The sequence below is a fragment of the Rhinopithecus roxellana genome, chromosome 4 (genome assembly GCF_007565055.1).
Source record: "Rhinopithecus roxellana isolate Shanxi Qingling chromosome 4, ASM756505v1, whole genome shotgun sequence".
NCBI lineage: Eukaryota > Metazoa > Chordata > Mammalia > Primates > Cercopithecidae > Rhinopithecus > Rhinopithecus roxellana.
The window spans coordinates 43,748,491-43,820,579 of NC_044552.1; the positions used below are offsets into that span (position 1 = coordinate 43,748,491).

Genomic DNA, 72,089 nt, shown 5'->3' on the forward strand with positions numbered 1-72,089 from the left:
TGTTAGTACACTATGAAGGCTGAATGGCTTGCTGGAAACAACCTTAGCTGTAAAGAGACCCAGAGTTAAATCCCGGTTGGGCTGTTCGTAAACTGTGTGACCTTGGACAACCTATTTAACATCTCTGAGCATTACATTTCTTTTTCTGTAAAATACTGACTGATACCTACATTGTCCCCACCCTCTTTTTCAGTTTCAACCTCAAAAAGAATTCTGGTTAGGTGGACTATGGTTGTTATCCTTTACCTCTGTTGGATTCCATTGTTAGTCCTTTCTTTGCCCTAGGGATGTCCAAAATGCTAATTTTTTAGTTAACTAATTATAAAACTTATTCTTGCCTTTCCTGTCAGGACCTCAAGATATCTGAGCTGTTAGTTTAGGTACAAGTAACAAGAAAAGTAAATACAAACAAGAGAATTGATATTATGCTTATCAGGGAAAGTAAAATAGCAATCTAAGATGTGCTCTGGCAGCAATAAAGTTATGGAAAAGATGACAAAATATTTTCCAGAGTGAAGAGATACTCTAGAAACCGCCTGATTTTTTGAGATGGAGTCTCGCTCTGTTGCTCAGGCTGGAGTGCAATATGGTACAATCTTGGCTCACTGCAACCTTTGCCTCCCGGGTTCAAGCAATTCTCCTGCCTCAGTTTCCCAAGTAGCTGGGATTACAGGTACCTGCCACCACACCCGGATAATTTTTGTATTTTTAGTAGAGATGGGGTTTTACTATGCTGGCCAGGCTGGTCTCGAACTCCTGACCTCAGGCTATCCGTCTGCCTCGGCCTCTCAAAGTGTGGGGATTACAAACGTGAGTCACTGTGCTTGGCCCTACTGAGATTTTATAAGTGTCAATGGATTCTTTTAAAAACTGTTGGGTTGCACTAGTAGATAACTTTTTTTGATGTGATTTTGGACATAATCTGTGTTTGGAGGTAGAAGAAGGCTGCTCCTTAATTTTTAATTCTCCATCAAGGTCTGTGATGTATATTGTGGAATTATAGATCATTCTTGACAATTTCTGATATAAAAGTCATATATATGTGTGTGTATGTGATTGTGTGTGTGCATGTGTGTGTGTGTTGGTAGATAGTGATGGTCCTTGTTTTGAGTTTTTAGAGTGTATTTCCCTTTACAAAATTGTTTCTTTTGATCATAGTGCTATTGTTGTTAATTGAGGTTATCATCAGGAGATCTTTTGCCATTTAAATGGTTTCACTTTACAGGACATCATGTGTGCATACCTTTATTTTCCATTTTAAATTTCTTTTTAAAATTCAGAGTCCTTCAGACTAAGAACATTAGGCAATACTTGGTGTAAGAAAATATGTGATTACCATGGGGATTAGGAGCTATTCCAGGTCTGTTTGACCTCTTTTCTTTATTGCAGGTGATTTATTCTAATACATCAAAAATTACTTCTCAGGAGAGACTCTATTCTTTGATAGGTAACTTTATAGTTCTTTAATGCCACTGGTCTGAAAGGTAAGACTTTCCAGATATACTTTATTTTTCTGAATATTTAGACCATAATATTATCCTTGTTTAATAATAATGTAATAGTAATAATAAGCATAATGTATTGCACACTTACTATGTAGCTAGCACATGGTCTCATTTAATTCTTAAAACCTTTCTTTGTAGTAGTATTATTAAATAGAATTAGGTTTGACAGAGAGAGAAATAAATATCCCAAAACAATGGCTTCGGTCAATGGTTTATTTCTCTTTCCTGTTCAAGAAATCCAGAAGAGTCAGTTTCGGGTTGATATGATATGGTGGCAGAGTCTCAATCTCTTTCTGTCTAATACCTCTGGCACATATAGCTTCCAATTCCAAGGTTACCTCATGCACAGAAGAGACTGTTGGAGCTTCTGCCACCATGTCCATATTCTAGCTGTAGGAAGAAGGAAGGGGAAGTCCTACCCATTTCTTTAAGGACACTTCCCAGAAGTAGCACATGCCATTGCCACATATATACCAAAACTCAGATGACCACGCCTAGTTGTAAAAGAGACTTTTTTCCACTCACCTGTGTGTCCTACTAAGAATTAAGATTCTGTTGCTTTGGAAGAAGAGAATAATGAGTATTAAGAGACAGCCAGCAGTATGCCATGTTTGAGTGCTCTCATGCCCAACTTACAAATGGAAAAATTGAACCATACGAAGTAAATGGACTTACTAAGAGCTCACAGCTGGTAGAGTCAAGATTCAAAGCTAGGTCAGTCAAACCTCAGAGTTCTCAAGCACTACTTTGAAGTGCTTCTACCATAAAACAGTTGTTTGACTTTATTCATCTCTTCTGCTAAATTAGTCTAAAGAAAACATTTCTGGACTAAGCTGCTAGGTCAATCTATTGAAACAATGAAATCCTTCATTTTACCAAGCATTCTTGGCAAAGGGCACAGTACTGGTATCAACTTGTGCAATGAAGCCTTTACTTTTGCTGACCTTTTGGATAGGTGGATTCACAGAATTTAGTGACAGGTTTAGAAAATTGCCTGGTGTACAGATTAAAGTCTTATTTTCAATCTTCTACTTGTTTAGGGTTGCAACAGGTTTTAAGTTCATTAAAATATGCTTTGCTGTGTTACTGATGGTGTAGATTTTCAACAAGGTAATAAAGGGACAAAGTTTTCAATAGAGCCAATAAGAATAAATAAAAAGGAATGATTTATTGTAGGAAAAATCACAGTATATTATGATTATTTTTCTACTAAAAATTTTCAAGGTAAATGATAGCACATCTTAGAACAAATCAGACTATGTTACTTCTAAGTTATTTGGGAAGTATTACATTTAGATGGTTAACCTGTGATTCTTCAATATCTTACTTGTGTAAAAATCTAAATCATATAACACGAACTAGGCCTCCCTTCCTTTCCCTTTCCTTCCTTCCTTCTATTTCACAAAGCTTAATTTGTTATTCTTTCCCTTAGGTTCATTTTTGTTTAGATTGTTCTCTCTTCCTAGCTCACAAGGGTTTTTAATCATCCTCATGCCTGACCAGCTCTTTGCTTTCTAGCACCAAGGGAGAAAATGAGAATATGAATGAATAAATCAATACAAAAGTAAATACCATGCTTTATACATGTCAACTCAAGATTGCTATGTTGCTTACAATTTTCAACATTTTAAATAACTTCTGTAAATTTATGAATGCTTTTTGGAGGCCAGGCGGGGTGGCTCACACCTATAATCTCCGCACTTTGGGAGGCTGAGGCGGGCGGACCACCTGAGGTCAGATTGAGACCAACGTGGTGAAACTCTATCTCTACTAAAAATACAAAATTAGTCGGACATGGTGGCAGGTGCCTGTAATCCCAGTTACTTGGGAAGCTGAGGCAGGAGAATTGCTTGAGCCTGGGAGGCAGAGGTTGCAGTGAGCTGAGATCTCGCCATTGCACACTAGCCTGGGGGACAGAGCGAAACTCTGTCTCAAAAAAAAAAAAAAAAAAAAAAAAACTTTTTAGAAAGGTCATTAAGATAAATGATATATATATCAGTTGCTCAAGCCAGGCATGGTGATGCTTGCCTGTAGTCCCAGCTACTCGGGAGACTGAGGCAGGAGGATGGTTTGAGGCCAGGAGTTCAAGGTTGCAGTAAGCTATGATCATGCTACTGTACTCCAGCCTTGGTGACAGAGTAATACCCTGTCTCAAAAAACAAACAAGCAAGGCTGGGCACAGTGGCTCATGCTGGTAATCCTAGCACTCTGGGAGGTCAAGGCAGGAGGAATCCTTTCGTCCAGGAGTTTGAGACCAGCCTGGGCAATATGTTGAGACCCTGTCACTACTTAAAATTGAAAAAAAAAATTAGCTTGGTGTGGTGGCTGGTGCCTGGGGTCCCAACTACTAGGAAGGCTGAAGTGGGAGGATCACTGGAGCCCAGGAGATTGAGGCTGCAGTGAGCTGTGATTGCACCACTGTACACTAGGCGACTGAGCAAGACCCTGCCTCCAAACAAACAAACAGAAGGCAGTTGTTCAACAGAAGTTCTTCACTTAAAAAACCACAACAACACTGGGGACATAGAGTGGTTAATGACAAGGTTTAATGATTTGAGGGTTTGCTTAGAAGTCAATAGACATTTTCATTGCTGTGACAACTTACAGAAAAGTCACTTTCAAGTGAAAAAATATATGATAAAACATCAAAGAGGGGCAGGTGCGGTGGCTCATGACTGTAATTCCAGCACTTTGGGAGGCCGATCACTTGAGGCTGGGAGGTCGAGACCAGCCTGACCAACATAGTAAAACCCCATCTCTACTAAAAATACAAAAACTAGCTGGGCATGGTGGTGCATGCCTATAATCCCAGCTACTCAGGGATCTGAGGCAGGAGGATCTCTTGAACCCGGGAGGCAGAGGTTGCAGTGAGCTGAGATTGTGCCACTGCACTCCAGCCTGGGTGACAAAGTGAGACTGTGTCTCAAAAAAAAAAAAAAAAGTCAAAGGGAACAGTGATCACAGAACAGATCAAAGGTCAGAGTACAGCAGAGATTTCTACTTATTTGTAGTGTGCCTTTGGTTCTTTTGGTTCTTTGCAAACATTGAGCAAGAACAGGACCAGGGACCAAATGATGTGGGGAGAAGAACACAGATGATTAGTCTTTAACAGATTTTTCACTAATTATTTTATTCACTAATTATTTTGTATTATTCATTTGTATTTATACAAGTAATATCTTAATACATATTCCTTATGAAAAATTCTAAAGCCCCATTGGAATAAAGGCAAAATGTCCATTTTTCAGTGGTCTTTTTTTTGAGACAAAGTCTCGCTCTGTCACCCAGGCTGGAGTGCAATGGTGGGATCTCGGCTCACTGAAACCTCCGCCTCCTGGGTTTGAGCAATTCTCCTGCATCACCCCGCTGGGGCAGCTGGGATTACAGGCACCTGCCACTACACCCAACTAATTTTTGTATTTTTAGTAGAGATGGGGTTTCATTATCTTGGTCAGGCTGGTCTCTAATTCCTGGCCTCAGGTGATCCACCTGCCTCGGCCTCCCAAAGTGCTGGGATTACAGGTGTGAGCCACTACACCCAGCAAATTGCTTTTCTAGTTGAATGTGCAAAAGCAACATTAAGAACCACTACAACTTCCTCATACATAATTTTAAAACTAGAGTAGGAAAAGTACTCCTAATTTATTATTACCTTCCCATGAAGTGGCCAGAGAATTAATTCCAGGAAGAGGAGACAACGGAAAACATTGTAATTGGGTAACCATTATCCATATCTCCCCTTATTGAAAAAAAAAATCCCCATTTTATCTGGGGCAGCAGTGTGTGCAGCTCCATAACACTTTGTTGGATAATTACTTTCCCAGATTCCTTTGCTTTTGAGGAGACCAGTGTGGCACACAATCCTGCCAATGAGACTTCATGGCAATCTGCATAGGAGGCTTCTGGGGTTTTTAAATCTTTGCAAAAGGGACGAGAATAAGAAAAAAGTGTCCTTTTCCATTTCTTTCTGGTTTGAAAGTAGATGAGGTATTTAGAGCTATGGCAGCTATGGAACAATGAGGTGAAAAGAATAAAGACAAAAGTCAGCATGCTAAGGACACAGAGAAGAAAGAACTTGAACCCTTGGTTATATTTCAGAGGAGCTGGACTAGGGATTGCCTCCCTCTAAGTTTCTCTAGGTAAACACCAAATGTCCCTATGGTTTGGCTACTTTTAATTTCCTATTCTGTCAGTTGCTGCTGAAAGCGTTCCCAATACAAATACATATCTGTCTTGTTCTCTGTTTTAGTATTGAGAACTGTGCCCAACGTGTAGTAAGTGGTCAAAGAATGTTTGCTGAAAGAATAGAGTGAGTGGATTTTAGATCAGATTCTAAGCATCATACCAGAACTTGTGGGTAGTAAAGTTGTTCTATTTATTTTACATTGAATTTTTAGTTTGAATATAATTTCCTTGAAACTATTTACCTTACACTGCTTTTTTCACACTAACAAAATCTCAGATTTGTTTATCCTTCCACATGTTATCTGAGGGAAGATAGACCCCTCTGCAGTCTCAGAAAAGCCTATCTTAATTGGTTTAGGCTAATCATGGTAGTCTCATACCCTTTGCACAACGAATGACTTATGCCTGGGGATGAGAGGCAACTGTGGCCAATGGGGCTAATTCTGTGGGGACTTAGGAAAAATATTCCCCATCAAATAGAAAGTGGTACGTGGAAGATAATGATTCTAGGTCTTCACGTGATGTCAAGATATGCAGCAGCCACTTTGCAGCAATGAAGGATAAGGCTTGAGGACTACGCCACCATGCAAAGAATGAGAGCATGAGGCTGGCGCCATGGCTTATGCCTGTAATCCCAGCACTTTGGGAGGCCGAGGCAGATGGATCACTTAAGGTCAGGAGTTCCAGACCAGCCTGGTCAATATGGCGAAACCCTGTCTCTAATAAAAATACAAAAATTATTTTTTTTTTGTGGCACATGCCTGTAATCCCAGCTACTCAGGAGGCTGAGGCAGGAGATCGCTTGAACTCGGGAGGCGGAGGTTGCAGTGAGCCAAGATCACACTACAGCACTCCAGCCTGGGCAACAGAGCAAGACTTTGTCTCAAAAATAAAAGGAAAAAAATAAAAAAGAAGAAAAAAGAGAGCATGGAGCAAGGGAAAGAACTTGAGTCCTTAATGATGACTGAGCCAATCCAGGAGCAGAACTACCTCCAGACTGCTTGCCATATAATAAAATAGGTGTCCTTACAGTTTCATCACTTTTAATTTTTTCAATCTGCATCTGCTTGCTAGGGAATTATTTTTTTTTAATTACTTGCAGCCAAGAACATCATAGATAGTATGTGGACTTAAACTGTCTTTCAAGTGTGTACACATAAGTAGTAACAAATCCCAATGTGTATTTTTCATCATCTTCAGATTTGGAGAGTAATTTTCTCAGTAAGAAGCATAAGAAAAATTACATAGCAAAAATATTTTCCAATTTTGATTCTGAAGTATAATTCAAAACCATAGAATAATAAGCTCTGTTTCAGAAAAAAATTTAATACTTTAGATTTGGGGGTCTATAATCTGAAACATCTAGGTAAACTACAAACTGGCAAAATTTAAAACATGCCCAGATAATGATTTCAAATTCTCAAAGCTACTTTTTAAAAATTCACTTGAGGCTAGGTGCGGTGGCTCACGCCTGTAATCCCAGCATGTTGGGGGCCAAGGAGGTCATAATCACCTGAGGTCAGGAGTTCAAGACCACCCTGACCAACATGGTGAAACTCCGTCTCTACTAAAAGTACGGAAATTAACTGGGTGTAATCCCAGCTACTCAGGAGGCTGAGGCAGAAGAATCACTTGAACCTGGGAGATGGAGGTTTCAGTGAGCTGGGATTGCACGACTGCACTTTAGCCTGGGCTACAAGAGTAAAACTCCATCTCAAAAAAAAAAAAAAAAAGCTATTTTCTTGCATAAGCTTGACCTGGAGTAGGGATCAGGATTTCTAGGGCTTCCTCTGGGCTCATCCTATAGATATAGCATGTTGTAGGAAGGGGTGGGAATGTAGAACCAGGCACTTGTGTTAAGTGCTCCTGATTGTTTCTCTTAGATTAATAGGTGCCATGAGCACAGCACCACTAATTTCCTTATTCTACTGAGCACACTTTATTGCCATCATTAGCTTATCTGTCTAGCTGTTCCTCTAAATAATTTGCATCTTTACCTGGTGTGGTGGCTCATGCCTGTAATCCCAGCACTTTGGGAGGCCGAGGCGGGATGATCATCTGAGGTCAAGAGTTCAGGACCAGCCCTGGTCAACATAGTGAAACCTTGTCTCTACTAAAAATACAAAAATTAGCCAGGCATGGTGACATGCACCTATAGTCCCAGCTACTCAGGAGGCTGAGGCAGTGAGCCAAGATTGTATCACTGCACTCCAGCCTGGGTGACAGAGTGAGACTCTGTCTAAAAAAAAAAAAAAAAAAAAAAAAAAAAAAAAAAAAAAAAAAAAAAAAAAATTCGCTTCTTGAAGGAAGAGAACATGTTTTGCTTATTTCTGAATTCCTGACAATGAAGATGGTACCTGGTACATAGTAGGTACTGAATGAAAGTGGGGAGAGGAGATTTTTCTCTGGGGAAGTAGAATAAGGGGAAAATCTAAATATTGAATATTGAGGAGTTATGACTTGAAGTGTTTAAAAAACTAAAAAAAAAAAAAAGTGGTCAAATCATAGAAAGATTAAGTGGTAACTAGAACTTACAAGGGTTAACTTAACTTTTATGGTTTTTTTTCCTTCTCCCTGGGAAAGTACCTTTGGGATCATGTAGTGTTTGTGCAAATCGCTTGGGTCTACATGGCACAGAGTGGGGCTAAAGTGCAGATGAGGTGGAACTAAGAAAGAGCCTGTCCAAACAAGCATGATTTAGAGCAGTTGCCTCATATACTGGCCCACTTTTTTAGTAGTGAAGGTGGCAGTGACATACTTTATGGCAGTCACAAGCTGCCTTTAGTATGTTAAATGAATGAATACAGGCAACTCTTCTGGAACCTCAAGGATTTGTTGTTTCTTTCTCTCTTTAAAAAATTCAAAAAAAAAAAACTTACACCAACATTAATTTTAACCGAAGCTTTATTAGATGGTTACATTTACAAATTTACACTTCATTTGTGATAGTCCTTAATTATAATTATCACGTACTCCTGTTTTGAAAAGTTAGTGAAACTTTCTCTAAAGAGCAGGGCTTTCTGTTCTACCTCCATACAAGGCACTATCAGTGTGGGAGGAAGGGCAAAACACTGTGCTAAACCTGGCCCCATCCCAGGTCTGCGAGTAACCTGGGGCCTTGGCCAAGTCAGCTAGCCTATCTACTGTTTAGTTTCTGCATTTGTAAAGCAGAGGCATGTGTGAAGACGATCTCTTATGATTTCCCCAGCTCTAAAATTTTACTGTTATAGCATATTAAATGCCTATGTTTATAGGAACTGAAACTGGTTAAGGGTTAATAGTTACTCTGTAAGCTAGGTTTATCACTTCATCCTTTATAATGAAATTTTCATCTTACACATTATTATATCATACATTTAAGAAACTATGGCAGCTATATAAAATAATACAAAAACTAAAAGGTATAATTCATATTTGATATATTTATTTTAATGCCGATTTCTACAAATATACAACATGCATACACCTAATTGGGATTATACTGCATAGAGAGCTTTGTATCCTTGATTTCACTGAATTTGGTATTGTGAGCATTTCCGCATCTTATTAAAAAAATCCTTGAAAAATAGTATTTTTGGCCAGGCTTGGTGGCTCAGGCCTGTAATCCCAGCACTTTGAGAGGCCAAGACATGCGGATCACCTGAGGTCAGGTGTTTGAGACCAGCCCGGACAACATGGTGAAACCCTGTCTCTACTAAAACTACAAAAATTAGCTAGACGTGGTGGTGTGTGCCTGTAATCCCAACTACTCAGGAGGCCGAACCTCAAGAATTGCTTGAACCTAGGAGGTGGAGGTTGCAGTGAGCTGAGATCTTGCCACTGTACTCCAGCCTGGGTGACAGAGAGAGACTGTCTCAAAAAAAAAAAAAGAAACTTTTTTTTCCTTTATTACAAAATTTTATATTGTTAGATATAGTACGAATACAAATAAACTATACAAATAATTATTATAAGGTGAACATCTATAACTATGATCTCACTCAGTCACCCCAGAAATACTCTTTTTGCTTTTTTTTTTTTTGAGACAGAGTTTCGCTCTTGTTACCCAGGCTGGAGTGCAATGGCCTGATCTCAGCTCACTGCAACCTCCACCTCCCGGGTTCAAGCAATTCTCCTGCCTCAGCCTCCTGAGTAGCTGGGATTACAGGCATGTGCCACCACGTCCAACTAATTTTTTTGTATTTTTAGTAGAGACAGGGTTTCGCCATGTTGGTCAGGCTGGTCTCGAACTCCTAACCTCAAGTGATCCACCTGCCTTGGCCTCCCAAAGTGCTGGGATTATAGGTGTGAGTCACTGTGCCCAGCCAGAATCCACCTGCCTTGGCCTCCCAAAGTGCTGGGATTACAGGTGTGAGCCACTGTGCCTGGCCAGAAATACTCTTATAACATAACCATCTCCCTCCCTACTGAAATGAATTGCCCTAATGACTTTTAATCATCTATTTTTCTTTATAGTTTTGCTATGCTGTGAGCATCCCTATATATTATCATTTAGTGTTTCCTAAGAGTACAATTTTTAATGTATGTTTATGATTCTACTATATGAAGATATATACATTCATACAAGTACAACTTTTAAGATTACTTTATTTTTTGGTGGTTTTAAAAAAATTTGCTTTTTGACTAGGTATCTATTTACATAATGCAAAATTTTAAATGTTTAAAAGGAAAAGCAATCAAAAGTCTTACTACTACTTTGTCCTCCAGCCATCTGGCTATCTCCATAACCAGTTTTTAGGAAGTTGTTTTGAGGAAAATGAGCCTAAGAACGGTATTGATATTTTCTCAGCTTTAATGTCCTAAACTAACCTGCTAAGTAGGTACAAAAATGTAATTTTTAGAAAAGCATCCAAAGAGTTGATTTTTCTTTTATATGAAGTTGGCATAATTTCTGGAGTAAGATATGTGATTTCACTCTTGAACTAGTTAAATGTGTAACATTGATTAGTTACCATGGATTGGTTGTGAAACAACCAAAGAAGGAAAATTAGGATCCAACTAGGTATAAATAGTGCGATGGTATTTTACTTTGCTTAACTATGGAGCTGAGAGACCCAAGTTACTTTTTTTGTCTCTTGGGCATGATGGAAAACTCAACAGTTAATTGTGTTTTTGCTCTAGTAGATCAATAATGTCATGAAGATAACATGTTATACAAAAATGCATAATTCAGTTTGCATTAATGACAGAACTACCATTAACTTGTCTGAACAGTATACCATTTTTATGAATCAGGGTTCTTTGGCTGTAAGAAACAAAAACAGGCTCTGTTTAACCTAAATAAAGGGAATTTACTGGGAGAATTCGGGTACTCATTGTTTGGCAGAAAGGATGAAGAATCAGGCTTTGAAATGAACAGAGCCAATATAACTTACGAGGTCCAGGAACTGCTGATGACAAGAATGAGCTCATCTGAAAACTGGGTTTGGATATTTTAATAGATTCTAATAGAAACTGTGTTCCTGATCATGGAATACCAGGTGACTATGCAACTAGATCTACTCACTAGGATATTATCAGATACAGTAAGAGATAAGTTTGGATGAATGGATGTATTTATGATAGAAATGAAACATTTACATCCAGCTTGACCATATTCAAAAGGCATGAATGAATTATATGCACATGTATCTCAAACTTTCAGGTCGTCTGTCTCTGTTGCACCAATAACCCTTCCTTAACTCACATGTGGGCCTCATGAAGGGAGGGGAGTAAGTGGCCCCCTCTGACTAAGTGATGGACTAAGAAATAACTTGGCGCAGTTTACACATGAATTCTCACAGTATATTAGTGATAGTGGAAAGTAAATTGCCACCACATTATAGCTCCACTCAAGGACAGAGGGACAGTTGTGAAAAGAAATCCTCTCTCCAGGCAGGCAGTGTTATTAGTCCAGACTTATGCCGCCCGCGATGATGTCTTAGAAGTCCCCTTAGCTAATCCTGACCTTAACCTATATACCGATGGAAGTTCATTTGTGGAGAATGGGATACGAAGGGCAGGTTATGCCATAGTTAGTGATGTAATCGTACTTGAAAGTAAGCCTCTTCCCCCAGGAACCAGTGCCCAGTTAGCAGAACTAGCGGCACTTACCCGAGCTTTAGAACTGGGAAAGGGAAAAAGAATAAATGTGTATACAGATAGCAAGTATGCTTATCTAATCCTACATGCCTATGCTGCAATATGGAAAGAAAGGGAGCTCCTAGCCTCTGGGGGACTCCCATTAAATACCACAAGGAAATTATGGAATTATTGCATGCGGTGCAAAAATCCAAGAAGGTGGCAGTCTTACACTGCCAAAGTCATCAGAAAGGTGAAGGAGAAAAGGCAGAAGGAAACTGTCGGGCAGATGCTGAGGCCAAAATTGCTGCAAGGCAGAACCCTCCATTAGTAATACTTACGGAAGGACCCTTGGTATGGAACAACTCCCTCCAAGAGATTAAGTCCCAGTATTCCCTGACTGAAACAGAATAGGGACTTCCACGGGGGTATAGTTTTCTCCCCTTGGGGTGGTTTAATGACAGAAGAAGGAAAGAGAGAAAGAGAGAGAGAGAGAGGAAGCAACAGAGAGACAAAGCAAAGAAGAAGTCAAAGAGAAAAAGAGATGGAAGTAGTAAAGAAAAAACAGTGTACCCTATTCCTTTAAAAGTCAGGGTAAAGTTCTGTCTACCCAGCCAAGGTGTATTCTTCGTATGTGGAACGTCAACCTGTATCTGCCCCCCAACTAACTGGACCGGCACCTGCACCTTAGTCTTTAACATTGCCCCAGGAAATCAGACCCTATCAGTACCCCTCAAAGCTCAAGTCTGTCAGCGCAGACCAATACAACTAATACCCCTACTTATAGTATTAGGAATGGCTACTGCTACAGGAACCGGAATAGCCAGTTTAGCTACTTCATTATCCTACTACCACACACTCTCAAAGGAATTCTCAGACAGTTTGCAAGAAATAACGAAATCTATCCTTACTTTACAATCCCAAATAGACTCTTTAGCAGCAGTGACTCTCCAAAACCGCTGAGGCCTAGACGTCCTCACTGCTGAGAAAGGAGGACTCTGCGCCTTCTTAGGGGAAGAGTGGTGTTTTTATGCTAACCAGTCAGGGACAGTACGAAATGCCACCTGGCATTTACAGGAAAAGGCTTTTGAAATCAGACAATGCCTTTCAAACTCTTGTACAAACCTCTGGAGTTGGGCAACATGGCTTCTCCCCTTTCTAGTTCCCGTGGCAGCCATCTTGCTGTTACTCACCTTTGGGCCCTGTATCTTTAACCTTCTTGTCAAATTTGTTTCCTCTAGAATCAAGGCCATCAAGCTACAGATGGTCTTACAAGTGGAACCCCAAATGAGCTCAACTAGCAACTTCTACCGAGGAACCCTGGACCGACCTGCTGGCACTTTCCTTGGCCTAGAGAGCTCCCCTCTGGAGGACACTACAACTGCAGGGCACTTCATCGCCCCTATCCAGCAGCAAGTAGCTAGAGTGGTCATTGACCAAATTCCCAACAGCAGTTGGGGTGTCCTGTTTAGAGTGGGGATTGAGAGGTGACAAGGTGCGAGCAGCCCTCCCTCTCAGCACCTCCTCGGCCTCAGCATCCACTCTGGCAGCACTTGAGGAGCCCTTCAGCCCGCTACTGCACTGTGAGAGCCCCTCTCTGGGCCAGCAGCTGTGGAGGGGGCGCCGGGTCCCTCAGCACTGCCAGCCTGCCTGCCCTGCCCTCGAATTCTCACCCCACCTCAGCCGCCTCCCCTGCAGGGCAGGGTTTGGGACCTGCAGCCCCCGCCCCACCATGGGCTCCCACATGACCTGAGCTATGCCCTGCCCCCTGCTCCGTGGCGCCCGGTCCCATGGACCGCCCAAGGGCTGAGGAGTGCAGGCGTGCAGCTCAGGACTGGCGGGCAGTTCCACCTGCGGCCCTGGCGTGGGATCCGCTAGGTGACACCAGCTGGGCTCCTGAGTCAGATGGGGACTTGGAGAACTTTTATATCTAGCGGGAGGATTGCATATGCAACAATCAGCACTCTGTATCTAGCTAATCTGGGGGGGACTTGGGGAACTTTTATGTCTAGCTAAAGGATTGTAGATGTACCAATCAGCACTCTGTGTCTAAAGGATTGTAGATGTACCAATCAGCACTCTGTGTCTAGCTCAAAGTTTGTAAACTCACCAATCAGTACTCTGTGTCTAGTTAATCTAGTGGGGACTTGGAGAACTTTTATGTCTAGCTAAAGGATTGTAAATACACCAATCAGCACCCTGTGTCTAGCTCAAGGTTTATAAAGGCACCAATCAGTGCTCTGTGTTTAGCTAATCTAGTGGAGACTTGGAGAACTTTTATGTCGAGCTAGAGGATTGTAAATACACCAATCAGCACTCTGTGTCTAGCTCAGGGATTGTAAATGCACCAACTGGCACGCTGTCAAAATGGACCAGTCAGCTCTCTGTAAAATGGACCAATCAACTCTCTGCAAAATGGACCAACCAGCAATCTGTAAAATGGATCAATCAGCAGGATGTGGGTGGGGTCAGATAAGGGAATAAAAGCAGGCTGCCTGGTGGCAACCCACTGGAGTCCCCTTCCACATTGTAGAAGGTTTGTTCCTTCAGTCTTTGTGATAAATCTTGCTGCCTATTCAGTCTTTGGGTCTGCACTGCCTTTATGAGCTGTAATACTCACCATGAAGATCTGTAGCTTCACTCCTGAGGCCAGAGAGACCATACACCCACTGGGAGGAATGAACTACTCAGGATGGGAGGAACGAACAACTCCAGATGCACCACCTTAGGAGCTGTAACACTCGCTGTGAAGGTCTGCAGCTTCACTCCTGAAGCCAGTGAGACCACGAACCCACCAGAAGGCGGAAACTCCAAACACGTCCGAACGTCAGGAGGAACAAATCCGGACACACCATCTCTAAGAACTGTAGTTTGCACCGCGAGGGTCTGTGGCTTCATTCTTGAAGTCAATGAGACCAAGAACCCACCAATTCTGGACACATTATGAGTAGTGTGAATGATCATTCACTTGGTATGGAGAGAGAAATGTACTTTGTATAGATATATGGGAACCGTGGGGAAGGTGGGAATGTCTTGGCTGGTTTGTCAGGGGTAAGACATCTTGGTATTGGCTCTCCCTTCTTCCTTTCCTCATTCTTCTACTCTCTAACTCCTGCTTCCCTGGGATTGCAGGGATACTAGTAAGATAGTGTCATGTGAACTTTTGTCTCAGGATGCTTTGAGGGAAATCAGGTGCTCTGAGATGTTCTGTGAGATATTTGTGGGCAATTCAGACTCCCTGACCAAATTACACATGCTCCACCAGAGCAAAGATACATACATGTTCAGTGGTAGCTCAAGCTGTTTTTGTGACCATTTTTCTTATTTTGGAAACAAAATGAAGGAAGCTTGTTCAATTTATTTTTCATAACTTTCAAGTATGCCCTGTCTCTTAAAATCTACTAGGTTAACCATTTATAAAATAACTGGGTTAGCAATCAGAGATAGAAACCTATTTGTGAACAGACTGAATAAGAAAATTGTGTCATCAACAAAACAGGAAGAGCTGGGCACGGTGGCTCATGCCTGCAATCCCAGCTCTTTGGGAGACCGTGGAGGGCGGATCACGAGGTCAGGAGTTCAAGACCAGCCTGGCCAACATAGTGAAACCCCGTGTCTACTAAAAACACAAAAAATTAGGTGGGCGTGGTGGTGGCTACCTGTAATCCCAGCTACTTGGGAGGCTGAGGCAGGACAATCACTTGAACCTGGGAGGTGGAGGTTGCAGAGACCGAGATCCCACCATTACACTCCAGCCTGGGTGACAGTGCAAGATTTTGTCTCAAAAACAACAACAACAAAATAAAACAAGAAGAACCTACCTCATCTCCTTTCCTTGAGAAAAATCAGTATGTAATCAAAATTTTTATTTTCTTTAAAACTACCCAAAAGGTTGAATTTGACTTTTTCTCGATACTATCCACTATGTCAGTCAAAAACCTAAGCAAAGAATGTAAATAACTTTCAAAATATTTCCTCCATTCTACTCCTTGATGAGTCTAAAGTTAACTGGAAACTGCCTCCCTCAGTTTAGCATTTGGCACATCTCTTTTTAAGGACTTCCAAGATACCCTGTGTCCATTACAAATAAAAAATGGCATCCGGGCGTGGTGGCTTACACCTGTAATCCCAACACTTTGGGAAGCCAAGGTGGACGGATCACTAGGTCAGGAGTTTGACACCAGCTTGACCAATATGGTGAAACCCCGTCTCTACTAAAAGTACAAAAATTAGGTGGGCATGATGGTGTACACCTGTAGTCCCAGCTACTCGGGAGGCTGAGGCAGAAGAATTGCTTGAACCCGGGAGGCGGAGGTTGCAGAGAGCTAACACTGTGCCATTGCACTCTGGCATGGGCGACAGAGCGAAACAAAAAACAAAACGAACAAAACGAAAAAAGAATGGCAGAATTAATTTCTTTCTTTTTCTTTGTTTCTTTTCTTTTCTTTTTTTTTTTCTTTTTCTCTTTTTTGAGACAGAGTCTTGCTCTGTCGTGCTCTCGGCTCACTGCAACCTCCACCTCCTGGGTTCAAGTGATTTTCCTACCTCAGCCTCCCGAGTAGCTGGGACTACAGGTATGTGCCGCCACACCTGGCTAATTTTTGTATTGTTAGTAGAGACGGGGTTTCACCATGTTGACTAGGCTGGTCTTGAACTCCTGCCCTTAAGGTGATTGATCGACCCACCTCGGCCTCCCAAAGTGCTGGGATTACAGGCATAAGACACTATGCCTGCCTTACTTTAGAATTTCTTAACTAAAGAAATGAGGAAAAGCATATCATTCCTCAGCCTCACTTTATAAAGCTTGATAGAAAATGAGGGTGGATAAGGAGATACCAATAATGTTAAAAAAAAAAAAAAAAAAAAAGGAAGTTACTAACAGGAATGAGGAAGCAGAGGTAAGGTCAAAATGTAGGATGAGGTGGGCTTTCTGGCTAGCATAGGACAATAAAGAAGAAAAGGAATGCCATGGTCATGGTGATAACCTCACCAGTTCCCAGTGTAGATGAGAAATGAAGCATAGCTGATCTAATAATTTTAGGTGACACCATCCATGCCTTTCACTATGACTCAAAAGCATATGTGACCAACCACTTCCTCATCAGGCCAGCTGATGGTGTTGCCACTCAGAAATGGGGAGAAAATTCTTAAAGAACCATTCAGAGCTTTTCACTACTCTGAACTCTTAGCTTGAATAAAATCCACTTAGTCCCTTCTGTATTTCAGTGACTGCAATTATCAAGCGTTAATAATGAGCTTCTTGGGTTTTCAGAATGGTCACAAAAAATTATTTTTGGCTGAGTGTGGTGGCTCACACCTATAATTCCAGCACTTTGGGACAACGAGGTGGGTGGATCACTTGAGACCAGGAATTTGAGACCAGCCTCAGCAACATGGCAAAATCCTGTCTCTACTAAAAATTCAAAAAATTAGACAGGCATGGTGTTGCATGCCTGTAATCCCAGCTACTTGGGAGGCTGAGGCACAAAAATCACTTGAACTGGGGAGGAAGAGGCTGCAGTGAGCCGAGATCGCCACTGTACTCCAGCCTGAGCGAAACCCCATTTCGAAAAAAAAAAAATTATTTTTATTAAACCATGGGTTGAAAATAGGTGAGGTACTTCATAAAAAAATGGTTAAGGATGGTGTATTGAGCAACTTTAATGTGTGACTGTTCAGCATTCATTTCTCTTTCCTAATAACACCACATTTCTTTTAAGGGGAATTACAATTTTATTATTACTGTTGTTACTATTTGCATATACATTTATATATATTTGTTATTGTTTTTTGTTGTTTTGTTTTTTTTTTGAGACAGGGTCTCACTCTGGTTGCCCAGGCTGGAGTACAGTGGGGCAATCTCGGCTCACTGCAGCCTTGATCCCTCAGGCTCTGGTGATTCTCCCACCTTAGCCTCCTGAGTAGCTGAGACTAGAGGCAGGTGCCACTGTCCCCAGCTAATTTTTTGTATTTTTAGTAGAGGCGGGGTTTCACCATGTTGCCCAGGCTGGTCTCAAACTCCTGGGCTCAAGCAATCCACCAGCCTCGGCCTCCCAGAGTGCTGAGATTACAGGCATGAGCCACTGTGCCTGGCCTTGTTACCATTTTGGATTCAGCCTGGTGGACTTTTACTCAGCAGCCTTATACTTTCTTAGCCATTTGAGTATATGGTTGAAACCAGGCCAATCAGACACCTACTCTCTGGAATTAAAATCTTGGGTAGAAGATTAAAGAGAGGATTAATCTATTCCAGGAGTGAGTCCTGGATTTTGCCAACGTGAGGCCATTCTTGTCATCCCCAGATCCTTGACCACTGCGAATACCTTGGATCAGCACATCTCAAAATCTGGTTCTCTAGTCTTACTTCCAGGCGATGAAGTCTGATATATTTCATTAAGTTTCCTTTCCATAAATGAACTAGGGCCTCTTTCTGTTGTCTGTATCTATAGAACTCTGACTCATTCATAAATTATGCCTTACAAATTAGGCAGTTTAAAGAAAAATGCACTTTATAGCTACAAGGTAAACAGTATGAGACCATAGCTATTAGTAATGTTATAGTTGATTATTTAAACATTTTTTTTAAAGCCTGCAGAAAAAAAATGTACTCATGATGAATACAACAATTTTATAGAGAAGAAAAATGGAGACTGGAAAGAAGAAGATAACACTGAACCAAAAAATTAGAAAATATATTTTTGAGAATTTTCTTATGGCAAAAATATAAATAAGGTGGCAGGTATTTTTAAAAAATCTAACATTGATTGATTAATTAATTCATGGATTCTTACCAATGAGAGTAGAGCATAGATCTTCTTCTAGCTGGAATTATTTTCTAATTACTACTTGCTCCTCATTATTCGGATCTCACAGAACTTTTCTGGCTAAGTCTGTATTATTACATGCAGAGGAATGAAATTTCAAAGTTACGAAACTTGATTTGACTCGAATCAAGTGAGAATTGTACAGAGCGCTTAGTCAGATGACATTTAATAGGATCCAAATTTCAGGATTTACTAGTTTTTCTCTTTTAGAAGGTTCAGCAACATTGATGACTTTTGTATGGGAAGACTATCTTGATAAATCATATTAAAGAAAAAGTGAAGGCCTAATTTCTTGTCACTTTCCATCTGTATCATTATCCTGAATGATCATCAGGTATAATCCTCTATCAACAGACTTAATATATCATATTACCTTTCTTTTTAATGTATTTTTTTGGTGGTGAAAGTGAAGGCTCATTTTTTTCCCTGCCGTTTTTTCCCTGTTCATTCTCACAGAAATTATGTAAAATAGAATGAGTCATAGTATATCAGGTATCATAACCTTTATTACAGAAGCACTTTGAGAATTATTGCCCTAGCAGGTAAGCAGTTGGCATAAGGAAAAGACTGAATGGAGTATGATGTGGCGATTATCCTAGACTTCACCCTCTGCTTTTTCTCAGAAGAGCCAACATTTCTCTAATAGATAGTTAACACAATCTAAGGAGAAAAGGTTCTGAAGTATTTCCAAAGTATTTCCTCTTATCTTGAGGTGGTTAAGTGTCCCTCTGAATCTGATGTCTGTGTGATCATGAGTTTGCAACCCAAACTGTACTCATCATAGAAAACTTACAGTAGGCCATGCACAGGGACTCATGCCTGTAATCCCAACATTTTGGGAGGCCAAAGTGGGAAAATCACTTGAGCCCAGGAGTTCAAGACTAGCCGGGCAACACAGCAAGGCCCTGTCTTCTATACAAAATAAAAAAAAAAAATAGCTGGATGTGGTGGTGTGTGCCTATAGTCTCAGCCACTTGGGAGGCTGAGGTGGGAGGATTGTTTGAACTGGGAGGTTGAGGATGCAGTGACCTGTGATCGTGCCACTGTACTGTAGCCTGGGCAACAGAATGGGACCCCATCTCTATAAAAGAAAGAGCATTTACAGTAATGTTCTTTTAGTGATCTAATTCTACATATAGTCCTAGGATCTTCTTAAAAGATCCAAGAACAGCAGGCTCTCCCTTAAGAAGCATTTTCTTGAAAAATATGGTCATGTCACTACTTTGTTATATTTGTTAGGAGTGTTTTTAGCTGCAAATAATGGAAAAATCCAACAGTTACTTAAACAACAAGCACTTTTTTTTTCACATTAGACAGCAGGCGGTTTCAAGGCTGTTGTCTAATGACTCTGTAAGTTCATCAAGGATGCAGTTTGTTTTTATTTGTATATTCAGCCATACATAGCATATTTATTTGTTGGTTTATAGTCTCAAAATAAATGCCGTAGCTCTATGCATCACTTCTATAGTGAAGGCAAGAAAAGGCAAGGGGTAGTGACAATGACTTCTCCTCTAATTTTTTTTTTTGAGACGAGGTTTTGTTCTTGTCGCCCAGCCTGGAATGCAGTGGTACAATCTCAGCTCACTGCAACCTCTGCCTCCTGGGTTCAAGCAGTTCTCCTGCCTCAGCCTCCCCAGTAGCTGGGACTACAGGTGTGCACCACTACATCTGGCTAATTTTTTGTATTTTTAATAGAGATGGGTTTTCACCATTTTGGCCAGGGTAGTCTTGAACTCCTGATCTCAGGTGACCCACCCGCTTCGGCCTCCCAAAGTGCTGGAATTATAGGCATGAGCCACTAGGCCCTGCCTCCCTCTCATTTTTTCCTTTTTTAAAAAAGCAAAGCTCTCACAGACTTGAAATAACCTGTTAGCCATGTGCAGTAGCTCACGCCTGTAATCCTAACACTTTGGGAGGCTGAGGCAGGCCAGATCACTTGGGGTCAGGAGTTCGAGACAAGCCTGGCCAACATGGCAAAATTCCATCTCTACTAAAAATACAAAAATTAACCAGCCATGGTGGCACACACCTCTAATCCCAGTTACTCAGTAGGTTGAGGCAGGAGAATCGAGCCCAGGAAGTAGAGGATGCAGTGAGTCGAGATTGCATCACTGCACTCCAGCCTAGGTGACAGAGTGAGACTCTGTCTCAAAAAAGAAAAAAAAAAACAAAAAACTAATTGCCAGGTGTGATGGCTCATGCCTACAATCCCAGCATTTTGGGAGGCCGAGGTGGGCAGATCACCTGAGGTAGGGAGTTTGAGACCAGCCTGACCAACATGGAGCAACCCCGTCTCTACTAAAAATACAAAATAGCCGGGCGTGATGGTGCATGCCTATAATCCCAGCTACTTGGGAGGCTGAGGCAGGAGAATCACTTGAACCCAGGAGGCGGAGGTTGCGGTCAGGCGAGATCGCGCCATTGCACTCCAGCCTGGGCAACAAGAGTGAAACTCAGTCTCAAAAAAAATAATAATAATAATTAAAAATAAAAATAAAATAACCTGTCAGAGGTTACTCAGGCATGAAGCAGGGAAGCAAGGGTTCTCACCCCAGCTGTCCACTTCTTAAGCCAGTGCTTAAGACCATTGTCTTCTTTGGATCAGTGATGGCTACTCTATGAGATGACAATCTTTTTGTTTTTCATTGTAATTCTCCTTCATAACCTCAAGTTTTCAGTAAGTTCTGTTAAATGTTGTAGCTTGGCTTTAGCTCTGCTTTGTGAGTTAAGGGAGGGGCCTCTGTTACCACTTATGAGAAAAATTTGGGCAGACAATACTGGCCAGGAGAAGCTTATTAAAGTGAGCTGCGGGGATTGGAGCAGGATGCCTGCCTGAGGGGATGATAACAGCAGTGTGTGCTTGTTTCAGAGAGAGATGTCTAAGAACTTGAAGTACCCACAGAAAAGTATGGAATTATGGAAACTTGAGTTATCATTACCTGGATTGCTAAATAAGGAGCTCAGAAGGCTGGGGAATTTGGGCATATGGTTGCATGAGTCTCTGATATTTGGTTTCTACTCCCAGACTTAATGTAAATTGGACATATAGACTGAACCAAATCCCACCTTGCTGCTAATTCCAAAACAGCCTTGCACTCTACTCTGTTCACCTCTTGGGCTCAAGAGGGGTTGGATTGGTCAGGTTGCATAGAGCCTAAAGGTGTCCTACAGCAGAAGGCTTTTAACAACATAGAAGACATTATCAGGTGTTCCATAGGTGATGTACAGAGAAAAACCCATACTTAGAGATTGTGCTGAACTGGAAATTGCTGCTGCAGTTATGAAGATTTTTATGCACCTGAAGCAGGAAAGAACTATCTCTTATTCAAATGCTACAAAAAGAGAGGTTTTCTTCTTTATTATCCAAAGAACCTACTGTAAATAAATAAAAGGGATTGAAAAACCCTTAAAGCCCCACCCATAGCAACTGGACAACTTTTCAGGAATCTAATATATAACAATCTATGAATTAGGGACTACTCTTCCCATTTTACAGAGTTGAGCACAGTATTGCTTATTTGAGGTAACACAGCTGCTCAGTAGTAGAACTAGGAGAGCTGGCACAGAACCCACTGACTGTACTATACTTTTTCTTGCACTCTGTTCAGCTTTTGTGAAAATTTCTAAGATTCTCTTCCAATAGGAGGCCATGTATGTCCACAGGTTAATGTAAAAATTATTAGGTTTGAGTGTTTAATGAAAAATTCTATATATTGTAGATGCTATACAAGACTTAAACAGGTCACTAACTAAGCAAGCAAACCAGAACTGATTTACTTTGGAAGTGGTAAAATATAATCACATAAACAATGTACACACAAAGCAGATTCACTTGACTTTTACACATTTTTCTAAATTCCTAAAGAATGTAGGATTTGGGAAGCCATCAAGATGATAATGTAGAGTTTTAAAAAGCACGTGCTTTAGGTGGGTGCTAATAATACATTAATAAATTCCATGTAAGCTCAGGTAAGTACCAAATGGCCTTTTGGTATACTACCACCATCGGGTTTGCTTTCTACATCTCTTTGGTTACCCTATAGTGTTCCCTGTGTTAATCAACCCAATACCACTTTTCATTGTTGGGAAGAGTTTCCCATAAAGTTCCTCAATTAATTCCTGTTCTCTTTCATTCCCTAACAACATGAACTCCTGTAAGAACTCAGTTGTCTCACAGACAGAACAGTGTAACAGGCAGAAACCACATGAAAACATTGTTTCACTGTCCTGTCCTTGTTCAAGCATTGTGTCCACCATCTTTGATAAAATGACAAGCTTTGGGTTTTGAGTTTCTGTTATGACTACAGTGAACCTTGACTGACTGCCATGACTACAGCGAACCTTGACTGACTGCCTACTACTTGCCAGACATTGTGTAGGTGAAGATCAGAGAACAAGACTGATCCCAGATGCTGCTTTCATAAAACTTATGTTCCAATGGGAGCCAATAGAAAATGGAATGTAGAGATAAGCTCCTGGCATTAGTGCTCTGTTACAAATGACAAATGACAATAGAGATGAGATAGGGAATAATGGGTTGGGACAGGCAAGGCTGCTCTGACCAGGTTTTTTTAAACTGAAATCTGCCTCACAGGAAGGAGCCAGAAATACAGGCTTTGACCTGTTTGAACATCTGATCAGGTAAGAAACTTTTGGCAAGTCATTAAAACTTTCAGTCTGTGTTTTCCTCTTCAAATAAGAAGCATGACAAGATGGGGCATGGTGACTCACCTCTGTAATCCCAGCACTTTGGGAGGCCGGGACAGGTGGATCACCTGAGGTCAGGAGTTCAAGACCAGCCTGGCCAGCATGGAGAAACCCTCTCTCTACTAAAAATACAAAATCAGCTGGGTACAGTGACGCATGCCTGTAATCCCAGCTACTCAGGAGGCTGAGGCAGGAGAATCGCTTGAACCCGGGAGGCGGAGGTTGCAGTGAGCTGAGGTTATGCCATTGCACTCCAGGCTTGGCAACAATAGCGAAACTCTGTCTTAAAAAAAAAAAAAAAAGTAAAAGAAAAACAAAAAGAAACATGACAAATCTATAGAACTGTGAAGAACAAGGAAATAATTTCTCAGATAACTTCATATGTGGGAAGAGAGTTACCTATTCTAGGTCAGCCATTGAACATAGAATTTATGTCAACTATCTCACTAATCATAATTCCCATAAAATATAAAGGGCTGTAAAAGGATTGTTATTGTCATTCAACTCTGTTTTCTTTAGTCCTCCTTTCCTAAAATGACTCCTGTGGCCACTTAAGCTGAATGTGGAAAAAAATAGCACAACTACTTATTTTTCCTCTGTGCCTTTCTTATTCCAACTTTCTCTTAGTGTTGGGCAATGTTATAAAGATGTTAGAAAGATGTTATTTTCTTTTATTTTGTGTGAGATGGAGTCTCGCGCTGTCACCTAGGCTGGAGTGCAGTGGCGTGATCTCGGCTCACTGCAACCTCCACCTCGTGGGTTCAAGTGATTATCCTGCCTCAGTCTCCTGAGTAGCTGGGATTACAGGCACCTGCCACCAAGCCTGGCTAATTTTTGTATTTTTAGTAGAGATGGGGTTTCACCATGTTGGCCAGGCTGATCTCGAACTCCTGGCCTCAGGTGATCTGCCCGCCTTGACCTCCCAAAGTGCTGGGATTACAGGAGTGCGCTACTACACCCAGCCCTTTCTAATATTTTAATCATGCCTGTAATCCCACCACTTCGGGAGGCTGACGCCTCGCTTGAGTCCAGGAGTTTGAGACCAGCCTGTGCAACATAACAATACCCCATCTATACAAAAAAGTTTTTTAAAAAATTAGCCAGATGTGGTGATGTGCGCCTATAGTCCCAGCTACTTGGGAGGCTGAGGCAGGAGGATTACTTGAGCCCAGGAGTTTGAGGTTAAATAGTGAGGACAATGGAGTGAGACCCTATCACTAAAAAATAAAAATAAAAACTAAGATTTCAATCAAGGATTTTTGTTGTAACCTTCGAATCTTTGTTCTCTTTCACTCTTAACATCCATGTGGATGCTCAGACTATCTTTGGATCCTATACAGGCAAAAGCGTGAGCTCTTGACACAACCACTTCCTGGCTGAGTGATGTTAAATTATCTGTTTGAGTTTCATATATAAAGTAGGGATGATAGTAGTACCTACCTCATAGGATTGTTGTTGTAAAGAGTAGGCTGGGCATGGTGACTCATGCTTGTAATCCTAGCACTTTGGGAGGCTGAGATGGGAGGAAGACTGAGCTCAGAAGTTCAAGGTTATAGTAAGCTATAATTGCACCACTGCACTGTCTCAAAAAAAAAAAAAAAAAGAAGCAAATGGTTTAATACCTCTAAAGTTACTTCAAATAATAAACACTTTATAACTGTTGCCTATTTTATAACCCACTTCCTGAATCTATTTCTTTTTTATCTTATCCAGGTCTTTTTTATCTCACTTAAGCTATTGCCACTCCCTTGTGTATGGTGATGCCACACAGCTATCTGCAACCTTGTCTTAATTGCCTATAATTCCATCATTCACGCACTCCACAAATATTTATAAGGCGCTTATTATGTATGTGTCATTGTACTAGCGGCTATGGCAAATTCTCAAAATAGAAAATATAGTCTCTGCCATCAGTAAGGTCAAAATCTAGCTGAGGAAGGGACTAATATACATGGAAAATGCTACACAACAAAATGTGTTAAATAGTCTTACAAATTAATACAAGATGGCCAGGCACTGTGACTCACGCCTGTAATCCCAGCACTTCGGGAGGCTGACGTGGACAGATTGCTTGAGGTAAGGAGTTCGAGATCAGCCTGGTAAACATGTGAAATCCCGTGTCTACTAAAAATACAAAATTAGCCAGGCATGGTGGCAGGTGCCTGTCATCTCAGCTACTTGGGAGGCTGGGGCAGGAGAAGCACTTGAACCTGGGAGGCGGAGATTCCAGTAGGCCAAGATCACACCACTGCACTCCAGCTTGAGTGACAGAGTGAGGCTCCATCTTAAAATAAAATAAATAAATTAATTAATATAAGAGGAGTCTAAGACATTACATGTGAGTGTTCCATCTACAAACATGCATGTCATCCTTTATTGCTATAAGAATTAGTATGCATTTTTTTTCCAGGCTTAGCGGTATTTATTAAATTTTCTCTTGATCCTTATACTAATCCCCTCATTAGATTTAAGTATCTTTGAGACCGGCTGTGGTGGCTCACGCCTATAATCCCCGCACTTTGGTAGGCCAAGGCAAGCAGATTGCTGGAGGCCAGGAGTTCAGGACCAGCCTGGTCAATATGGTAAAACCTATCTCCACTAAAAATACAAAAATTAGCCGGGCATGGTGGTGCATGCCTGTAATCCCAGCTACTAGGGAGGCTGAGGCAGGAGAATTGCTTGAACCAGGGAGGCAGAGCACCGAGATCGCACCACTGCACTCTAGCCTGGGCTACAGAGTGAGACTCCATCTGAAAAAAAAAAAAAAAAAAAAAAAAGAAAAGAAAAAAGAAGATTTAAGTATCTTTGAGAAGAGGGACTAGATCTACAGTACAGTGTTAGTGCATAGGCTCTGGGGGCGGAAGGATCTCTTCTCTGCTACTTGTTAACTGTGAGAGGGAAGCTTGCTCAGCTTCTCTCAGCCTCATTTCCTCATCTAGAAAATGAGGATAAAATAATACTTTTTTGGGGTTAATGTAGGATCGAATGATATACTTCATGTGAACCCTTATGCAAAATCTGGCATTTGTAAATGCTCAATAAACATAAATTATAAAAATAATTGTGTTTTATAGAACTTCTGGTATATAAAAAACCTATAATTTATGGAGTATCTAGTACAGTGCTGTGTCAATAGTGGACAGTGAAGTAAATGTGTTATTATATAGGTTAATAGACAGTGGAAACTTTCTATCCTCATCCTCAAAGGCATAAAATGCATGGTATTTTGATATTTACTAAACCAAGAGTTAAAACTTATAGGAATTAACACTGAAAACAGTAGCCAATGTCTTTCCAGCAAGTATCTTGTTTCAGAACATTGTTCTACTGATATTATATAATTTAGTGGAATGTCAAGTGTTTGTCATCACACTCTAAATGAAATAATAAAACTTAGAATGTATAGAATGTAAAAAGACAATAGAGATATAGCAAGTTAAAGTTTTGCCTATGGCACACTGTTTCTTTAGAAACAGAACAGCTGAGTTCAGTGGTTCATGGGGGAGGATTGGTTCCTGGGGGAGGATTGTGTGAGAGCCCAGGAGTTTGAATCCAGCCTGGGCAACAGAGCAAGTCCTTGTGTCTAAAAGAATGAAAAGAAGTAGAACAGAGTGCTTTAAAAATGTTCAAATGCTATTCTTCTTTAGAAATTAGATAATGTGCCGCTCAGTAATTGGTACAATGCCAATTCTCAAAGATCTTGAAATACGAATCTGTAATTAAAATCAGAAATTTGAGCCACAAAGTTACAGAGACACATATTCTTCACGTTTCATTATTTCTCTTTATTTCTTTGACACTCTTACTCCTCTATTACATATGTGTGTATATACATATTGCATGTTATGTGTAATATGTGTATATTCTGCTTATATATCTTATATTAAGAGTGAACACATAAGACTTATAATGATAAGCTGCTATAGGCTGCTGCTTTATGGTAAATATGGGGATCCAAGGAGCCATAGAAATTACTTCTTCTGGCCAGGAGTGGTGGTTCATGTCTGTAATCCCAGCACTGTAGGAGGCTGAGGCGGGCGGATCACCTCAGGTCAGGAATTCGAGATCAGCTTGGCCAACATGGTGAAACCTCGTCTCTACTAAAAATACAAAACTTAGCTGGACACGGTGGCACATGCCTGTAATTCCAGCTACTTGGGAGGCTGAGGCAGGAGAATCACTTGAACCCGGGAAGCAGAGGTTACAGTGAGCCAAGACTGAGCCACTGCACTCCAGCCTGGGTGACAAAGACTCTGTCTCAAAAAAAAAAAAAAAAAAGGAAAAATAAATGATTTCTTCTTTCTTTCTGTTCCAAGGGCACCTGAGATACAATGATTCACCTTCTTGATTGTTGAAAATTGAATCGACTTTTGAAAAGCAATTTTGGTTTTATAAAGTCACAATTTATAAAGCTTCAGAAGTGATTCCCAGGGGATGCTTGAGGATGAATCATCAAAGAACTGATACCTGAATCAGAGAGTGATCATTCGTGGGGCTTGGAAGTGTCAGACAAATAGGCTCATGATTTGGCTTTACATAAACAGGCCAGGAAGAGATGGCTGAGGAGCCGATAGTCATGGTACTGGAAAGGTCAAGGGAGGAATATCTCCTCTCCACACAGATTTTGCTCTTGTCAACAAGAGAGACCTAAGATTCTATGGACACAATAACTCAGTGTTTCCTAGGATAGCCTAAAAGTTTCCACACCTGAATGAAATTCTAGAAACCAAATTTTTAAACTGAACATCTGGACAGTCCTACTGAGATGTCAACCTCAAACTGTTGGAGTTGAAATCTAAGGAATATTTCTTCCATCTGACCTGAAGAGTTTGGGAAAAGGGAAAGAAAATGGATTTTTGTCACCTATAAGCTGAGTCAGACGGCTGATTACATTTCATTAAATTTTGTTAAGAAATCTGTGCTCTGCAAATTCATTGCTTTTTACATGTTTGCATTTCCTTTACTTCCTTGTAGTTTTACAATGAAAGCACTTTTCATTTTGTTTTAAACCCATATGGGGTATTTGTGACCTCATTCTCCTAACAGATAAGAGTCCTTCCTATTGAAGCAGTTAACCAAAGCAGAGATTCAGGAAAAAATATTGTGATGACAAAATATATTTTGTCTTCTCAGACCTGGAAGGGTTGAGGAAGAGGTTTGGGGAGAGAAAAGAGGGGGCAATAAGACACTGGAGAAATGTTAATAAAGAGTACCAATAGTGTTCATGTCTATAAACATAACCCAAAGTAGAATAGTCTGTAAAATGTGAAGTTCAGAGCTAAATCAGCACTTCAGGCAAAAACGACATTTCTTTCTCAGCTTTATAAGACAGAATCCTGTAAAGCCATATAACTTCGAATATCTTTAAAAATGCAATCATTTCTCAAAAGTACTCAGCCTGAAGTGTGATTTTAAAGTTGGATTTAGACATAAAAGTTAAGCCATTACACCTACACCTGTGTGTTTACTGAACTTTATATAGATGTGTATTTACTGGGCAACGATTGATATTGTCTTCCTTGAGTACATGCTGTTCTGTGCCTGGAAAAGGTTTGCTGTCTTTGTGTGGTTGCCTTAAATGTCAAGGCTGCTGCTGCTGCAATCCCTTCTACCTCAGCAGGGCTGTGTGCACACCCACTAGCCTTAATAAAGAGGTAAGGTCTTAGGAAACAGAGTTAAGATAGAAAAGTGTCCTTTTATGCATGAACCCAGTCAGAACTCTGCCTTGATGTTTAACTCACTCATAGCTTTAAACATGTAACAACAGTTAGGTGCACAAGTGTTGCAAAGTCACTGTATAATTACGGATGTTTTCAAAGGAATTAGCATATAGTTACTATGAAAAACATGTCCTATTTTGTGGAAACTATGCAATTAACTTGTCCTAGACTAATAAATTAAAGGTAGCATAAGCTCATATAACAGCTGCAAGAAGGACAGGATGGCTGGCAACACATTTATTGAGATCATTTTGAACTTATTAGCCTCTTTCTTCTCAGTGCATAGATAGGTGTGTCCTGATTTAAGGAAGTTATGCACATGCCTGCATTTACAAAATAGATGTTTTAGGAAGGTTGAACATACTTGGTTAGGAGAAAGAACATTAAGTAGAATGAAGAAGAAGGAAAAAGTTGTGAAAATGATGCTCATGTCATTGGATACAAATTTGAAGTAGAACTAGAATGACAGTAAAACATACATGAATTTTTTTTTTTTTTTTTTTTTTTTTTTTTTTTTTTTGAGATGGTTGCTCTTGTTGCCCAGGCTGGAGCTCAATGGTGTGATCTTGGCTCACTACAAGCTCCGCCTCCCGAGTTCAAGTGATTCTCCTGTCTCAGCCTCCTGAGTAGCTGGGATTACAGGCCCGCATCACCACGCCTGGCTAATTTTTTGTATTTTTAGTAGAGACGGGGTTTCACCATGGCCAGGCTGGTCTTGAACTTCTGATCTCAGGCGATCCGCCTGCCTTGGCCTCCCAGAGTGCTGGGAATTACAGGCGTGAGCCACCACGCCCGGCCACTTATATGAATGTGTACTGTGAGTCCACACTAGCACATGGCACTTGCAGAAATTCAGTTTATAAGCAATTTACCAGAAACCCATCTATTGCAATTAGAAAGACATCCCTGTACCATACCCAGGAAGTTATTGATTATTTATTATATTTTAAAAGACTCTTTAATCTTCTGTGTCTTCTACCTATTCATATTTCATTATAACTGGCCTAAATTTGGTTGAAAAAGAGAAACAGTTCTCTAGTTTGTTTTTCCATGGAGGGTTTGGGAGGATTTTGAAGGATTTTACTGATCACCTTTGGATCTCCTTTAGAATTTGGCTTTGGTGTGTTTTGAGGAAAAGACCTAGGGTCTCCCAGGTTAGGTAGGAATTGCTAGAACTGGATGGCTGACCTCATAAGTGCCCAGCCCTGAAGTGGTGATAAATGCCAATTTTGGCATTTTTGATGTCTTCCAAGCAAAAAAACATTGCTGTAGGGCAGGGAGCAGTCTGACTTACACTCCAGGTTAAAGTTCTGGAAGATCTGGGGTCTTGGTGACCTCTCAGCTTTCAGTCAGGGCCACTCCTCAGCATGTTCACCATAGAGAAAAGAAAGGTGCTGGTTAACCCTGCCCTGGGAAAGGGCCAGATAGTTGGTAAAACATTAATTCTGAATGTGTCCATGAGGGTAGTTTCAGAAGAGATTAACATTGGAATTAGTAGACTGAGTAAAAAGAGATCCACCCTCACCACTGTGGGCAGGCATCATCCAACCCGTTGAGAGCCCTAATCAAAAAAAAAAGGGGTTGAGGAAGGATGAATTCATTGTCTCTTCTTGAGTGGGGTGTCTGTCTTTTCCTGCCCTTGGATATCTGCACTTTTTCATACTTGAACTGGGACTTACACCATTGGCTCCCGTTGGTCCTAGGCCTTTGGGCTTAGAATGGGACTTAAGCACCAGCTTTCCTGTGCATCCAGCTTGCAGACAGATCATGAGACTTCTCAGCCTCTGTAAGCGTGTCAGCCAATCCCTCCTGGTGAATCTCTTTCTGTGCATCTATAGATACCCTTTTGGTAGCCAGGTGTGATGGCACATGCCTGTAATCCCAGCTACTTGGGAGGCTGAGGCAGCAGGAGAATCGCTACAGCCTGGGAGACAGAGGTTGCAGTGAGCTGAAATTGCACCACTGCACTCCAGCCTGGGAAACAGAATGAGACTCTGTCTCAATAATAATAATAGTAATAATAAATAATAATAAATAAAAATAAAATAAAATAGATACCTTTTGGATCTGTTTCTTTGGACAACTCTGGCTAATACACTCCATGTCATGTAGCAAAATTCCTAATTCTGGTTAGGGTAAGGTTAAGTTTAGGCTCAATGACTGGAGGGAAGAAAGTTCTTTCCTTGCGTTTTTTGCTTGATTGGTCATCATAAGGTTGGCGTCATCTGTTGGCAGTCTGTCCAAGAGAGGATCCACTCACTTATGGAGGTAGGTATCATACATTCTTATTTAGAAACTAATCCTCTTAATGTTTCTGCTGTTACCCATCTATTCTCAACCTTACATAGACGACCTGAAAAGAGTCAGGAAGAGATACAAAATTGTCATGTAACTGGAAGAAGGACAAAGGCAGTGTACTCTTCTGGCACCAGTGTAAAGACTTCAAACCAAATAGTTTAGTTTGTAATTGAATCTTTTGCACATGTGTTTGAGTATTTTCTTTTTGTATGTAATAGAGTAAATTCAATGAAATGCCATTTTATTTAAAATAGATAGGATTTTCTCAATTATTTCTATATTTTAAAAATAAAATACAGGTGCCAGGTGCAGTAGCTCACGCCTGGAAGGCTGAGGCAGGTGAATCACCTGAGGTTGGGAGTTTAAGACCAGCCTGGCTAACATGGTAAAACCCTGTGTCTACTAAAAATACATAAATTAGTTGGGCATGGTGGCATGCGTCTTCAATCCCAGTTACTCCTTGGGAGGCACAGTCAGGAGAATCACTTGAACCCAGGAGGCAGAGGCTGCAGTGGGCCAAGATCGTGCCATTGCACTCCAGCCTGGGTGACAGAGCGAGACTCCATCTCAAAATAATAAATAAATAAATAAAATCCAGGCCGGGTGTGGCAGCTCACGGCTGCCATCCTAGCACTTCAGGAGGCTGAGGCGGGTAGATCATTTGAGGTCAGGAGTTTGAGACCAGCCTGGCCAACAAGATAAAAACCCATCTCTACTAAAAATACAAAAATTAGCTGGGTAGTGGTGGTGCACACCTGTAATTTCAGCTACTTGGGAGGTTGAGGCATGAGAATTGCTTGAGCCTGGGAGGTGAAGGTTGTGGTGAGCTGAGATCACACCACTGCACTCCAGTATGGGTAACAGAGTGAGACCCTGTCTCCAAAGAATAAATAAATAAATAAATAAATAAATAAATACATAAATAAATAAATTAAATTAAATACAGACTTAAGTAGCTTTCGAATTAAAACGAAATCTTATTCCAGGCTATTTAGATTACTTCCAGCAGAAATTTAAATTGTATGATAAATACTCCTCTTACCTCTTTAGCATTATGTATTTATTGGATAAATTACATGAATTTTGTACAGCAAAAATACTCATTTAGCTTAGTTAAAGTGTTCTATGATTTTTATGGCCCATTTCCCATATCTAAAATGGTTATATTTTAAAAAGAATATGAAATTAAGCATTTTTGCTCAGTAGTATATCAATTTTTTTCATGATCCTTAGCAAAAATTCAGTATTATTTTACCTACTTTGGTATCTGCTATATTTATTTGTTATGGATTGCCAGTTTAAAATTGGAGAACAGAATTCATTTTCAAGTGACTTTCCGAAAAGATTCTGTGATCAATTTAAGATAAACATTATTTGATATGTTCAAAATTTTCTTAAGATTTAATACTAATACTCTTGGAATTTATTCTACCAATTCACTTGCTTTTTTTTTTTTTTTTTTTTTGGTAAACTTTATTTTATATTTCTCCGAGATGGAGTCTTGCTTTGTTGCCCAGGCTGGAGTGCAGTGGCGTGATCTCGGCTCACTGCAATCTCTGACTCCTGAGTTTAAGTGATTCTTGTGCCTCAGCCTCCCAAGTAGCTGGGATTACAGGCACCTGCCACCACACCCGGCTATCAGTTGCTTTTTTTAATTGCAGAAGACACTGTTTTTGAGTAATAACAATGAAAACTCACACCTCTAATTCCAGATATTCTCATATTTTTCCAGACAATTATTGGGAAAAGAAAGCTGTAGGGGGCTTATTGGTCAAAGAAAATGAAGAGATGAATTTCCCTTCATGAAAAAAGCTGAAAGGAAGGCAGGAAAAGGTGATGACAATGGCTTTCTGCTCATCAAGGTATGGAGCAGAGTTGTGAGGAGTCCAGGAATGGGGATCAATCAACCTGAACTCTGCCTCTTACTACCTGTGGCATGCTGGGCAAATTACCTAGCAGCCTGACCTTCTCTTTTCTCACTTGCAAAAGAATAGTACTTAGCTAATAAAGTAGTTATGAGGATTAAGCTAAGTGACATAATATATCTAGAGCACTTAACACAGTAGTAGGTATTATCATTTGTGATAAAAGGTGTATCTTCTCAATATCAAGCTTCCAGACTAAGGAGAAATTAGTCTCTGCTTGGGATATTTGTGACTGTGAGTTTATCTTGTCAGAAAAGCAGTTGGATATTATTAATATGGAAAAGCTTCCCTGATGTGCATTATTGGTTAGCTGATCACACAATTTTAGGATTATGAAAGTATTTAGGGTTTATAAAATATAATGCCTTCAAAGCTAGTAGATTTTTCTTTTTTTTTTTTTGAGACGGAGTCTTACTCTGTTTCCCAGGTTGGAGTGCAGTGGAGTGATCTCAGCTGACATGCAACCTCCACTTCTTGGGTTCAAGCAACTCTCCTGCCTCAGCCAGTAGCTGGGATTACAGGTGCCCACTACCATGCCAGGCTAAATTTTGTATTTTTAGTAGAGATGGGGTTTCACCATGTTTGCCAGGCTGGTCTCAAACTCCTGGCCTCAGGTGATCCGCCCACCTCGGCCTCCCAAAGTGTTGGGATTACAGGCATGAGCCACCATGCTCAGCCCTGTTTTATTTCTTGTGAGGCTCCATGCAGGATTTTGAGGATTTACACCACTGAAAAACTCTGAAGTCTGTGTTCATTTTTTTGTCTCCTGAAGCCCATGCAAGAAGACAAGTTTGAGTTCTCTTAACATTCAGGTTAGCTTTTGAGTTATCAAGCAAAAAATATTAAAGAGTAATGTTGAAAGATAATTTTGGCATTTTTGGATGTCTTCCAAGCAAAAAGCATTGACAACTTTGTTAGAGAATATTTGCAAAATTTGCTGTAGGGCAGGGAGCAGACTGACTTACAGTCCAGGTTAATAAAGCTAGTTTCCCTCCCTCCTTGGAGATAGTCCAGGTGATAAAGATAGTATCTCTTTCTGTGTCAGAAGGTAGATTTGTTTCCTGATCAAGATAATAAAGACAGGCCAGGTGTGGTGGCTCACGCCTGTAATCCCAGCACTTTGGGAGGCCAAGGTGGGTGGATCTCTTGAGCCCAGAAGTTCGAGACCAGTCTGGGAAATATGGTGAAACCCCATCTCTATTAAAAATACAAAAGCAGGCCAGGCACAGTGGCTCACACCTGCAATCCCAACATTTTGGGAGTTCGAGACAGGTGGATCACTTGAAGTCAGGAGTTTGAGACCAGCCTGGCCAACTGTGGTGAAATCCCATCTCTACTAAAAATACAAAAATTAGCCGGGGGTGGTGGCTCATGCCTGTAGTCCCAGCTACTCACGAGGCTGAGGCAGGAGAATCGCTGGAACCCGGGAAGTGGAAGTTGTAGTGAGCTGAGATTGCACCACTGCACTCCAGCCTGGGTAACAGAGCAAGGCTCTGTCTCAAATAGTAATAATAATAATAACAATAATAAAATAAACATACAATAACTGAGGTGGGAGGATCACCGGAGCCTGGGGAGGTCGAGGCTGCCGTGAGCCATAATCACGCCACTGCACTGCAGTCGCGACAATGGAGCGAGACTCCATCTTAAAAAAAAAAAAAAAAAGAAGAAGAAAATAAAGGCAATGTCTCTTGCTACAGAAGTGGATGAGTGTATATTAATGCAGCTCCTTTGAAAGACTGGGTTAGCTGTTACACAAACCCACTGTGTGTGCAGCATCTGCCTGGGACTACCTCTGCATCTTTGCCCTGGGACTTGGGGGCTAGGGGGAATCAATGTGCACATGAAGCTCATGCTGTTGACTGTGCCATGTATAATATATGTAATAAACTGAACAAATCCATCTGGGCTCATTGTCTCCCTACTGACTGAATCTGTGGAAGTTTGGCAAACTGACCTAGCAGCTATTGTGTGACTGCTGTTCAGGATCTGTTTGGCTGCTTGACAGGTAGGATGTTCACCTCCAAAAAAATGTTGATCACGAGTTCCTTACCTGAAAGGCAAATTCCCATTCTTACCTATGCTTTCTACTTTGTAGGAGAGTCCATAGTCATGTGAGAGATATTAGTAAAAGTATTAATGATATTTAGGTTAATGTGTGTATGAGTACTTTAAAACTCATAAATGTCTTTGGTACAAATTTATTAGTTTTGTCAATAATTGCCTTCCTGCTATGTTAAGGAGCATTTCCCCCTCACTCATCCATCACCAAAGTTACTATTTTGATTAGGAGATCCTGATCAACTTCTACAAACAATGTTCGGCTGGGTGTGGTGGCTCACACCTGTAATCCCAGCACTTTGGGAGGCTGAAACAGGCAGATCACCTGAGGTCAGGGGTTTGAGAGCAGCTGGGCCAACATGGTGAAACCCCATCTCTACTAAAAATACAAAAAATAGCTGGGCGTGGTGGTGCGTGCCTGTAGTCCCAGTTACTGGGAGGTTGAGGCAGGAGAATCACTTGAATCCGGGAGCCAGAGGTTGCAGTGAGCCGACATCGTGCCATTGCACTCCAGCCTGGGTGACAGAGTGAGACTCCATCTCAAAAAAAGAAAAAGAAACACAATTTTAATCTGTTCACATTCTGAAAACAACAGATGCTGAGAGGTCATGGAGAAAAAGGAATGCTTATACACTGCTGGTGGGAGTGTAAATTAGTTCAACTATTGTGGAAGACAGTGAGGCTATTCCTCAAGAATCTAGAACCAGAAACACCATTTGACCCAGCAATACCATTACTGACAATATGCTCAAAGGAATATAAATCGCTGTATTACAAAGACACATGTACACATATATTCATTGCAGCAGTATTCACAAGGGCAAAGACATGAAACCAATTGAAATGCCCATCGAAGACAGACTGGATAAAGAAAATGTGGGACTTCCAAAGTTCCACACTCCCAGGCCAGAGCCTCCTCGGCTTCTTTTTTTCTCTCCTCCTCCTTCCGCCCCCTTCCCCGCACAGCTGCCTCCATTTCCTTAAGGAAGGGTTTTTATCTCTCTCCGTCCCCCACGCCGTAGCGGCGCGGGAGCGGGGCGGGCGGGCGGCCGAGTTTTCCAAGAGATAACATCACCAAGATGTCCAGTGATAGGCAAAGGTCCGATGATGAGAGCCCCAGCACCAGCAGTGGCAGTTCAGATGCGGACCAGCGAGACCCAGCCTCTCTAGACCCTGAAGAATAAGAGGAAAGAAAACCTGCCTCCCAGCAGAAGGAAAACACCAAACGCTCCAGCAAAACCACTGCTGTTATCCACTAGTGCTAAAAGAATTCAGAAGAGCTAGCTGAAATAACCCTTGATCCTCCTCCTAACTGCAGTGCTGGGCCTAAAGGAGCTAACATTTATGAATGGAGATGAACTATACTTGGTCCACTGGGTTCTGTCTATGAAGGTGGTGTGTTTTTTCTGGATATCACATTTTCATCAGATTATCCATTTAAGGTACCAAAGGTTACTTTCCGCACCAGAATCTATCACTGCAACATCAACAGTCAGGGAGTCATCTGTCTGGACATCCTTAAAGACAACTGGAGTCCCGCTTTGACTATTTCAAATGTTTTGCTGTCTGTTTGTTCCCTTTTGACAGACTGCAACCCTGTGGATCCTCTGGTTGGAAGCATAGCCACTCAGTATTTAACCAACGAGCAGAACATGACAGGGTAGCCAGACAGTGGACCAAGAGATACGCAACATAATTCACATCATTTGTATGCAGTGTGAAGGAGATGAAGGCATCTTCTTACTGTGCTGCAAATCTTTATAGCCTTCAAAATACAGACTTCTGTGTTTATGTTATACTGATTCTACTCTGCTTTTATCCTTTGGAGCCTGGGAGACTCCCCAAAAAGGTAAATGCTATCAAGTGTAGGACTTCGTAGCTGTAGATTAGTTATGTTTAAAACGCCTACTTGCAAGTCTTGCTTCTTTGGGATATCAAAATGTATTTTGTGATTTACTAAGGATACTTACTGGTCCTGAAGTTTACCATATATTAGTGCATTTTGGCCTAATTCATTATCTGTGTGAAGTTATATAAAAGTAGCTGTAGATGACTAGGAATTATGTCATTTGTATTAAACCCAGATCTATTTCTGAGTAGGTGGTTCATGCTGCCGTGAAAAATGTTTTACCTTTTACCTTTGTCAGTTTGTAATGAGAGGATTTCCTTTTACCCTTTGTAGCTCAGAGAGCACCTGATGTATCATCTCAAACACAATAAACATGCTCCTGAAGGAAAAAAAAAATAAAAGAAAGAAAGAAAATATGGTACATATCACCACGGAACACTATGCAGCCATATAAAAGAATGAGATCATGTCCTTTGCAGGGACATGGATGGAGCCAGAGGCCATTATCCTTAGCAAACTAATGCAGGAACAGAAAACCAAATACCACATGTTCTCACTTGTAAATGAAAGCTAAATAATGAGAAGACATGAACACATAGAGGGGAACAACACACACTGGGGCCTACTGGAGAGCGGGGGGGTGGGAGGAGGGAGAGGATCAGGAAAAATAACCAATGATAGTAGCCTTAATACCTGGGTGATGAAATAATCTGTACAACCCCCCACGACACAAGTTTACTTATGTTAACAAACCTGCATGTACCCCTGAACTTAAAAATTAAAAAAAGGAAGCACAATTACAAAAAACGAGTAGTGTCTTTAAGTAACAAGACAAAGTGGATAAAATGCATAGAGTAAACTTAAATCTTTCTTTCAAAACTTGCAGCTTTCACGGGGAAAAAATACAGGGTGTCTGCCTCTGACACATTAACTTAGCACTTTGGTTCTAACATACTGAAACAAATTTAGGGCTTCCTTACTAAGGACCTTGCTACTTTGATTCCTCACAATAATAGTAGGTATTACTGACACAACTGGTGCAGAAGTTATTCACGTCAGAGCCAGTATAATACTTTGGGTATATTCTCTTGCGTAGTAAATCATCTTTTAATATGTACCCTTGGTCTAGAATGCAGGACTGCAGTGCCAGTCTGAAACTAGATTGAACCTGTCCACTGGCAAAAGACAAAGCACTTTTGTAAAGCTCTCTAGTTTTTTTGTCTGCTACATCTTTACTTAAACGCTGTCAATTGGTCTTTACATCTGAGTAGTCTTCTGGGATTTATTTTTTCTTTTTTTCTTTTTTGAGATGGAGTCTGGCTCTGTTGCTTAGGCTGGAGTGTCGTGGTGCTATTTTGGCTCACTGCAACCTCCACTTCCCAGGTTCAAGTGACTCTCCTGCCTCAGTCTCCTGAGTAGCTGGAACTATAGGCGTGTGGCACCACACTCGGCTATTTTTAAATTTTTTTTTATTTTTAGTAGAGACAGGGTTTTGATGGGTTTTGCTATGTTAGCCGGGCTGGTCTTGAACTCCTGACCTCAGGTGATCTGCAGCTCCTTGGCCTCCCAAAGTGCTGGGATTACAGGCGTGAGCCATTGAGCCTGCTCAGATTTTTGATGCTCATTTGTTTTAGGATGGGTCGGTGGTGCATGAATTAGTTTTCTGTTTTGAGACAAAGTCTTTGTTGCCTAGGCTGGAGTGCAGTGGTGCCATCATAGCTCACTGTAACCTCTAACTCCTGGGCTCAAGCGATCCTCCCACCTCAGCCTCCTAATTAGCTAAGGACTACAGGTGCTCGCCCGCATGCCTGGCTAATTTTGTATGTTTTATTTTTTTAAGTTGGAAACCTAGTTGATTGTATGTTATGGGCTGGAATGTACTCCCTCAAATTCATTAGTGCTGACCCCTAGTACCTCAGAATGTGACTACTGGAGATACCTCTTTAAAGATTCTCAGAGTAGATGACAGAGTGAGACCCCATCTTACTAAAAAAAAAAAAAAAAAAAAAAAAAAGGAAGAGAAAATTTGGACAGAGATACAGAAGGAAGACTATGCGAAGGCACGAGGAGAAGATGGCCATCTATAAGCCATGGGAAAGCCGTTAGAATAAACCAACCCTGCTGACATGCCACCCAGTCTGTGGCATTTTGTCATGGTAGCTCTAGAAGATTAATGAAGAAAACAGTAAGAAAAGAGCTTCTGGCCGGGCACGGTGGCTCACGCCTTTAATCCCAGCATTTTGGGCGGCCAAGGCAGGTGGATCACTTGAGGTAAGGAGTTCACGACCAACCTGGCCAACATGGTGAAACCCTGTCTCTACTAAAAACACACAGAAAAATTAGCCGGGCTTGGTGGTGCATGCCTGTAATCCCAGCTACTTGGGAGGCTGAGGCAGGAGAATTGCTTGAACCCAGGCAGCAGAGGTTGCAGTGAGCCCAGATCATGCCACTACACTCCAGCCTGAGTGACAAAGTGAGACATTGTCTCAAAAAAAAAAAAAAAAAAAAAAAGAAAGGAGCTTCCTTTTCCACTTCTCCCTAGTTTGAAATCCATGAGGTATTTAGAGCTATGACAGCCATGGAACAATGAGGTGAAAAGAATAAAGATACAAGCCAGCATGCTAAAGACACAGAGAAGACAGAACCTGGACTTTTGGTTACATTTTAGAGAAGCTGAACTAGAGGTTGACGCTCTCTAAATTTCTGCTAAGTAAACACTGAATGTCCCTATGGTTTAGCTACTTTTAATTGCCTATTCTGTTAGTGGCTGCTGAAAGCATTCCCAATACAGATACATATCTGTCTTGTTTAACTCTCTAGTCTTAGTACTGAGAATAGTGCCTGACATGCAGTAAGTGGTCAAAGAATATTTGCTGAAAGAATAGGTCAGGCATGGTGGCTCACGTCTGTAATCCCAGCACATTGGGAGGCCAAGGTAGGCAGATCACTTGAGGCCTGATCAACATGGTAAAACTCCGTCTCTACTAAAAATACAAAAGTTAGCAGGGCATGGTGGCACATGCCTGTAGTCCCAGCTACTCAGAAGGTTGAGACAGGAGAGTCGCTTGAACCCAGAAGGTGGAGGTTGCAGTGAGCCAAGATCATGCCACTGCACTGCAGCCTGGGTGACACAGTGAGACTCTGTCTCCAAATAAAAGAAAGAATAGAGTGAATGGATTTTAGATCAGACACTAAGAATCATACCTTCAGAACTGTGAGAAAATCAATTTCTGTTGTTTAAACCACCCAGTCTATGCACATAGTCTGGTTGCAACAGCCCTGGAAAACTGACATGTTTTGTTTACTTTGCGGGGCTCTCAGGGCAGGTTCCACATAGATTAGAATAACTTTGCTTATGTTCCTTCTGTCAGTGTTGTAGGGCATCTTTAGGGTCATACCTTAGGTAATAACAACTTACCATTCTTGTTTTACTCTATTCCATTCATCTTTTTGTTTTTGTTCTTCAAAAATATTTATTAATTATTATTATTTTTTTTGAGACAGGGTCTCTCTCTGTCACCCAGGCTAGAGGGCAGTGTATGATTTTGGCTCAGTGAAACCTCTGCCTCCTGGGTTCAAGCAATTCTTGTGCCTTCTCCTGCGAAGCTGGGACCACAGGCGTGCACCACCATGCCTGGCTAATTTTTGTATTTTTAGTAGAGATGCAATCTTGCTATGCTGCCCAGGCTGATCTCAAACTCCTGGCCTGAAGCAATCCATCCCTTGGCCTCCCAGAGAGTTGGGATTATAGGCGTGAGCTACTGTGCCTGGCCCATAAACCTTTTTGGATAGTACCTAAAGTTCTTCAACCTTAGGCAACAAGATTATTAGATTAAACTCAGTGGGTATTTTACTCTAATGAAGGGATCCAGGTGGAAGGAAGAATTGATTTACTTATTCAATAAATATTTTTTGGCTGCCTACCATGTTCCAGGAATTGTTCTATGATCTAGGTGTTGGGAATATAGAAATTCGAACTAAAAGTTCAGGTTCTCATGAAGCTTACATCCAACATGTGTATATGAATGTGTGGGAGGGGAAGATAAAATATACACTTAAATAAAAAAAAGAAATAATATGTCAAGTATAAATAAGGCAAAGTGAGGGGAAAAGAAGGCTGAGAATTTAAAGAATGGAGTTATGTTGAATTACTATATCTTATAGGAACTAAATGACCATTATTCAGAATAAACATGCCAGAAGACAAAGATTTCGTAGATAATCAGAAATAGAAGATAATGAAAACTTTCACTTCCTTTGCCTGAGGTTGTTTTATTTTTACTAAATTAACTAATTAATTAATCTTTCTAGCTTTTATTTAAGTGCAATGATTGAGGATAGATTTGAGATCTTGTTGAACGCAGCCATATCCATGGATTGCATATAGTTCTCAAAGCAGTGATCTGCTCCTACCGCATATCTATTCCAACTTTATCATCTTCAACACGATATTTGAAGTTTTAAAATTCCATATCCCACTGGAACTAGTACAGAGGAGCCCCAGACTAAGCGGTCTGCTTTAATTCTTCTGACTCACTTCTCTAATTTTTTTTTTTAAATTTTATTTTGATAGCTTTTGGGACTGGGCACTGTGGCTCATGCCTGTAATCCCAGCACTTTGGGAGGCCGAGACGGGCGGATCACGAGGTCAGGAGATCTAGACCATCCAGACTAACACGGTGAAACCCCGTCTCTACTAAAAAAATACAAAAAATTAGCTGGGCCTGGTGGCATGCGCCTGTAGCCCCAGCTACTCAGGAGGCTGAGGTGGGAGAATCGCTTGAACCCAGGAGCTGGAGGTTGCAGTGAGCCGACATTGCACCACTGCACTCCAGCCTGGGCAACAGAGCGAGACTTCGTTGCAAAACAAAGCAAAACAAAACAAAACAAAAAGCTTTTGGGGTACAAGTGGTTTTTTGTTGCATGCATGAATTATATAGTTGTGAATTCTGAGATTTTAGTGCACCCATCATCCAAATAGCATATACTTGTCTTAATATGTAGTTTTATTCCTAGCGCCGCCCCCTTCTGAGTCTCAAAGTCCATTACATCACTTTGTATGCCTTTGCATACTCATAGCTTAGCTTCCACTTATAAGTGAGAACATATGGTTTTTTGGTTTTTCACTCCTGAGTTACTTCACTTAGAATAATGGCCAGCAGCTTCATCCAAGTTGCTGCAAAAGACATTCATTCCTTTTTATGGTTGAGTAGTGTTCCAAGGTGTATATATATATATATATATATATATATATATATATCCCACATTTTCTTTATCCACTCGTTAGTCAGTGGACACTGAGGTTGGTTCCACATCTTTGCATTTGTGAATTGTAATTGTGTTGCTATAAAAATATGTGTACAATTTTTTTTTTCATATAATAACTTCTTTTCCTTTGGGTAGATAACAAGTGGTGGAATTGCTGGACCAAATGGTAAATTTACTTTTAGTTCTTTAAAGAATCTCTGTACTGTTTTCCATAGAGGTTGTACTTATTTACATTCCCACCAGCAATGTATAAGTGTTTCCTTTCCACCACATCCATGCCAACATCTATTGTTTTTTGACTTTTTAATGACACTCCTCTAATTTTGCCATATCTGTCTCATTATCACAAAGTTTCACATCTAGTGAGATGAAAGATGGCAACAGGGGCAGGTTTTTTGGGGGGCTTTCTTTGATTCATACTATGCAGGGTATTCTTCCCTTTGCCTCTTTGATTCTTTACTTTCCTCCCCCTCATCAAATCCAAATAGATAAATGTCATCGTCATCTTCACTATCTGTAGCTCCACTTCCTCTAGTACCTTCCACATTAGCAGGACCATACTTGCCCAAAGCTTTCTTCATTCCTGCTAGGCTGGCTTTTTCCTTTTCATAAGTCTTGATGTAATTATACCAATGTAGAGCATGACACAAGTTGCCAAACAATGGACTAGAGACTGCTTCAATTACTGCCACATCTGCTTGTGATGGTACATACCCCTTGCTGCAGCTCTGGTCAGCCAGGTAATCATTGTTCACCTGGAGGCCAGTGGGGCTTTTCGGGTGTCTGAAACCCATGGCATCAGCTACGTCTGAGAGCTGGGTAGCAGCAAAAGGAAGGAGCACAGGTTGTGGATGCCTAGCGCTAAGAGAGGAAACAGGGTTGTTGTAAAGAGTGAGTGGGAGCAATGACCTTAGGGAAAAGGTCCCCACTAAAATGTGAACTTCATGAAGGCACAGTTTTGCTTTGTTTTATTCCCTCCTGTATCTCCAGTGACTAAAGAGGTACCTGGCAAATAGTAAGTGCTTGATAAATAATTGCTGATAAATGACTAAATGATTAGAAAATAGGTGATTTAGACTTTGTAAATATGGCCAAATCAATGAACCAGAGTCCCAGATTCTTCATCTATAAAATGAGGAGTACAGATTGGGCACGTTTTTTTCTTTTTCTTTTTTGAGATGAAATCTCACTCTGTCACCCAAGCTGTACTGTAGTGGCACGGTCTCGACTCACTGCAAGCTCCATTTCCTGGGTTCATGCCATTCTCCTGCTTCAGCCTCCCAAGTAGCTGGGACTACAGGCATCCGCCACCATGCTTCAGCTGATTTTTTTTGTATTTTTAGTAGAGACGGGGTTTCACCATATTGGCCAGGATGGTCTCCATCTCTGACCTTGTGATCCGACAGCTTCGGCCTCTGAAAGTGCCGGGATTATAGGCATGAGCTACCCCGCCCAGCCTTGGGTACATTTTAGGATTTCATTTAGCTCTAACATTCCATTGCTGGAAAAAAAAATGTTGTTACTGTACCTCCTACTTCACTTTATCTACTTCACTAGGTATATTGTCATTGATTGGCCAGAAAAATTATAGTGAATGTTGTTTGTCTTTCCAGCAGCTAAGAGTACTTAAATTTTCATTTGAGTCTCCCCTGCTGATACACTTTGAAAGCAGTTGATCACCAGAAATGGACTATGATTGACCAAAGCCAATTTCAGTAAGCCCATCTCCCTTGATGCAGTGAGTGGTTGAGGCCTGGGTTCTCTAATCTAACCAGATAAGTTAGCATTTCTGTGTCAGAAACGGACTCCTGTCTCCAGACAGGCCAGTGAGTTATAGATAAAGGAGTTTTTGGGAAAAGTGTTTCTTGGCTCTTCTGAGAGTACAACTGAAAAACATGTTCTCTCTTGTCTGTATACTTTTATATGTCTGTGTAAGCTTGGAACCATTGTAACCACTGTGGTATCATGAAGGTTGTAAACCTTGGAATAAGCTCACACTGTAGAAGGAAAAGCTGAGAGAGGAAAAATTAAGTCTTTGATAAAATCATTGAACTCCTGCATCAAACCAACCCTAAAGCACACCCTACCTTTTGAATTTCTAGTTCATAAACCAATAAACACCTTAATTGTTTACTGAAACTTGTCTTTGATTTTTGCAGTTTTCTTTGAGGAGATAAGTTTAAATTCTTGAATCTTTAGAGTAGGATGAACTGATGATCATCTATATGATTAGAATGAGCCGTACATGGGGGTGGTGAGACAGCGTTTTCAGCTCAGGATTATTTTTGGCTCTCTGTTCCTCGGAATACTTCTTTCCAGTTTACCTCTCACAACCCCACCTGGGTGATGTAACTCAACCTATTTAGGGTGGATGATGGAAATTTAGATTTTTTTTTTTTTTTTTTTTTTTTTTTTTTTTCAGAATGTCCTAGGGCCCACGGGAGTATTAGGGAAAGCAATACATGAAGAGTTGCACTTAGTTACCAGAACATTTTCATCACCCCCAAAAAGAAACCATGTATCCATTAGCAGTCACTCCCCACTGTGCTTCCCCCAGTCCCTGGCAACCACTAAAGTACTTTCTGTCACTATGGATTTGCCTATTACCCATTTATATATTTTAAATCTTTTTTGGCTTAATAATTTACTAACCTCTTAAAATCCTCCCTCTTTGCTCTAATAGCCTTTGGGTTTAACTTAAATTAGACTGTCAACTAAACTGGAACTCTTCAAATTTAGGTAGGTTCAGTGAATAGCTATGTATTTGATTCCATAAATCTTTACAGTATAAGATATATAAGACTTTATGTTCAGTTATTCCTTTTTTATTTTGTTTTTTCCTTTAAGTTCAGTTCAAGAGTACAGAATACTGAAGAAGGAAAAAGAATATGAGAAGAAGGAGGAGGATGAGGAGAAAAAAGAAGATGAGTAGAGGGAGGAGGAATATGACAGCATCATAGAGAAAGGAAAATTTTATTGATGAAACCAAAGAAACCGCCACTGTTGGATTCTAGAAAACATTACCCTCCTCCTCTGCAAACAAAAAGGGATGAAGGCTGGGTGTGATAACTCATACCTGTAATCTGTAATCCCAGCACTTTGAAAGGCCAAGGAAGGAGGATTGCTTGAGGCCAGGAGTTTGAGACTAGCCTGGCCAACAGAGTGAGACCCTGTCTCTACAAAAACAAACAAACAAACCAACAAACCAACAAACCAGAATTAGCTGGGCGTGCTTGTGACACACACCTGTAGTCCAGGTGGAGGTGTGAGGACCTCTTGAGCCTAAGAGTTTGAGACTGCAATGAGCTACAGTCACAGCACTGCACTACAGCCTGGATGACAGAGTTAGACCCTGTCTCAAAAAAAAAAAAAAAACAAAAAAAAAAACAAACAAAAAAAACTCTCCATTTCCATGTTAAACCCTATTTCCTTTCAATAAGCCATCTGATTTGGATATGTGAACTTTAAATGCTTTATTAGCCATGAGAAAAGAAGATACAGCAATTTCATCATTTTGGGAAATATAAGAACATCCTTTTACTTGGTAAAGTTTAAGAGATCAGATACATGTTTTTACATAGAACAAAAGAAGAATGATTAAATGTGATATTACAAGTTTTATTTTATGAAGGTAATTTATGATTAAGAATGATGACATAAAACCAACTGTTCTAGAACAGCATGTAACAAAGCTAAGTCTATTGTCTGTCTTTTCTGATTTTTGAGCTTATGAAACTTTGTTTTGTATTATTTCCTCAAGGAAGATTAACTGAAATTCTGTATATTAAATTTTCACTCTAAAATAGCATTCCTATCACAAACTGTAGGTGAGAAATGCTGCTTCCAACAGTTTTGGTATCAGAAAAACAGTAGAGCAAATGTTAGAAACAAATTTAAAAAGATAACTTATTTTCCATCTGCCTAGGCTTCACTATTAGGAAGGGTTTCAATTAAAAGCCATAGCTTCAGAGTAAAGGATGCTTATTTCCAAACTTAGATGGGAATAATAACATAAGAAAGGTAGAAGAAGCAGTTATAGAGGATTAACAGAAGAATGATGAAAAAGTGTTTATGATGAATTAAAAACGATGGCAAATTTTATAAGACTTCTTTTCCTAGATGATAGGGTCTAATTTCTCTTCATTGAATCTGGGCTAGTCATAGTGATTTCCTTGATGAATAAAGTTCACTGAGTGACTTCCAAGGCTGGGTCTCCTTGCAGCTTCACTCTTGGTCTCTTGGAATGTTTGCTTCCTGTGCTCTTCAGACTCTCCCCTCTTGAGATGCTATGTCTTGGAGCCTAGCGGCTACTCAGTGAGAAGACCCAGCCACATGGAGAAACAGCATGCAGGTGCTTGAGTTAATAGCTCCAGTTGAGCTCCTAGCTGAAAGCCAGCACCAACTGCCAGGTATCTTTGACATCTAGTCCAGATGAGCCTTCAAATAATTGCAGTTCCAGTCAATACCTGACTGCAACTGTAGGAGGGACTCTAAGGAGAATTGCTCAATCGAGCTCTTCCTGAACTACTAACATCTCACATTGTAAGCAAAATGAAATGGTTGTTTTAAACTATTAAATTTTTGGGTAATTTGTTATGCCGCAAGAGTTAATGGAACAGTCCTGATTTTTTCAACTGCTCTAACAACTTCTGTCCCATCAAGCTTTGTATGCTGAGGTTGTTAGATTTGCAAGGATAGGAGAATACAATCTGAAAACTTGCAATAAACAAGTCATGTAATTATGAGGTAGCACTATCCCACCAAGGTGAACTTTTAATGATTTTGTTGCTTAGTGAAGAATCTCCTTAAGCCTCTCTCTTATGGCTTCATTACATCTATCAGTAAAAAAACAAAACAAAAAAAAAAAACCACACCAAACCAAGATAAAACAAAAACCCTACATAATAATGTCCTTTATCTCCACTCAGCTCTTGATCTGAATGATGTTAGATGGAAGGGGTCAGTACTCTGCCTGCTTGAACTTTGCTACTAGCCACCCTGCTTTTTCCCTCTCCTCTGAAGGCTGCCTTTGATTTTAGCACTCCTTTGGCCTGCCAGAATTTCAGCAGTCCCAGTAGGTTCCAGGGCAGGCTGTTCTGAGCATGACCTGCTGGCATCAAAACTGGTGTGTGACTAAATTCTGATCTGCCCAAAACATTTTCTTACTTTAGCAACAACAGTTGTTGTTGATGTGCTGCTGCTTCTTTTTTAAACTTAGTCCTTGGGGTTGTTAACTACTATTAGTCCAAATATTAGAAATGTGTTTTTGGCATATCAGTCAGTCCCTGGCCCCTATCTAGTATACTCTATATGAAGTTTGAAACATATTTCAGGCCTTATTTCAAATACCTCTTTACTGGCCTAGGATAAGAGACAAAATTTATACCAACCTGTTTGAAATATTCGATTGTATAAATGCCTCATTCTTTGATTCACCATTAGGTCACTGAATTTTATTAATCATCTCAAAGTACACACAAATCACTTTCCCATGATTTGTAATAACTATTAACGAGAAACACACCATGTTGGGTTGGTATGGTATCTTTGGATGTCAAGTATGTTGGGTCTCTACGGGTGGTAATAGAGGGCAATTGGGTGTCTTTTTTTTTTTTTGGCAGATCTATTCATTTAATACAGAAGTTGCAAACCCAAAAGCCACTGCAGCAGTATGCCAATGGGGTTGGCATGGGGTGTTAGGGTGTGGGGACTATGAGGTATATGATGAGGTATATGAATGAAGACAGTAAATTTGTAAATGCATTTTACTGCAGCATTTCTGCATCCCAAAACAAATCCTTTTTGACACGTCAGTTCTTACACTTGTTTTGTCCTTATAGAGGCCATTGTTCTTACAGTGGTTTGTTTTATAATGATGTTTTTAGTTGAATGTCTACAATGGAGACAGTTCATTTGCATATTAAACTCATAGGAATAATTATTGTTTCCACAAATAAATATTCTTTGTCTCATTTTGCACAAAATCCATAGGGAAATCAACCTTTCATTTTCTCCTTTTCTTTCATTTTCTTTTCTGTTCTTTTTTTGTTTGAGACGGAGTCTTATTCTGTCGCCCAGGCTGGAGTGCAATCTCAGATCACTGCAACCTCCGCCTCCCAGGTTCAAGCGATTCTCCTGCCTCCACCTCTCAAGTAGCTGGGATTACAGGCGCCCATCACCATGCCCGGCTAATTTTTTACTTTTAGTAGAGATGGGGTTTCACCATGTTGGCCAGGTTGGTTTCGAACTCCTGACCTCAGGTGATCCTCATGTCTCAGCCTCCCAAAGTGCTGGGATTACAGACATGAGCCACCGCGTGTGGCCCAATTTCCCATTTTCTTTTCTTTCTCTCTTTTTTATTTTTATTTTTTTGAGATGGAGTCTCTCTCTGTTGCCCAGGCTGGAGTGCAGTGGCATGATCTTGTCCCACTGCAAGCTCCACCTCCCAGGTTCATGCCATTCTCCTGCCTCAGCCTCCCGAGTAGCTGGGACTACAGGCATCCACCACCATGCATGGCTAATTCTTTTGTATTTTTACTAGAGACGGGGTTTCACCATGTTAACCAGGATGGTCTCGATCTCCTGGCCTCATGATCTGCCCGCCTTGGCCTCCCAAAGTGCTGGGATTACAGGCATGAACCACTGCACCTGGCCCATTTTCCCACTTTCTACACAGACATGAATGCAAAGAAATATTTCTGTGTTCTAAGAAAGTTGGCTGTCCACATATAGTGATAAATGGCAATCCATACTTGGTTTGCGTGTTAGAGAAAAACAGAAAGTGGTAGTTACTGGGTTGAAATGAAAAGTGTAGGCAGCTTCTTAAAAGGACATTGTCACCCAGTTCTACCTATGTGTCATGTGTGAATATCATAATATGGGCCAAGTTCTCCCACGTTGTCTGATTTCCCATGGAAAGTAGGATTTGGGATAAACATCTTCTGATTCCAAATATTGGCAACCAAGTCAATTTATAAATAAATGAGTGAGTTAAACTCAGTACATTGTGACAATAAATGACTTGAGGGCTGCCAATGGAGCATGTATCTTTAAAGGGTTGTTATAGTTTTGGGCTTTTCACATGATTATGATGTATATCATTATTAATAGCAAACATTGAGCAGACATAACCAAGGACAATTTTCTAGAGCGAGAAGTAACATCTCAAGAAGGACATGTGTGAGACAAATCCAACATGGAATATACAGATGCGGATAAATGGGATTAGGACTACTTGGACCCCAGTCAGGAAGAGAGCAGAGTTTTCTCTTAAGTATATCTGCCAAGGATTATTCATCTGTTTCACAACAATGAAGGAGTAAAAATTGATTTGAAATCTATTAAAATATGCTTCCTCCAGACAATTATTTATGTATAGGTTGTGGACTAGAGGTGGGAGAGCAGGCTGGGTGTGGCTGAGACGTTGGTCAAGAACTGACTTTAAACATGAGCTAGATTTTTGGTTTTTTTTAGACAGAGTGTCGCTCTGTTATCCAGGCTGGAGTGCAGTGGCATGATCTCAGCTCACTACAACCTCTGCCTCCTGGGTTCAGGCTATTCTAGTGCCTCAGCATCCTAGTAGCTGGGATTATAGGCATGCACCACCATGCCTAGCTAATTTTTTGTATTTTTAGTAGAGATGGGGTTTCACTATGTTGCCCAGGCTGGTCTCGAACCCTTGAGCTCAGGCAATCAGCCTGCCTCGGCCTCCCAAAGTGCTGGGATTACAGGCATGGGCCATTGTGCTTGGCCTACTGAAAAATTTTTTAATGAAGCTGTCTCCTGGGATATTCCCTGAATTGAGTTCAGGACAGTATGTCAAACCACTTCCTTTCCTTGAGCTCAGTTAATTGTTGGACTTCTGCCCTGGCTGAACTCGGAGATCTGATTTTTCACCTCATCCTAATTTGCAGAAATTGCCAAAACTTTTAAAATGTGGCCTTGAATTGGGCATAATTTTTTTTTTTTTTTTTTTTTTTTTTTTTTTTTTTTGAGGCGGAGTCTCGCTCTGTCGCCCGGGCTGGAGTGCAGTGGCCAGATCTCAGCTCACTGCAAGCTCCGCCTCTCGGGTTTACGCCATTCTCCTGCCTCAGCCTCCCGAGTAGCTGGGACGACAGGCGCCCACCACCTTGCCCGGCTAGTTTTTTTTGTATTTTTAGTAGAGACGGGGTTTCACCGTGTTAGCCAGGATGGTCTCGATCTCCTGACCTCGTGATCCGCCCGTCTCGGCCTCCCAAAGTGCTGGGATTACAGGCTTGAGCCACCGCGCCCGGCCTGAGCATAATTTTTAAGAAGGGAGCTGTCTTTCCACTTTCAGTGTTTGGTGGAATAAGAGGATTGTCCCAAAACAGTGGCTGTAGATATCTATGTAGTCTTGCACTAGTATCAGAAAGCCCAGCTATTCCAGAGATTGACTGTCTCTGGGGAGCTCATAGAGATAGCAGATTCTGTTCATACATGAGAGTGGCATTTGAGTGCTTTACCTAGGCACCCAATGTTGAAGCACTTCAAGAATCACTAAAATCCAGTCCACTTTGTCTTGAAGATCCTCAGAATCTTAATTTATTTATTTATCTTGTTATTTCTCCACCTTTAAAGGAACTTTGGAATCTTGATAGTATTTCTTCATGCACTTCTATCCCCATTTCTAATTCTGAATAAACTTTCAACCGAGACAGGGCCAGTCCCGATTCAACCAAATGTAGGCTGAAGGGCCAGAGTTTGGGATGGGGATGCTTTGGACAGGGAAATAAAATAAGCCTTCTCATTAGACACAAGAATCAGCAAGTGTGTGCACTATCAAAAAACACAAAGGAATTTAAAGATACAAAGTACAAGGAGGCAAATCAGAAAGACGGCTAAATCTGTAGCTGCAGAGGCAAGAATAAAGTTAGGGTGAGAATTAGAGAAAAAGAAAATAATCCTGGATAAAACAGAAGTGAGATTTCTGGTGAGGCCTCTCTTCCTGCTTGTAGACAGCCACCTTCTTGCTGGGTCCTCACATGGTAGAGAGAATGTGATTTTGATCTCTTTTTGTCTTATTGTAAGGGCACTAATCCCATCCTGAGGGTCCCCACCCTCATGACCTCATCTCACCTTAATTACCTTCCAAATGCCCAACTCCAAATACCATTCATTGCACTGGGTGTTAGGGCTTCAATATATGAATTTTGGGAGGCCATAATTCAATCTATAGCAGGTAGTAAAATGAATGTAAATCCTCATTCCATTGTATTGGTTTCCAGTTTTTTGTTTGTTTGTTTGTTTGTTTGTTTTTTGACAGAGTCTTATTCTTGTCACCCAGGCTGGAGTGCAGTGGCAGTGATCTCAACTCACTGCAATCTCTACCTCCCCAGTGCAATCGATTCTCCTGCCTAGTGTCCCAAGTAGCTGGGATTACAGGCGCCTGCCACCATGCCCAGCTAATTTTTGTATTTTTAGTAGACACAGGGTTTCATCATGTTGGCCAGGCTGGTCTTGAACTGCTGACCTCTAGTGATCCACTCACCTTGGCCTCCCAAAATGCTGGGATTACAGGCATGAGCCACTACTCCCAGCCTAGTTTACTGATATTTAGCTAACTATTGCATAATCTTCAACAGTTCCTAAGTAGAGATCTCTTCCCATTATCATACATTGCTACCTGGATTGAAAAGGCTGAATCTGGGCCAGGCACAATGACTCATGCCTGTAATCTCAGCACTCTGGGAGACCAAGGTGGGTGGATCACCTCAGGTCAGGAGTTCGAGACCAGCCTGACTAACATGGCAAAACCCTGTCTCTACTAAATACAAAAAAAAAAAAAAAAAAAATTAGCCGGGTATGGTGACGCATACCTGTAATTCCATGTAATCCCAGCTGCTTGGGAGGATGTGGTAGGAGAATCACTTGAACCCGGGAGGCAGAGTTTGCAGTGAGCTGAGATTGTGCCATTGCACTGCAGCCTGAGAGACAAGAGCAAAACTCCATCTAAAAAAAAAAAAAAAAAAAAAAAAAAAGGAAGAAAGAAAGAAAAGAAAAGGCTGAATCCTGAATCTCAGCTGCATTTAAATTTAAGGTTTTGGGATTCAGAGTCAATAACTTCAGATGAGTACCCTTCTCATAGAATTTTCTCTTCACTCTACTTATTTCTGTCTAGATCCCTTAGGAATGTTCTTTGGTGTTCTTCTTGTGCCCCTACTGAGAATGACCTCAAAGCGGACATAGTCTATATTATATTTCCATCTCCGGCAGCTCCGCGACCAAGAACAAACAAGCCCCTTTTCAATTTTAAGGTGTATTCCTTATCAGAGCAAGGAAATGGGTGGGGATTAAAATGCCCTAGTAAACCATGAAGAGTCACAAGCCTTTAGAATCATTACACATTTATTTTTTTAGGTTAAAATAAAAATATATATATTTATGTATCTTGCAGGCAATATAAATAAGTCATAGTTTCTTTTCTTTCCTTTTTATTGAATTGAGACAGAGTCTTGCTCTGTCGCCTAGGCTGGAGTGCAGTGGTGCGATCTCTGCTCACTGCAACCTCGGCCGCCTGGGTTCAAGCAATTCTCCTGCCTCAGCCTACTGAGTAGCTGAGACTACAGATGCACACCACCATGCTAGGCTAATTTTTGTATATATATATATATTTTTTAGTAGAGACGGGATTTCGCCATGATGGCCAGGCTGGTCTTGAACTCCTGACCTCAGGTGATCCGCCCACTTTGGCCTCCCAAAATGCTGGCATTACAGGTTTGAGCCACTGCGCCCAACCATAAGTCTTCCTTCCTTCCTTCCTTCCTTCCTTCCTTCCTTCCTTCCTTCCTTCCTTCCTTCCTTCCTTCCTTCCTTCCTCCCTCCCTCCCTCCCTTCTTCCCTTCCTTCCTTCTTTCGTTCCTTCTTTCCTTCCTTCCTTCCTTCCTTCCTTCCTTCCTTCCTTCCTTCCTTCCTTCCTTCCTTCCTTCCTTCCTTCCTTCCTTCCTTCTCTCTTTCTCTGTCTTCTCCCTCTCTCCCTCACTCCCTCCATCTTTCCTTTTTTTCACCACAAATGCTTTATTAGATGAAATTACAAATATTAATAATTTAACACAATAAATGTGGCCGGGTGCAGTGGCTCATGCCTGTAATCTCAGCACTTTGGGAGGCGAAGGTGGGAGGATCACCTGAGGTCGGGAGTTCAAGACCAGCCTGACCAACATGGAGAAACCCCGTCTCTACTAAAAATACAAAATTAGCTGGGCATGGTGGCACATGCCTGTAATCTCAGCTCCTTGGGAGGCTGAGGCAGGAGAATCGCTTGAACCCGGGAGGCAGAGTCAAAATTGTGCCATTGTACTCCAGCCTGGGCAATAAGAGTGAAACTCTGTTTCAAAAAAAATAAAAACAAAAACAAAGAAACAATAAATGCAACTTAACTTTTTTTTCCAGTATTGTTTTATGCTTGGAAATAAAATATAAGGAAATACTGTGTAATCAGAGCCCTAAATTAACTTTAAAATTTTCCAGTATGACAAATTTCAACAAAAGCACTAATTCTGCTTGATCTTACAAAATTTTTTATCAGTATAATTAAGTTATATTTTCAATAGGCAATCTTCTTAAAATATCTTTTAACTCCCCACCCCACCATGTCTTGAATATTGGTGGTCCTGGTCCACCGACATTTTTCTAGGCCTTTGATCTTTACTTTTATTTTTAATGGTGATGTTTACAGCATTGCCTTCCAATGTCTGACTTGGCTTTTAGAAAGGATTATGCAGAACATTTCCTGCCTGATTACTCCTCAGCATCAAAGCATAAAGAAGCAATCAAAATAGAAAAACAGCAGCCTTTATTTCTTACAGAGAACATTTGCACTTCTGAAGATAGCAGATTGAGGCATACCAAGTTTCTGACTCCTGAGCTCAGCTCAGGAACATTCCTTCTGGACTCATATGTACATGTAGTAAATTCATTAAAAGTAATGTTGGGGCAAACCAAATATCCTATAATAGCAGTGACGTAAAGAGGGTAAATAGAACATTTATAAAATATGATCCTACTTGAGAATGTTTTTTAGAATTAAAAAATAAATAAAGGACGGGTGCAGTGGCTCGCCTCTGTAATCCCAGCACTTTGGGAGGCTGAGGCGAGTGGATCACTTGAGGTCAGGAGTTCGAGACCAGCCTGGCCAACATGGTGAAACCCCATCTCTACCAAAAATACAAAATGTAGCCAGGCATGGTGCCACAAGCCTGTAATACCAGCTACTAGGGAGGCTGAGGCAGGAGAATTGCTTGAACCCGGGAGGCAGAGGTTGCAGTGAGCTGAGATCGTGCCATTGTACTCCAGCCTGGGCAATAGAGTGAGACTTGATCTCAAGAAAAACCCCAAAACTAACTATCTAACTAAAAACATGGCCGGGTGCGATGACTCATGCCTGTAATCCTAGCACTTTGGGAGGCTGAGGCAGACAGATCACCTGAGGTCAGGAGTTTGAGACCAACCTGACCAACATAATGAAACCCTGTCTCTACTAAAAATACAAAAATTAGCTAGGTGTGGTGGCACACGCCTGTAATCCCAGCTACTCTGGAGGCTGAGGCAACAGAATCGCTTGCACCCAGGAGGCAGAGGCTGCAGTGAACTGACAGCTTGCCACTGCATTCCAGCCTGGGCAAAAGAGCAAGATTCTGTCTCTAAATAGATAAATAAATAGGCTGGGCGCAATGGCTCATGCCTGTAATCCCAGCCCTATGGGAAGCCAAGGAGGGCGTATCACTTGAGGTCAGGAGTTCGAGACCAGCCTGGCCAACATGGTGAAGCCTTGTCTCTACTAAAAATACAAAAATTAGCTGGGCGTGGTGGTAGGGGTCTGTAATCCCAGCTACTCAGGAGGCTGAGGCAGGAGAATCACTTGAACCAGGGAGGGAGGTTGCAGTGAGCCAAGATTGCATCATTGCACTCCAGCCTGGGTGACCAAGAGTGAAACTCTGTCTCAAATAAATAAATAAATGAAAATTTAAAAATAAGTAAATAACAGTATCACTGTTTGTTATAGACTGAATTTTGTCCTCTGAAACAAATCATGTATTGAATTCCTAACCTCCAATGTGAATATATTTGGAGATAATTAAGAGATAATTAAGACCGGGTCTGGTGCCTCACGCCTGTAATCCCAGCACTTTGGGAGGCTGAGATGGGTAGATCATTCGAGGTCATGAGTTCGAAACCAGCTTGGCCAACATGGTGAGACTCCGTTTCTGCTAAAAATATAAAAATTAGCCGGGCGTGGTGGCACATTCCTGTAATCCCGCTACTCAGGCGTCTGAGGCAGGGGGATCACTTGAACCCGGGAGGCTGAGGTTGCAGTGAGCCAAGATCACGCCACTGCACTGAAGCCTGGGCAACAGAGCGAGACTCCGTCTCAGAAACAAACAAAAAGATTAAATGAGACCATAAGGTTAGAGTCCTCATCCAATAGGACTGGTATCCTGCTGTCCTTATAAGAAGAGGAAGAGACACCAGGCTTGTTTCCACAGAGAAACGTCCACGTGCAGTCACAGGGAGAAGGTGACCCCTTGGTAAGCCAAGGAGACAGGCCTTAGGCGAAACCAAACCTGCTGACACCTTGATCTTGAAATTCTGGCCCCCAGAACTGTGAGAAAATAAATTTGTTTTTTAAGCCACTCAGACTGTGGTATTTTGTTATTGCAGCACTAACAAATACACTGATTGTGTTTTATTTTTGCTCTGAGTTGTAGGAAACTCATAGGCAAACATGTTTACACTAACCATGTTGATTCTTGTAGTTCCCATATTTTTAGTCTTCTGTGACTCGGGTTTTTTTTTTTTTTTTTTTTTTTTTTGTATTTCACTTTTATTAACTTTTTTTTTTTTTTAATTGCTTACTGCCTCAAAGTCTTTGTAGGGAAGAAACAGGTTACAAAGAAATAAAGAACATTTCAAATGAATTCCTGATACTTACAAATTCTTCTCTTTTATAGGCACATCTTCTCAGTCTCCTTTTTGCTGGTCTCTTTCATTTCCTAGACCCTTTAATGGTGGAGTGCTGCAGGGCTCAGTCCTCGGACCTGAATTTTTTTCCGTGTCAACTTACTCCTTAGAGAGACTCAGCCAGTCTCATTGCTTTAAACACTGGTTTTATATATACTGATTTATATATTATTTTATTCATCAGTTTCTTAAGTTCTTAAGTTTTATGTGTATATATAAAACCCAAACCTTTCCCCTGAACTCCTCACACCAATATCCAACTGTCAATTCAATATCCTCGTTGGATGTCTAATAGACATCTCATGCTTTACATGTCTGAACTCCAAATTCTTCTCTCCTCTTCTACTCTTCCCATAGTCTTGGTAAATGCCATCTTGGTCTTTTCCAGCTTGGTAGATACCAACTCTATCCTTCCAGTTGCTTGGGACCAAAACCTTGGAGTCATACTTTACTTTCTCTTATCTACAATTTCCAGTTCGTCAACAGACCCTGCTGGCTCTTCCATAAAAAAAATACTTAAAAACTGATAATTTTTAACATTTTCCTTCCCACAAAGGTGGAAGCCACTATCATCACAATTCTTGGATTATTGCTGACTAAATGGTTTTTGTGGTTCTGTGTTTCTGCCCTGCAGCCTATTCTCCACAGTAGCCAGAGCATCTATTAAAATGTAAGTCATTCAGATTACTTTTCTGTTCAAAATCCCCAGGCTTGGTGGCATACACCTGTAGTCCTAGCTACTTGGGAGGCTGAGGCGAGAGGATGACTTGAGCCCAGGTGTTGGAAGTTACAGTGAGTTATGATCGCACCACTGCATTCCAGCTTGGGTGACAAAGTGAGACCCTGTCTCTACACATAAAAGTAAAAATAAAAATAAAAACTTGCTAGGGGTTTCCCCATCTCTCTCAGATGATTAAGAGGCAGTCTTGGCTGGGGATGGTAGATAATGCCTGTAATTCCAGTGCTTTGGGAGGCCAAGGCAGAAGGATCTCTTGAGGCCAAGAGTTCAAGACTAGCCTGGGCAACCTAGCAAGGAAGGCAGAGGTGGGAGAATTGCTTAAGCCCAGGAATTTGAGTTGGCAGTAAACTATGATGGTGCTATAGCACTCCAGCCTGGGCAAAAAAGTGAGACACTGTCACAAACAAACAAACAAGGCAATCCTGATAGTGATTCAGAGGCACAATATGATCTAGCTTGTGACCCAAAGCATTTCTCATTTTTCACTTGTTTCCCGCCACACTGGCCAGAGTGCTTGCTGCTTGCTGTTTCTTCTGGGTGGAACAGAATCTCCTCTTCTCTGGGATATCTGCAAAGCTCACTCTCAACTTTGAGTCTCTTTTTCAGTTTATTAATCAATATAACTTTATGAGAGAGGTTTATCCTATGGTGTGCTGGTGAAAGTTTAATAACTGGTTCTCTGAAAAAATATATATGCTAGTGTATACATTATAACACAAACTTAAATTTAATCCGCATTGTTGGCGTTTTATTCATCAGTGTTTTAAGTTCAAATTGACCATCAGTAAATAATAAACTAAGGCCTGATTTTGTATTCACTGAATTTCCCAGTAGAAAATACTCTCACCATGGCCACCTTCAAGCTCCTAATCTGATCACCTGATCTCAGGTGATCCACCTGCCTCAGCCTCCCAAAGTACCAGGATTACAGGCGTGAGCCACTGAGCCTGGCCAGGAAGGTTTAAGTATTTGTCACTGAAGGTGGAGTTGGAAATAGACGTGCAGGCCAAGCATGGTGGCTCACGCCTGTAATCTCAGCACTTTGGGAGGCCAAGGTGGGTGGATCACCTGAGGTCGGGAGTTTGAGACTAGCCTGACCAACATGGCGAAACTCCCTCTCTACTAAAAATACAAAAATTAGCTGGGTGTGGTGGTAGGTGCCTGTAATCCCAGCTACTCCAGAGACTGAGGCAGGAGAATCACTTGAACCCGGGAGGTAGAGGTTGCAATGAGCAGAGATCATACCACTGCACTCTAGCCTGGGCGACAGAGCAAGACTCCAAGTAAAATAAAATAAAATAAAATAAAATAAAATAAAAAAATAAAAACAGTCAGGTGCGGTAACTCACACCTGTAATCCCAGCACTTTGGGAGGCCAAGGCAGTAGATCATCTGATGGCAGGAGTTTGAGACCAGTCTGGCTAACATGGTGAAATCCTGTTTCTAATAAAAATACCAAAAACTAGCCAGGTGTGGTGGTGTGTGCCTGTAATCCCAGCTACTCAGGAGGCTGAGGCAGGAGAATCGCTTGGACCCGGGAGGCGGAGGTTGCAGTGAGCAGAGATCGAGCCATTGCACTCTGGCTTGGGCAATAAGAGCGAAACTCCGTCTCAAAACAAACAAATAACAACAAAAAGGAAATAGATGTGCAGTAGTAGCACACCATTATATAGTATTTCCACCATACAGATAGATAGGACTTGAATAACCACAAAGCATGGGGTGGGTAATAGTAAAATGTAGTAAAAAAGTTAGGAAGATTTTTTTTTTTTTTTTTTTTTGAGACAGAATCTTGCCTTGTCACTCAGGCTATAGTGCAATGGCGCAATCTCAGCTCACTGCAACCTCTGTCTCTCAGGTTCAAGCAATTCTCCTGCCTCAGCTTCTCGAGTAGGTAGGATTAGAGGCACCCACCACCATGCCCAGCTAATTTTTTGTTATTTTAGTAGAGACGGGGTTTCACCATTTTGGCCAGGCTGGTCTCAAACTCCTGATCTCAGGTGATCCACCCGCCTTGACCTCCCAAAGTGCTGGGATTACAGGCATGAGCCACTGCGCCTGGCCAGGAAGTTTTAAATATTTATTATGTTTCTTTTTATAAAATTTAAAGTTTATGTAATTTAAATTTTAGTGATGATTGTGTGCATACCATTGGCCACTTCTCTGATCATCCTATATAAATTAAATGTCCTCTTTTAATTTCTGTTCATTCCTTCTATCCTGATATATTTTTCACCATTAATATTTAACACATTATATATATATAATTTTTTTTCCATACTAGATTTTAAGCTAAGTGAGGCTAGGTACTTTACTTATTTTGTTTATCTCTATACTGTCAATGCTTAGAACATGACTTGCACATTATTTGTTGAAGGAGTGAATGAGTTTATTAATATTTTGTTCAAAATGGATATTAGCCTGAAATAGAAAAAGCAAACAATTGGGAATCAGAAAAATATTCCATGCAATTGCTGCATGCAACAGTTACATGCAATAGGTCATCTAATGCACACAACTTTCCTGTGAGGGAGGGATTGTTATTACCATTTTATAGATGAGGAAACTGGGCACAGGCCTGCCCAATGACACATGATAGAGAACATAGCCAAGATTCATAGTCTCACATTTTTTCTTTAAACTTTTTTTTTTTTTTTTTTAATTAGGGAAAGTTTCAACAATGGACTAAAGTAGACAGAATAGAAAAATGAAACACAACTATCCATCATCCAGCTTCAGTAATGATAAGTTCATTGTCAATTTGTTTTCATCTATGCTACCTTCCCCGGCTAGATTATTTTGAAGGAAATTCAAATTACCATTTATCTGTAAAGGATAAGATAAGGGCACACTCTTATTGGAAATTTAGTGCTGCCCATTTTTGGCTTAGTGTTTGTTGGTCTTTTACTAATAGTTCTGAGACAAAATTTTTTCATCTGCAAAATTGATGTATCAGGTTTTTTCAAGTATTAAATTAGACGATATATTCAAAACGCTTTGTTATACTACAAAGCACTATTAAAGTTCAGGTTTTCAACACATATGTCATTACCCAAATTGTGCTATTGACACAATTAAAGACTTTACATCAAAGCCTAGTTTGGTTGAGTACCTACAAGCATGACCTGCTTTTTCCCAGCAACATGATTTCCCAAATAGTATCATGCCTCATAAATATGCCAGAGTTCTCACAGAGAGTCAGCGGTCACACATAATGTACAAGGCCTTGCAAGACCATAAAGTACTAAAAGCAAACAAATAAAGTATTACTTTTATATTGTAGTAAAGAGGAACTTGAACATCATATGTATTTATAAGAATCTACAGGAATTTGCTTCTCAAATACAAACATTTTAGCATTCCTAGATATATGCAGCAATTGCAACAATGTACAAGGGTAACGGATGAGACAAAATGAGGCGACAAGGTTTCTGTGGCAAACCTTACCGGAGCCTCAGTTGTATTCTGCCATAAATATAGAACATTCTTTTAAATAATAATAAATAAAGATAATAATATCAGCATATACTTACATAGTTCTTTATACGTGTCAGGTACTATCCTAGATGCTTAACATATGTTCACTCATTTAATCCTCACAACAACTCTATGAGGTAGGCACAATTATTATGTCCCTCTGAAAGATGGGAAAACAGATACAGAGAGGTTAAGATATTTGCCGTAAACCCGGGAGGTGGAGCTTGCAGTGAGCTGAGATCGCACCACTGCACTCCAGCCCGGGTGACAGAGCGAGACTCCATCTCAAAAAAAAAAAAAAAAAAAAAAAAAAAATTTGCCAACATCGTAGAGGTAGGCCTTGGGACACTCTGGAAACACTCCTTGGTTGTTAGAGATATGTGAGTGAAAAGTTTGAAATAAACTTCTTACATAATAAGGCTTAGAGAACAAAAACCAAAATCTAGGAATATATTTGTTTTGTGCAATGGTGCAATCTCAGCTCACTGCAACCTCCGTCTCCCAGTTTCAAGTGATTCTCCTGCCTCAGCCTCCTGAGTAGCTGGGACTATTGGCATCCATCACCATGCCCAACTTATCATTATTATTATTATTTTTTGTATTTTTAGTAGAGATGGGGTTTCACCATGTTGCCCAGACTGGTCTTGAACTCCTGACCTCAAGTGGTCCACCCTCCTCGGCCTCCCAAAGTGCTGAGATTACAGGTGTGAGCCATCACACCCGGCCATATGTTTGTAAGCAGTGAGTATTAGTCATGGATTTTCCTAGTAGTTCTTATTATTTCCTGACCCTAGGTATATGCCCTGAATCAGATACAATCCTTGTTCTCAAGTATTTCACAGCCCACTGGGCAGGACAGGCTTGTAATATGCTAAAGCAGTGTGACATATGGGTTGAAAGAAGTTTTTATAAGGTGATAAGTTTATAGAGTAAGAGAGTTTAGGCTCTGCCTCGGAGAATCAGAGAAGGCTCATTTATGACTTTTGGAAAAGACCTGGAAGAGAAAGAACTCCGAAGCTTGCAGAAGAAAGGAAGGAAAAATCTAGTAGTACCAGATTCTTTTCTACCCTAGAAAATAATTATTAGCTGATTGCATACAGGAGGGAAAAAATGAAGCTCAGAGGACTATACTAGTATGTGCATAATCTATATTCATACTTAGATGATAAGAATTAGAGTTGGAGTCAGAACTGCGTTTATACTAGAATTCAAAAAGATCTGGGCAGGTCTTTTAGAGCAGTGGCATGGGGTCAGCAAACTTCTAGTTTCCTGACATTGATGCAGTATATGATGTTTAGGAAGCAACACATTTGGAATACAAATTAATAGAAAGTAGAGAAGTTATACTTCAGGGCTGTGGGGTCTGAAGATCAGATTGATTTGGGATCTGTCCTTTGCCAACTGTCCAATATAAAGTAGTTAATGTAGTTTCTTGATGCCTTTGTTTTTTCATCTGTAAAATTGCAGCAGATCTCTTCTGGGGGGGGTCATCAGAATTAAATTAGATCATGTATATGTAGAACAAATTCTGGAAACAAGAAACCTCACAGGAAATAACTTGTCATGTAGTAAGAAAAAGTTCACAATATTCATGTGCAAGGGCTTGGTTTGAGATCAGGAGTTTGAGACCAGCACGGCCAATATAAACCCCCATCTCTACTAATAATACAAAAATTAGCCCTATATGGTGGTGCACGCTTGTAATCCCAGTTACTCGGGAGGCTTGAACCCGGGAAGCGGAAGTTGCAGTGAAATGAGATTGCGCCACTGTAGTCCAGTCCGGGCGACAGAGTGAGACTCCCTCTTGGGGAAACAAACGAACAAACAAAACAAACAACAACAATAACAAAACAGCAGCAGAGACATTTGCGTTACAAGATGGCATGGCAGTGGCCCCAGTAGCTACAGAAGATGGAAGCCCTCCTGAGGGACCCTTGGTCCCCTCATGCCAGACATTCAGTGTGGACTTTGACGCCATGGTTCTGTACACAGTTTGATCTGTGGGAGACTTCCTCGGTAGATGTTGTTTGTTGGCTGCTGCTTTGGGTGTCAAGGGCAACAGGAGTCATGACCTTAGTGAATGAGAACAGAAGAGAACAGCCAAAAGAATATTCAGAAGAACACACTCCTAATTTTTGGGAGGTTCAGTTTTCCACCAGGCATGCTGGGACAGAACAGGAAAAATCTGCAAGCCTGATTGTCATTCTGATTATTATTTTTTTTCCCCTTGGGCTGGTTTGTTCTGGGAAACACAGTTTTCACTTAAGTAATAGTAGGAGGAAAGGAACTAAGAAAATTCCTCCTAATAATAGAAATGAACAAGGAAGTGGCAAATAGTATTCAGCATGGGCAAATGCAGTGGTCAGCATCCAGTTATGAATGATAGAAAGTGTGATTTCAAGGTAAAGGAGTAAAGGATATCAATTTAAATTCAAAGATAGAAATTTTATTTTCGTTTTTCAATGTGTTAATTTAGTACAAGACAAGTGAAATATTGGCTACTGTTAGGAAAGTTATTAGACTCATGAAAGAAAGCACAGTTTTCTTTCACTCAGAAAACTATGGTGTGTTTTTGGGCATCACACTCAAGGAAGACAATAAAGCTAAAAATAAGTGAATGAAGGTCAGAAGTAGAAGGGTAATAAAAGTTAGGGAATGGGGCCAGGCGTGGTGGCTCATGCCTGTAATCCCAGGACTTTGGGAGGCTGAGGCAGGTAAATCACGAGGTCAGGAGTTCGAGACCAAGTTGGCTAGCATGGTGAAACTCAGTCTCTACTAAAAATACAAAAAAAAAAAAAAAGAAGAAAAAAAGAAAAAAAAATTAGCCTGGCATGGTAGTGCTCACCTGTAATCCTAGCTACTTGGAAGGCTGAGGCAGGTGAAACACTTGAACCTGGGAGGCGGAGGTTGCCGTGAGTCGAGATTGTGCCACTGCACTCCAGCATGGGCGGCAGAGCAAGACTCTGTCTCACAAAAAAAAAAAAAAAAAAAAAGAATGGAAATCTTCCATTTAAGGTAGATTTGAAAGACTAGAATTTTGATGTGGAAAAGGCCCAGAAGGAGATATGATCAAAGTTTGTTGCACAATGAAGGGTGTGGACATGGAATACGTGAAGTTGGTCATCGAATTCCTAAACTTTAGCATTATTAGGTGATCAGAAAAGCTTATTTTTTAAACTTATTTTTATTTTTTTGAGATGGAGTTTTGCTCTTATCACCCAGACTGGAGTGTAATGGCACAATCCGCCTCCCAGGTTCAAGCGATTCTCCTGCCTCAGCCTCCTGAGTAGCTGGGATTACAGGAACCCACAACCACACCTGGCTAATTTTTGTATTTTTAGTAGAGACAGGGTTTCACCATGGTGGCCAGGCTGTTCTCGAACTCCTGACCTCCAGTTATATGCCCGCCGAGGCCTCCAGTAAAGTCTCAAAAAGATTATTACCAAATAAGTGACAGGAAGGTCTACTTCAAAACATGGGCAATATACATATAGACTTCATCCTGAAAGAAGATTTTGTGGGGGAGGGGGTGATGTGGTGGCTCACACCTTTAATTCTAGCACTTTGGGAGGCTGAGATGGGAGGATTGCTTGAGGGCAGGAGTCCAAGACCAACCTAGTCAACATAGTGAGATCCTATAATGAATAGATTAAAAATTTAAATAGAAAATTTAAAATTCAAAAAAGTACAATAATTAATTTATAATATACTTCAGTAAACATGTAAGCATGTGACGTATTTTCCAAAGCTTTTCGTATTAATGCATGGAAAACAATTAATATGGTCTCTCCTAGTTCATAGACAGAATTAGGGTATTCAGTTAAATGGCATAAAAAAAATCTTTTGAGAGAACCAAAATGGTTTGACATTTTGCTGTCTTATAAGTTACTGTCTGAGTTGAGAATAAGCCCTGATTTCTGACTTCCATTTTAGGCCAGCTTCAAGGAACAATGCCTATAATGAATGGAAACATTGTTGACGTTTTGAATTATAATTGTTAATAATACAACAAGAGACTTGGTCTTCCAGGTAAAATCTTATGTAAAGGAAAACACTCTAAAGCAAGTCATAAGCATCTTAGTCTGAGAGCAACTTGCTAAATAATTCTCGCCGTGGTATTTTCATCTGTGAATAAACAGAGGGTTTCACATAGCATTATTACAAGCTTTACATAATGATAACAAAAAACTGAACCTAATTAGTCTCTTCCAGTAAAAGTATTTGAGAAATTTTCCATTGCCCAATACCTTCCCATGATGGAAAATACACTGCATGGAAGGTATGTGTAAATATTTGATTCGTGTTTTACTGATTTCAGTGTCACAACCTATCAATCATTAACACTTCAAAAAATATATACCTGGTTAGTTGTTTCCAAAGTACATTCTCTCTCTGAAGGCTTTTTAGACTCCTAGAATGAGAGGGGTCCCTAGGGAGAACCCAGTCTAATCTTTTAATGTCATAGGCAATGAAACCAAGACCACGAATGTTTGCGTAACTTTCACATAGTCCTCCAACCTTAGCTGGGTCCTAGGACCAAGATCTTAAGGCTTACAGCTCAGTTCTTTTTTTATCATACAGTGGAGAATTACTGTTTACCCTTTGTTCTGAAGGAGGGTATATATAAACACACTAACAATGTCATAGTTTTAGAAACTGAAGTGAAAAAAATCTAGAAAATTATAGGCACAGTGTTTGTTTCCAATGCTAATATATATGGTCACTTTATAAAATGAACGGATAGCTGGGTGTGGTGGCTTACGCCTGCAATTCCAGCACTTTGGGAGGCTGAGGTGGGTAGACCACCTGAGGTCAGGAATTCGAGACCAGCCTGACCAACATGGAGAAACCCTGTCTCTACTAAAAATACAAAATTAGCCGGGCGTGGGGGCACATGCCTGTAATCCCAGCTACTCGGGAGGCTGAGGCAGGAGAATCACTTGAACCCCAGAGGCGGAGGTTGCAGGGAGCTGAGATTGTGCCATTGCACTCTAGCCTGGGCAACAAGAGGGAAACTCTGTCTCAAAATAAATAAATAAATAAAAATTAAAAAAAAGAAATGATAATCAATGGGGAAAGAATTGTGAAAATAATAGCTTGACCTTGTGCTACTATGACATTAAATAAAAGTTTCCAACCTAGTGCCTTGTAGATGGTAAATATGTGAAAGTATTAGTTAAATCTGATTTGAATTTATTTCAATTAATTAATTAATTAGTTTGAAATGGAGTCTCGCTTTGTCGCCCAGGCTGGAGTGCAGTGGTGCAATCTTGGCTCACTACAACCTCTGCCTTCTGGCTTCAAACGATTCTCCTGCCTCAGACTCCTGAGTAACTGGGATTACAGGCACCTACTACCATGCCTGGCTAATTTTTTTGTATTTTTAGGAGAGATGGAGTTTCACCACCTTGGCCAGGCTGGTCTTGAACTCCTGACCTCAAGTAATCTGCCTGCCTTGGCCTCCCAAAGTTCTGGGATTATAGGCGTGAGCCACCATGCCCGGCCTGATTTGAATTTAAAAACCTAAATTCCAGATAGAAAAATACCCTGGATTGTTGGATTGCCAAACTATATTTTAATTTAATTTATTATTTTTTGAGACAGGGTCTGGTTCTGCTGCCCAGGCAGGAGTGCAGTGGTGCAATCTCGGCTCACTGCAGCCTCCACCTCCTGGGTTCAAGTGATTCTTGTGCCTCAGCCTCCTGAGTAGCTGGGACTACAGGCATGTGCCACCACAACTGGCTACATTTTATATTTTTATTAGAGATGGGGTTTCACCATGTTGGCCAGGCTGGTCTCGAACTCATGACCTCAAGTGATCCGCCCTCTTCGGACTCCCAAAGTGGTGGGATTACGAGTGTGAGCCACCACGCCCGGCCCAGACTATATTTTTAGAAAGTAGAAATACATCTTCAAGATGACAAAATAACTTAGTATGAAAGAAAATCAGTCAAACCAATATTTGGTGTAGTGTGGATTAAGCAACCACTTGCTAAGCATTTAAAATATCAATGGTCTCTAACTGATAAGGGTGAGAATGAGGGGAATGCTCCAGGTGAGCAGCATTCCTTAATGAGGTCAGGCATTTTGACTTTTGAATAAGGTCATTTTCTCCATGTTAAGGTGGAGAAGCAGTATGATGAAATGGGTAGAGGTTCAGGAGCTCTGAACTGTTTTGTTGGAAACTTTTGCTCAGGGTAAAGCCTACAGAATTCCTCAAAGCTTCTCATTCAGATCTTCTCATTCAGCAACGATGTGGTTGGAGCCTGATCGAGTGGCCGAGAATTTCTTCCATCTCTGCTTTAATGAAAGGATTCTATAAAATAGCTCCTAAACCACTTGTTCTTTGGCCAGTGCCAGAATTTTCAGTCTGTTAGGAACAGAGGCAATGTCTGGTGACAGACCCCATAGCCTAAGCTCTAAGGAGCTGCTGCAGAATGAGGAGGTTCTATTGAGTATGAGGGGCAGTGTGGTATATTCCAGGGAGCACAACTTACAGGTTTACTCTCTTCTGTGACATGAACTAATAACTGTCAACCTGAAGAAAAAAACTGAGGCAAAATTAATACAAGAAGGTCGTTTGTGTGGTGGCTTATGTCTGTAATCCCAGTACTTTGGGAGGTCGAAGGATGCTTGAGCCTAGGAGTTTGAGACCAGTCTGGGCAACATAGAGAGACAGTCGTCTCTACCAAAAAAAAATATATATATATATTTCTGCCAAGTTTGAGGTCTGCAACCTGGGAGTACAGGCTCAAGTTGCCCTGAAGATATGCTCCAATTAGCAGAAGTTATGAGTGAGTTTTAATTTTTTAACTTTTACTTTTTTTTTTTTTTTTTTTTTTTTTTTTAGATAGAGTCTCTCACTGTTGCCAGGGCTAGAGTACAGTGGTGTGATCTTGGCTCACTGCAACCTCTGCCTCCTGGGTTCAAGGGATTCTCCTGCCTCAGCCTCCCGAGTAGCTGGGATTACAGGCACCCACCACCACACCTGGCTAATTTTTTTTGTATTTTTAGTAGAGATGAGGTTTCACTATGTTGGCCAGGCTGGTCCCAAACTCCTGATCTTGTGATCTGCCCGCCTTGGCCTCCCAAAGTGCTGGGATTACAGGCGTGAGCCACCGCGCCTGGCCCTTGTTTTTATTAATCTAAAGATTTTTTTTTTTTCTTTTTGAGACAGGGTCTCGCTGTGTTACCTAGTCTGGTCTTGAACTCCTGGGCTCAAGTGATCCTCCTGCCTCAGCCTCAAAGTGCTAGGATTATAATCCTGAGCCACTATGCCTCTGGGCCACAGATGAGTTTTTATTTATTTTTATTTTTATTTTGAGACAGAGTTTCACTCTTGCTGCCCAGGCTGGAGTGCAATGACGCCATCTCAGCTCACTGCAAACTCTGCCTCCCAGGTTCAAGTGATTCTCCTCACTCAGCCTCCCAAGTAGCTGGGATTACAGGCACATGCCACTACGCCCAGCTAATTTTGTATTTATGGTAGAGATGGGGTTTCTCCATGTTGGTCAGGCTGGTCTTGAACTCCCGACCCCAGGTGATCCCCCTGCCTTGGCCTCTCAAAGTGCTGGGTTTACAGGTGTGAGCCATGGAGCCCGACCCACAAATGAGTTTTTAAATGAAAAAAGAAGAGGTGATTTATAAGTCGTTTTATAAGAATTTACATTAAAATAGCTTAAGCTATTGATTGGCTATACATTGTTCTTTGTATGAGGCAGTTTGGTCAGAAACAAAATCCCTTTAAAAAATTGCCCTTGGCCATGGGTGCTGGTGTGGGAGGATAGGGAGAGTGAAGTCCCATATTCCTGTCTTTCTGAACCAGATAAATTTTGCATGTTTCACATAGCTCAGAATGCTCTGAGCTATTTTTTTTTTTTTTTTCCCCTTGTAACTGAGATCCAGTCGGTGCTATTGGTGGAATGTTGTGGCTAACTTCCTTATAGAAAATGTAAAAACTTGGCCGGGCATGGTGGCTCACACCTGTAATCCCAGGACTTTGGGAGGCTGAGGCGGGCAGATCACTTGAGATCAGGAGTTCCAGACCAGACTGGCCAATGTGGTGAAACCCTGTCTCTACCAAAAATAGAAAAATTAGCCAGGCATGGTGGTGGCGGGTACTTGTAATCCCAGGTACTTGGGAGGCTGAGGCAGGAGAATGGCTTGAACACAGGACTTGGAGTTTGCAGCAAGCGGAGATCGTGCCATTACACTCCAGCCTGGGTTATAGAGCAAGACTCCATCCCCCCCAAAAAAGATAAAGGAAAACGTAAGAACGGCCGCGGTGGCTCACGCCTGTAATCTCAGCACTTCGGGAGACTGAGGCAGGTGGATTATGAGGTCAGGAGTTCAAGACCAGCTTGGCCAAGATGGTGAAACCCCATCTCTACTGAAAATATAAACATTAGCTGGGTGTGGTGGCACCCGTAATCCTAGCTACTCGGGTGGCCGAGGCAGAGAATTGCTTGAACCCGGGAGGCGGAGCTTGCAGTGAGCTGAGATCGCGCCACTGCACTCCAGCCCGAACGACAGAGTGAGACTGTTTCAAAAAAAAAAAAAGAAAGAAAAGAAAATGTAAAAACTTCTAGTATAGAGCTGGCCTCAAGCTTCTTATCTGTCAATAAGTAAATTACTAGTTTACTTAAGCTGAAATTAGTCTACTGGGAATCAAAAAAGAACTGGGGTTTAATATTGGTGTCCATAGAAATGTGATAGTTTATTTTTTCTCCAGTACCTATCCAGGGAAATCAAAAATATTTCAATCTGTATTTAAACTTCCCTCACGCAAAATGCTAATAACCTTACTGTGGTCCCATAATGGTGATAGGAAAAAGCACACATTATTTTGAGTATTTAATTTACATTAGATGGTAAATGAAAAAAAAAGACACTAAAAATATTAAAATCTGAACATATTTGAGAAGTAGCATCAGGAGAACACTAAAAGCTTTGGAAACAGGCTGAGTGGAGAGGCAGGCAGCAAGGCGCAGTATTGAATGCTCTGTATCAGTTTTCTTTCATGTAAATTGGGGATAATAACAGTACCTAGTTTATTGAGTTGTTTTGAGGATTAATTATAATGACATATGTTTGTTCAAAGTAAAAGAGCAGAAAACAATATACCATGCAAACAAACGAAAAAAGCAGGGTGGTTCTATTAAAATCAGAGTTGACATTATGATAAAAAGTATTACCGGGGATAACGAAGGACATTACATTACAATAAAGGGGTCAATTGAAGAAGACCTAGCAATCCTAAATGCATATCCACCTAAAAACAGAGCTTCTAAATACCTGAAGCAAAACACTTACAGAACTGAAAGGAGAAATATATGAATCTACAAATGTAGTTATATATATCAACTCTTTTTTTTTTTTTAGTAACTAATAGAAAATATAGAGGGAAAATTAGAAAAGATATAGAAGACAACCAACATGATCTATTTATTTATAGAAAACTCCATGTAACAGCAGCAGAATACATATTCTTTTCAAGTGCAAATGTAACATTCACCAAGATAGACCATATTCTAGGCCATACAAATCTCATCAAACTTAACTGAATTGAGATAAAATAATGCAATGTATATTCTCTGGCCAAAAGAAAATAGAAATAGAAATTAATTATAGAAAGATATTAAAAATCTCCAAATATTAAAAAACTAAACACTATGCTTTTAATAAAATATAAGTCAAACAAGATACCATAGTTAAAATTATAAAATATTTTGAATGAAACCGAATGAAAACAAAGCCTATTAGGATTTGTGAGTGTGGCCCAAACAGCACTTGGTTGGAAAATTATAACATTAAATGCATATATTCGAAAAGAAGAAAGATCTCATATTAATGATCCAAGCTTCAATCTTAACATACTAGAAAAAAAAAGGGCAAATTAAGGCTAACGTAGGCATGAAGAAGAAAGTAATACAAATAAGAGATAAAATCAATAAGATAGAAAGCAGAAAAAAAAAAAAAGGAATGCAGCACTACTTCTTTGCAAAGATCAATACAACTGATAAACCTGTAGCCAGAATGATGGAAAAGAGAGACAGAGAGAGAGAGAGCAAAAAATAGCATATCAATATTAGGAATAAAATCAGGGACATCATTACATTTCCTACAAATACTTTTAGAAAAAGGAATATTATGAATTATTTTTTTCAATACATTTGAAAACAGATGAGCTTTGCAAATTCCTTTGAAGTCACAAACTACTAGAGTTTACTCAAGAAGAGATAGAAAATCTGAATAGCCTAATAAAATCCGTAAAAGTCACAGTGAAAAATTTTTCTGCAAAGAAACCCCAGGTTGCTGGGTGTGGTGGCTCATGCCTGTAATCCCAGCAACTCCAGAGGCTGAGGCAGGAGTATTGCTTCAGCCCAGGAGCTTGAGGTTGCAGTGAGCTATGATTAGGCCTCTGTACTCCCATCTGGGTGACAGAGGATGATCCTGTCTCTAAAATAAAGAATAATAAACAAACAAACAAAAAACCAACGAAGAAAACTCCAGGCCCAGACAGTTTGGTGAAACCTACCAAGCATTTGATTTAAACAAAAAATACTAATTCTTTTTTATTTACTTATTTTTTTTTTTGTGAAGGATTCTTGCACTTTCACCCAGACTGGAGTGCAGTGGCGCGATCTTGGCTCACTGCAATCTCCGCCTCCCGGGTTCATGCCATTGTCCTGCCTCAGCCTCCTGAGTAGCTGGGACTACAGGCGCCCGCCCCCACGCCCAGCTAATTTTTTGTATTTTTAGTAGAGACGGGCTTCACTGTGTTAGCCAGGATGGTCTTGATCTCCTGACCTCATGATCCGTCCACCTCGGCTTCCCAAAGTGCTAGGATTACAGGCATGAGCCACTGCGCCTGGCGAAAAAATACTAATTCTACACAAACTCCTCCAGAAAATAAAAAAGGAGACATCATGTCCCAACTCACTTTATGGGACCAGCATTACTCTAATGAAGACCTTAAAAAAAAAGACAAGAAAACAAAATTCTAATGTGTCTCATAAACAAAGATGCAAAAAATTCTTAACAGTAATTTTTCCTTCTAATCAATGGAATCCGAGGTATTGCAGAATTAAATTCAGTGATATGTAAAAAGTAATAGATCATGTCCAAGTGAGTTTATTCTAGGAATTTAAATTTAGTTAAAAAATTTAAAATACATCAAAATAATATACCACATCGACAGATGAAAAATCGTATGACCATCTCAGTTGATGCGTAAGATATATGTATGCACTTTTTTATGTTACTTTTTTCTTTTTTTTTAAATTAACTTTTATTTTACGTTCAGGGGTACATGTGCAGGTTTGTTACATAGGTAAACTTGTGTCATGGGGGTTTGTTGTACAGATTATTTCATCACCCAGTTATTAAGCCTTGTATCCATTAGCTATTTTTTGTGATCCTCTCCCTCCTCCCACCTCCACCCTCTAATAGGCCCCAATTTGTGTTGTTCCCCTCTATGTTTCCATGTGTTCTC

The 72,089-nt window shown here is 40.7% G+C and overlaps 2 pseudogenes; one reads left to right on the forward strand and one right to left on the reverse strand.

The window, feature by feature from the left end:
- The first annotated feature begins 36,333 nt into the window (after positions 1–36,333).
- Positions 36,334–36,981, forward strand: LOC104663147 (annotated as a pseudogene).
- Positions 36,982–41,448: 4,467 nt separating this feature from the next.
- Positions 41,449–43,196, reverse strand: LOC104663150 (annotated as a pseudogene).
- Positions 43,197–72,089: the final 28,893 nt, after the last annotated feature.